Here is a 72,089-nt window from a genome sequence, read left to right as displayed (position 1 = left end):
CGTAATATTAATTTTAAAATTATAAAAATACATAAATTATTAAAAAGTAATATAATGATACATTACTAATAATTAAATATTATATATATTGTTGATAAATAAATTTTATAAATATTACTAAGAAAATTGATATTTTCTTATTTCATGTCCTATATGTCATTTTAATTATTATTTATTTAAAGATAATAGTTTAGAAGTTAATATTAACTTTAAGTCATGAGAGTATTTATGATATTTTAAGTCTCAAATGAGTTGAAAAGAATATTATCCTGAAATTATTATATTATTTTAATTTCGTTATGAATTTTCATTAAAAATTCATTTAAAATCGTATTAAATTGAAATTGAATTTAGTAATTGTGATATAATTAAATATATTTATGTTAATTAAAATTATAATACATGTATTATACTTGTAATTATATACCATATAATATAATATTTCATTCCTTTAATTTTATTTTAAAATTAATTTTGATTATTAAATCACTTATTATTATTTAAGTTAAATATATTTTATATTATACAATATATTAACTGGTTAACTATATGATTAATTTATAATGAAAAATAATTAAAAATTTATCTAATTAAGAAATAATTTAAAAGTATATTACATAATATATTAAGTATGGAAAGTCGATTTTAAAACTTAAATGAAGAGTTAAGTATTTATTAAATATAACTTTTCATTATAATAATTACATATAAATTTTGCCAAATAAAATAATAATTATGAATAATTATTTAATAATCAAAGAGTAAAACTAAATCAAACTAAAATTAAAATTAAATGAACTAAAATAAAACATCGAAAAATAGGGTCTTTGTGTGCGCTTTAAAAGGCTGAATTGAAGAAATTTATATATGTTTATAATTATAATTTTATTTATTTTATTTTTATTTAAGGGTTTTAATTTGACTGGTTAATTATATTAGTAATTCATTTAAATTTAAATTGATTAAAAATTTATGTTAATATTTAAATTCTATATATGTGTGTGTCAAAAATTTAAAGAGGCTGAATGGTCTCTTTTTCATGCATTGTTTTGCTAATGGCATATAACCATAAAGTAGTATCTTATTACAAGTTTAACCTGAAGCTCTAATTTAAAAATATACACAATCATATGAGAGATTTTTGTAATTTTTCAAAAAACAATTGCATACGATATTAAAATGAATATAATATTAGTGATAAAAATGAGCAATATTCGATTCAAATCGAAAAAATTAATCGAATCGAATTAATTTAAAATTTTAATTCAATTTTTTATTCATTTCAGTTCAGTTCAATTTAATTTTTAATTTTAAAAATTTCAATTATTTCAATTCGGTTCGGTTTTGATCATAAAAAAATCAAAAAAATTGAACCGAACCTATTAGTGATAATAATATATTATTTTAAATAATATATGGATTAAATCATATTAAGATTAAAATATTTCAATTAAATTTTAAAATACTTTATTATTAAAAATTCAAACCGATCAAATCGAATTGAATCGAATTGAATCAGACTAATTCGATTCGATTTAGTTTCTGATCAAAATCGATTTGATTTTGATAAATACTAAAATTTTAATTTTTTATTTATTCAGTTCGGTTCGATTTTAAAAATGAAACGACCAAATACTCATCTCTAATTGGTGAATCAATAGATTAAAAGGCTTTTTATTTTCTGCAACTAGAGAGTTACGTGGCTAAAATGTCAATCATTAAATCTATTTTTTTATCAAATAAAATAAAATATTATTTTTTTAAAGTTTCTTTTTTTTATAAAATGCAAAGGAATTACATTTCAAGACTGCAAAATCAAGAAAACAGCTATAGAAGTTTACACTAATGTGAAAGTTGAACACCCTAATGGAAGAGAGCCCTTAAAATAAAACTTTGCTATCACATTAGCGAAACAATTGGCTTGGCATGGGACTCAAAAGACGATGATATACCAAAAACACGAACAAAATTGACGAATAACTATGGCTATTGAGTTGATATCTAAAAGAAAAGATGTGACACTCCGCATAAAGCATCATATAAGACCAAGGAATATGTTTCACTCTCTACAGTCAATAGAGCAATAAAAGATGCCCATTTAACTACCTTCAGTACAGTGCAAGCCCCTCTAGCAGTAGTAGAAAAACACCAAATCTTCTTAGTTATCTCATGAACTATTAAACCTGCTCTATTCACAACAATCACAATAATAGCATTCTGGAAAAACTTATCCTTCTATGCAACATAGCAACTTAGTTTAATCATGCTAAATGAAGAAGGGCACTTAACAACATTAGTAAAAATATTAGAATATGTAAACTTAAGAATGTTTAACATAAACACTACTCTTCTGAAAGTGTCAAATGTTCGTGGAAATTTTTTGTGAAATAATAAGAGGATCAGGCTATAGTTTATCAAATATGTAGCTTGGTTGAAAACCCAAAGCATATTCAAAACCCTTCTCTCTTCTTCCTCTCTTTCTCTCTCTCTTTTCTATTCCTTTCTCAATCCCTTTTTTTCTTTAAATTGAAGAGATTGCACTAATTATTTTATTTACTGTAGCTCAATTTTATATCCTTTAATTATTTAATTACTTATTTGTATTCTTGTCAAATACTCTAAATAATAACAAAGTTAAATTTAAATGGAATGCATTATTATTTTAAAATATAACTATATTGACAAGATATTCATTAGTCTTATTGTAATTTTTTTTAATAAAGAGAAAAATATCATTAATTAACTCAAATTAGTAATAATAAATGGTAAAAATTCACTAGGAAAATCCTTAACCCACACATGAATCTCATTGTAAAATGCAATATGATAAGTAAGAAAATCAGCTACTTCATTTCATGTTCAATGAACATAGGACTATCGGCAAGCTTTAAAAGTATGAGCTATCACATGACAATCCTGAACAAAAGACCCTATGGAAAAAGGATGGAAAATCTAACTTTTTAGAATTTGTTTAGATGTTGGCATTCAAAGTTCCATATAATGAAGAATCCTGCTTTGAAGTTAGCTGCTGCAATTTCTCAGGTATGAAAAATCAACAGAAAACTCATGAAATAAGTTATCATTAGCTATTACTTTTATTTTACTATTTTCAATTATAATAACTCTGTTTTTATATAAATATCTCAGTTTCAATGATATAAATGGATCAACCTATTAACACCCAAAAGACTTTTTTTCCTCTTCATTTGCTTTTGCAAATTTATTTATTGCAACAACTTCATTAACTTTGTTCCAACAAGTGGTATTAGAACCCCAGTTGGTCTTAGAGGATCTGTAAAAAAAATAATCCCCAAAAAACACCTTTTAACCTAAAATGTCAGCCAATAATGGGCTTTCTTCAATAGTGAAAACTACCAAATCTAGTCAGTAAAAATGAAAACCTACTTAAAAGCCTTTGATCTTTAGGAGGTTGTAGTTGAAGATAAATCTATCTCTCCTCTCTTAAGAGACCCTACCTTAGCACACATCAAAGCCCACTCTAAAGAAAAAAAAAAAAAAAGGTCTAAAGCTAGGACTATTATTCAATAATCTGTAGGAGATTCAATCTTCCCCTCAAATCATAGTGTGCAAGACTGCTAAAGAAGCTTAAAATAGACTTAAAATGAAACATAGGGAAGTGATAAGAGTATAAAAATGCAGGTTTTGAATCTAGAAAGGGTTTTTAAAGCTTTATGCATGAAAGAAGATGAATTTATAGACAAATACTCTAACAAAATTTCCTTAATCGTCAACTAAATTTGATTGCTTGGTGAGGATTTTCCAGACAACGGAACTATGGAAAAGGTTCTAATGACACTTTCAGAGAGGTTTGAATATAAGATTTCCTCTATAGAAAAGTCCAAGGATCTTAGCAATATTTCAATGGCTAAATTGATGGGCTCTTTAAGCTCAAGACCAAAGGAAGGCCATAAGACAAGAAAAAATCATTGAATTTGCCTGTCATATGCAAAACTGGGAACCTGGTAAAGGGGAAAAATAACTCAGCAAAAAAAAAAAAGCATAATTATAAGAGTTTTATCGAAGAAGGATCTAAGCAAAAGAAATATATATATACAAAAAAATTAACAACAACAACAACTCATTTGAAGAAGTATTACTGGAAAAGACCAAATGAAATATGTGGCAACTGTAAACAACTAGGGTATGTTGCTAAAGTTTGTAAACAAAAGAACAAAGGCAGTCAATCTCAACAAGCACATGTGGCAAATGTAGACCCATAGAGGGAGCATTTTATATTGCATCCCATGTCTGGAGTCATGATTCTTATAACAATTGGCTTATTGATAGTGGATGTACATACCACACGTGCCATGATGCTACTATGTTCAAAAATCTTAATAAATCCTACAACTCTAAGGTGAATTTGGCAATAGATAATATATAAAACTTGAAGGAAGAGAGACAATAGTTGTAAAAACAAATTCAAGTATCAAACTTATTTCAGATGTGCTATCTGTACCTGCTATAAACCAAAACCTATTGAATGTAGACCAAATACTTGAGAAAAAATAAGCTTGGCAATTCAAAGGCAACCAACGGATCATTATTGATCCCTTAGGAGTAGAACTGATTTCTGTAAAGATGAAAAGCAAAAGTTTTATTATCAATTGAGAGTAGATTGCTAAACATGCCTCTATTGGAATACTCAAAGTACTTCAAACCTATGGCATAAAAGGTTGGGACACTTCGATCAAAGGAGTTTGGTATATTTAAATAAGCAAGAGCTGGTTGAAAACATGCCTAATATCTTTGAAAAAAACTGAAAATATGTGAGACTTGCTAATAAGGCAAATAAGCAAGGTTATCATTCTTAAAAAATAAATCTTAGAGAGCCATTGAGAAGCTTCAGCTTATGCACACTGATAGCTATGGTCCCATGAAGGCTAAACCACTAAATGATAAGAAATACTTCACTCTCTTCATTAATGACTATACGAGATTATGTTAGGTATATTTTATTGTATAAAAAAGTAAAGTATTTTCTATTTTTTAGCAATTCAAAGCCATTATGGAGAATCAAAGTGGCATGAAAATTAAAATTATGCGATCTGAGAACAACACCAAATATAACTATAATCAATTTGCTCAGTTTTGTAGCAATTTAGATATAGAAAATCAGCTTATGACACCATATAAGTCACAATAAAAAGGTGTTAATGAAAGGAAAGATAGGACAATAATAGAGATGATCCCTTTACTCTTCCTTAATAAGAAGATGTTAAGCAAATTTTAAGGAGAGGTTATTAACACTTCAGTGTACTTGCTGAATAGGTTTCCCACTAAAGCATTAAGGAATATAACACCATATGGAGCATGGTACAATGTTAGACCATTGGTGAATCTTCTTAATGTGTTTGGAAGCTTATGCTATTATCAGGGCATTCTTATTGGTTATGGATCATTAACCAATTGTCAAATTTCTTGTCTTCAAAATAACAATTTTATTTTAAGTAGAGATTTGAAGGTTGAGGAAGCAACAACTTAGGATTGGACAAAAAAAATGATTATGCAACCAGATGTTACCATTAGACATCAAATTTATGAAGAGAATTTCGATGATATACTAGTAAGAGGCACAAGATCTCTGCAAGACATCTATCAAAGTTGCAATTTGGTAAATTTTGAACCTACAAGCTACCATAACGCAAAAGATTCTCAGAGGCGAGTAATGAAAGAGGAGTTGGAAAATGATAAATATCTACAAAACCTAGCAGTTAGTGAAAAGACCCAAGAATCAGAATATTATCAGAGTTAAATAGTTTTTGAAAACAAAACTTAATTCTGATGGTGCAATTTGTAAACACAAAGCTAATTGGTGGTGAAGGGCTATACTCAATAATATAGTATCGATTACTAAGAAACCTTTGCTCCTATGAAAATATCTACCACTGTTAAGCTCCTTATTTTTAATGTTGCTCAAAATTTTTAGAATATTCAACATTTGGATGTTAAATTAGCCTTCTTGAATGGCTTCCTTAATGAAGAAATATATGCGAAGCAATCTAATGGGGATTCAACTATAAGAAAGGAAGATCATGTATATCTATTAAAGAAGCCATTATATGGGCTTAAAAAAGCTCTTAGAGCTTGGGATGAGCGAATTGATAAGCACATAAATCAACTTGGGTTTAGTAGAAGTAAAAACAAAGCAACTTTATATGTTAAGACAAAAGGAGCTTAGTTGTTAATTCTCTACTTATGTAGATGATGTGCTTGCAACTGAAAAATTAAATTGAAATAATTCAAAGGTTCAAGGAGTAGAAGAAGAAAGTCTTTGAAATGACTGATTTTGAAATTATAAATTATTTTTTAGGCATGAAAGTCATACAGTCACATTTAGACTTCTTTATATGTCAAAAGAAGTATGCCATGGATATGCTTAAAAAAGTCAAAATGCAGGATCGTATGCTCGTGTCCACTCCGATGAAAACAAGTGATAAGCTAAGCAGGGATGATAGATTGAAAAAAGGAGCTTTTTGCAAAATTAGGGGTGGGAGAAAATTTATTTGTGGATTTAGGATTGGATATAAATTATTTGCGGATTTGGGGTTGGACTGTCGGATGACACCCGAAAAGAAAACCTGCCGCCTGTTTAACAGGCGCCAGGGCCTGGCGCCATTTAAAATGGCGCCAGGCATTATTTTTTTTTTTTTAAGAATGGCCTGGCGCCATTTAGAGTGGCGCCAGGCCATTCTTTTCTTTTTTTTATTTTTTTTATATTTTTTATAAAATTATAAAATAATATTATTATATAATTAAAAATTACTCATATTATTTAACAATAATATTATATATTATTTAAAATATTATAATTATATTAATTAATTAATATATGAGTGTATAACTATTTAAAATTATAAAAATTAAATTTATTTTTATTAGACTGTTATTATGCAGTCATACAGAATAATATTAATATCTTAATATTTTAGAGAGTTATGAAATATACCATTCTAAGTGGCGACAGGCCATTATTTATTTTATTTATTAAAATATTATAATTATATTAATTAATTAATATATGAGTGTATAAATATTTAAAATTATAAAAATTAAATTTATTTTTATTGAATTGCTATTATCCAGTCATAAAGAATAATATTAATATCCTAATATTTTAGAGAGTTATGAAATATATTATTATATAATTTGATAATTGCCGGACTTTTCTCACTATAGGGGAAACTAAATCCGAAAAAGTGAAATTAGTCTAAGGTCTCAGAAACCCACTTTATTTAGCTGGTCCAGCATATTCGGTCCTGATCCAGACACGGGACAGATCGGGTTGCCTGCGAGTCTGGATCCAGCACGAGGAGTCCAGCCTTGTGATGTGACTTGAAGAAGGACAACAAACCTAGTCAATTCGCAACTCTGCTCGCATGCGCGCTGAAGGAATTAAATAACCGTCTGACGTGAAAAGGGTCCTGACATTTCCGTACTAACGATATAAGCAGTTTCGGTTGTAATTAAATAATATTAGATATTTTTATAATAATAATTTTTTTTATAATTTTAATATATTAATATTGAATAAATTTTATTATTAATTTTTAAATAAAAAATTATTGTAATTTATAATTTCATAATTATAAAATTAATATTATACTGCGATTAGATATATAAAAACAATTCGATTATAATTAGATATATAAAAATAATTTAATAATATTATATATATTTATTTAATGATAAAATTTTTTATTATTTTAATAAATTAATACAGTAATATTATTATTAAATAATATCAATAATTTTTTAATTATATAATAATATTATTTTATAATTTTATAAAAAATTAAAAAAAATAAAAAAAGAAAACAGTGGCCTGGCGCCGCTCTAAGTGGTGCCAGGCCATTCTTAAAAAGAAAAATAATGCCTGAAAATGGCGCCAGGCCCTGGCGCCTGTTAAACAGGCGGCAGGTTTTCTTTTCGGGTGTCACCTGGCAGTCCAACCCCAAATCCGTAAATAATTTATCTCCAACCCTAAATCCACAAATAAGTTTTCTCCCGCCCCTAATTTTACAAAAAGCCCAAAAAGCATATGAAAGCTTGTATACAAGTTTAGTTAGTAGCCTTTCGTATATAACTACTAGGCCTGACATATTGTTTACTGTAAATATATTTTTCAGGTTTATGCATTCACAAGTGAAAAGTATTTTTCTGTTCCTAAGAGAATATTGTGGTAAATCAAAGGAACTATTTCCTTTAGAATACAATTTTCTGCAAATGCAAACTGAAAGTTGATGGACTATTCTAACAGTGATTGGAGAGGTTGTGTCGATGGTTTAAAATGCAAATCAAGATATTTATTTGCTCTAGGCTCTAGTTTTGTACTTAGACTCAAAGAAACAAGAAATCATGGTAAAACAGAATATATTGTTACTGCTGCTACTACAAACTATAAAATTTAGTTATGAAAATTATTGAAATATTTAGATCATGAACAAGTTGAGGCAACCAAGATTATGTGTGATAACAATTCTGCAATTTCAATTTCTAAAAGTATAATATTTCATGGTCGAACAAAGCATATCCAAATTAAATTTCACTTCATTAGAGAATTCAACAATATAATGAATTGTTACTTATTCATTGTTCATCAAAAGACCAACTAAATGATATCTTTACTAAGCCACTACCAGAAGAAGGGTTTGAAGTTCTTAAGCAAAAATTAGGTATTTGTCACTAGATGCCAAGAAGGACTACTTAAATGTTGGCATTCCAGATTCCAAGTAATCAAGAATTAGTTCTTGAAATTAGTTGTTGCGATCTCTCAAGCATAAAAAATAGAAAAAATCATGAAATAAGTTAGTATTAGAAGTTACTTTTATTTTATTATTTTCAATTGTAACAACCTTGATTTTAGCAAAAAAATTAGCTTAAGTTGTTACTAATTTGTGTATAAATATCTAAATTTCAATGAAATAAATGAATCAACTTTTTAATACCAAAATACTTTTTTTTTTCTCTTCATTAATCGTTACAAATTTATGTATTGTAAGAACTTTATTAACTATATTCCAATAATGTTTATAACCTAAATATTATTAAATTTAACTACAAGTCAGCGAAAATCCAAGTTTATTGCCACATGCAAACTTTCAACATCCCATAGCTTTAAAGATTGTTGGAGTTCAAGCACCATATACCCATTTTGTCGCTACAGAAAGAACCACACCGTCATAGGCTGAAACATGATGCCTATACTAATAAAATCAATATCTAACAAACCCACATCTATATTCATTTTCACAAAATCAAAAGTAATGTGAGATTAATCACATTGTAGCACAAGTCTAAATATCGATAATGATGGAGAGATAGAGCAACACAACTAGGAGTATTTAGCTAAAAGATAAAAGAATTAGTAACTAATCTCATGTGCATCTACCTACTTCCATTCAAAAAGCAACTTGTTTCTTCCTAGCCAAATAAGAGAGCAAACACAAGTAGTTTTAACCAATTCATCAAGAGACAACATAAAGATACGATCCATCCACCATTGCTTAAAAGATATGATATCTGAAGCTCTCAACCTATTGATACGCAACAAATTATACACATCACATAATGGACTACATACACAAAATAAGTGCATTAAAGTTTCCAAAGAACTACTAACCATACACTCCAAGGCAACTTGTGATAAATGAGCATGAAATAATACTCTCATTGGCACAATGTTAAAAGGCAACCCTCTAGATAAAATTGAAAATTTTAGGAGGCAAATGCATTTTCAAATAGAGTTCTAAAAGCATGAATCATCCCTAGACGAAGAGGCCTAAGTAATATGAGATCTCCCTGCTAAAATTAACATAATTTTATAGCCACTTTTTATAGAATAATAGCCTCTAAAATCAAAATGTCATGCCTATAAATATAACCTACTCAAGGGGTTAAGATTTTTCATTGCAATTGGGTCCATATGCATTCGATGAAAAATGCAAGATTTCAAAGTCCAATTTCATTCCCTGGTACTAAGAAAAAATAACTCTGAAATAGTTACATCCTCATGAAGCTTAGTATGTGGAGAATAACTTAAAAGTATGTGGTTGAGTTACTTAGGTATCTTTTCAAATACGCATAATAGACCTATCTCTCACCGTTCAACTTAAACCCCATTAAGCATATCCTTTCTAAAAAGAATACTTCGCCATATAAAGCTTGGAGTAGCACCCATTAAAGCTTCTAGAAAATTCAAATGAAAGAAATACCTAGCTTGAAACAACCAGCCAACCAATGAATGAGACAATTTGAGAAGTCATTGGCCCTCCTTAGCTAATAACAGTTTGTTAAAGCACTCAAAATTGTGAAAACTCAAACCTCCCTCATCCTTAGGTTTGTATAATTTGGACTGAGAATGTACATAAAGTTACCTCTCATCATGCTACTAACCCTACCAAAATTTAGATTTCATCATCCATGGCTTATTACATAATAAAATTGAAAACTGAAAGTATTGTATAAGATAAGTGGGAATGGCCTAAGCGATAATCTTAATAAGCAAATCCTTAGCAACCTTTGTTAAGAACATTTCCTTCTAACCTTGAAGCTTGTTTCATACTTTCTCCTTTAGCTTGTGAAACCCTAATCGTTTATATCCACCCACAAAGGTAGGTAAGCTCAAATATAGTTGATGATTGGTTAGCATCGCAAACACCCAGTGTAGAAACTAAACTTTATTTAAGCTCATTCGACACTTTATCACCAAATAAAAGCTCAAATTTCTATCAGTTCACCTTTTACTCAAATAGACATAGATACATCTTTAGTACTTTAGTAATAATAGACACTTTATGATTAGAAACACATTAAAAAAATTAAATTGTCATCCATGAACGAAGATCAAAGACCAATGTAGCTCTCCTATAAATTCAGACACCATGTAAATTACTCTTCCTAATTTTATGATTTAGTAACCCTATTAGCTTTTTAGTGCATAATAAAAAAGATAAGGAGAAAGCGAGTCCCTTTATATAATTCCATGAGATGGTAACTCCAGGACCACTTGCTTCCTATTAACCAATATTAAATAGCTTATTGATGTGACATACTGCATAACAAGAAACTCAAACTTGAGAAAATCCTAACCGCAACAATTTTTTTTGCAAAAAAAAATCACTTCGCTCCATTTTAAGCTTTGGTCATGTCCAACTTTAGAGACATAGGAGGTCGAGCCAAGCGTCCCCTTATCTTCATATGATATAAAATCCCAAATGCCACTAAGACATTATTTATAATCAAATGCCCATAAACTCATCTACAGCATGACCCAAATTTTTTTTAGCCGATTAGCACTCATCTTGTTATAATTTTAAAAAAAAATCTCATTGAAAAGGCTAATAGGGTAGATTTCACTAATATGCTAAGGCCTCTTCACCTTTAGGATGAGACAAATATGCATTTGATTAAGCTCAATAAGGATAGCACCACTATGCAATACATGTGAAGCCAACCAAAAAACATCAACCCATGTATCACTAAAAACAATGGAGGAAGGCCATTCCATCTAAGGACTTTATTTAGATGCACATATTTAACTAAGAAATGAATCTCCTTAGAAGTGTATGTCTATAACAACATTGCATTCATGTACTTAGATACTTTATCAACATATCAATCATCTATAGGGATGTAAACGGGTAGGGTACCCGCAAAAATTAAACTATCCCAACCCAAACTTGATTTATATTAGTAATATCCGAACCTGTTCCGAACCTGATTAAAAATTAATTTAAACCATATGAATCCGTCCCAAACCCGATTATTATTATCCGAATAAAACCCGAACCCGTTTAATATTATATATTTTGATTAATAATTTATATAAAAAATATTTTTCATTAATAATTTTTATTTAAAAAATCTAATACTTCTAAAGAATATTTAAATTTAAATTTTTAAATAAAAATATATAAAAAAATTTATAAATATTATTGTAAAATATATTTTTTATATTAAATTAATTATTTATATAAATGGGTTCGGGTAGTGGGTACCATGTACATAAAACCCGAATCCGATCCGAACCTGCAACGGGTATTATTTTTAAAACCCGAACCCATCCCAAACCCGGCAATAACTACCCAAATCCGTTCTATTAGGGTTCGGTCGGATCGAGTACCCGAAAATACTCGATCGGTTGCCATCCCTAATCATCTATTCCTCCACATTAATTTGGATTAGTACTCAGCCAATACCTACATGTAGTAAGAGTATGGATAGAGCAAATACTATTCAACTTGACAACCTTATTTTTAAAATTTTGAAATTCTTAAAAAATAATTGACAATAAAATAAATTTATTGCACTTACAGTTTAACCTAATGATAAATAAATCTAAATAAATTTAGAGATTTCAGATTCTACTATCCTAATTTTCGGTTTCTATTTGAAAAAACAAATAAAATAAATTTACTGAATTTTATAGTAAAATAAATAAAGGCACATAACTGGATTTATATAGAGTTGTATTATACTAAGGTTGATAAGTATTTATAAGATTTAAAATCCCAATGAGATAATAATTTTACAACTTTATTGTTAAAATTTATCACAAAATTATAAAAATATCTAATAGAAATCGTATGAAAATTTATTATTAATTTAATTTTTTATTAATTGAATTGATATTTTGACACTATATATTAATAAATTATATAAATATATACAATATATTAAGAAACAGCATACCATGTAAAATAACTTATTTTCTTATTTTCTTTATTAATTAAATTTATTATTTTTATTTACCATTATATTGATAATTGTCATATATTGTATGATCTTTATAATAATAATAATAATAATAATAATAATAATAATAATGTAAAATAAGAGAGAATCATTATTTAACATGTTTTATTATGATAATTATCTATTGGTTTTAGCATTATTTCAATTTTTATTAGTAAATTTATTAATGTTATTGAAATACAGGTTCATTAATTTATTATTCTATAATTTTTTAGAAAAACAAATTTAATATTAAGGAGATAAAGACATTTTCGTTAGCCATCCAACAAAATGCTCTATAAATGAGTTTAAAATATATAATTATTTTGGATAATTTTAACAAATTATATAATTAATTTATTGTATAAAAATATTTTCATAAGATAATATATTAGAATTTTTTAAAATTTTTTAAGTATTGAGATAATCTTAAAATTATGATAATCATTTTACTATTAGATTTAAAATTATTAATATGTTGATAATTATTTTGTATATCTTATAATTTTTACCAATTAAATTTGAACTTATTATATAATAGTTTAATAGTGTGATAACTATTTTAATATATTTAATTAATATTTAAATTTATTATTTTAATAATCATATCTCAAAAAATTATTTTTTATTTTATTAAAATTAAAATATTATCAAAATTATTAATTTTTCATAATTATCATTCTCTATATGATAACCTTGTTGGAAAGAATCATCTGGCATGATTGTAAATCAATCAGTATTGGAAAGAATTCTCTGACATGATTGTAAATCAATCAGTGATCTTCTGTCATGATTGTAAATCAATCATGATCAAATCTTACTATGTTTAGCATAGCACGATTCTAGGACATAATTGAGGGCACAATCAAAGATCTAATTGTTCATATTATGTACTTATATAAACTCTGTAACTTACTACACAAGAGATAAGAAAATAAAAACGGTTTTCTTCCTATAATCTCAAAAAACCTATATATAATAATGGATAATGATTTTATTATTTAATTTATTTTTAGATTTATTAAAAATATCAAAGTTTTCAATGCTCAAAAATATATAAAGGTTAAAATTTTAAGACAATAATTATTAAAATATATTTAAATATTAATACTAAATAAAATTAATTTAACTAAAAAATAAAAAAATTTAAATGTACGTATCTAAAATAATTTGTAGCCCGTAATATTCCATCCGTTTTACAATTTATATACACTTTACTTTTTAACACATTAAAAGTAATAATTTTTGCCCACGATCAACTAAATGCTATTTGACTAAGTAAAAGAAACAACTAAAAGATAATTGCAGTAAATAACAATTAATAAAAATAGCAGCAAGACTAAAAATAGAAAAGCAATAAGGCCTCCTTAGTCCAAATACTTCTTGTTTGGAATAATAGCTCTAGATGACATTCTCAGGGGTTTATCAGTACCCCTTGAAGTGGAACCTTGTCCTCAAGGTTCAAATGTGGAAATCGAGCAGACAAGTCCGAAGAAATTTCCCAAGTGGCATCTTCAGGTGGCAAATGCTTCCAACGAACAAGGCTTTCTTCGGTACAACGTTTGCCAAGATGAACCCACCTTGTATCTAAAATCTCAGCAGGCTCAAAAACAAGATGGCCATCATCAGTGAGATGTGGAATTTCAGAAGAAACAGGAACAGTTTCACCCACATGTTTCTTAAGTAAGGAAACATAAAAGACCGGATGAACTTTTGAACCAGGCGGAAGCTGCAAGCGGTATGCCAAGGAACCAATCTTCTCTTCAACCATGAAAGGCCCATAAAAACGACTAGCCAATTTCTAGAATGCACGCTTGTACACTGAGTGCTGTCGATATGGTTGTAACTTAAGATAGACCAAGTCACCAGGATAGAACTCCACATCCCTACGTTTTTTGTCCGCCACCTGTTTCATGCGCTCTATGGAACGTGATAAGTGAATCTTAAGGTCCTTCAGAATCTCATCTTGGGTCTTCAAAATTTGATCAACTTCATGAATTAGAGAAGAACCCAATTTATACCGCGAAATCATTGGAGGATTCCTGCCATACAATGCCAGAAATGGTGTCATACCAATAGAAATGTGAAAGGAGGTGTTATACCAGTATTCCGCCCAAGGTAAGAATGAACACCACTTTCGAGGTTGTTGATTGGCGAAACAACGAAGGTACTGCTCCAAGCATCTATTAGTGACTTCTGATTGACCATCCGTTTGTGGATGGTAGGAAGAGCTCATATTCAATTGGGTTCCTGAGAGCTTGAAGAACTCACGCCAAAAGTGACTTATGAAAATTGGGTCACGGTCACTAACGATAGACCAAGGCATGCCATGATACTTGACAACTCCATTGACAAATAATTCAGCTATGACCTTAGCAGAGTAAGGATGCGATAATGGCAAAAAATGAGCATATTTACTCAATCTATCAATGACTACCAGAATAGAAGATTTACCACAGGATGGGGGCAACCCATCAATAAAATCCATTGCGATGTCGTCCCAGACCTGGTGAGGAATCGGTAATGGCTGAAGTAAGCCTGCTGGTAAAGTTGTGGCCGACTTATTTTTCTGACACACTGAGCACGCTGCAATATATTTCTGAATCTGCAATCGCATTTGAGGCTAATAGAATTGTTGTGCCATGCGTCTAAATGTGCGGAGGACTTCAGAGTGGCCAGCACAAGGAGAATCATGAAACTCCTGCAAAAGTTGAGTAGGCAGATCAGACTTAGGAGGAATTACCACCCGATTCTTAAAAAAAATCAACCCATTCTTCCAAATGTAAGGTTGCCCAGGGCGATTGGATGCCAATTGACCAATATGAAGCATATAGGGGTCAGTAGTGAGGGTAGCTTTAATACGATCCCAAAGAGAAGAGTGCGACAAAAACAGGAAATTGAGACTTGGACTTCCAGTGACGCGAGATAAAGTGTCTGCGACTCGATTCTCTTTGCCTGGTTTATAAAGGATCTCATAATCATAACCCAATAGCTTTGAAACCCAATTTTGTTGCTCTGGAGTAACAATCTTCTGTTCCACCAAGTACTTTAGACTATGCTGGTCTGTTTGAATAAAAAATTTACGACCCAAAATGTAAGGTCGCCATGTTTTGATAGCCTGCAAGATGACAAGCATTTCTTTAGCATATGTAGACCAAGCTTGCTTCGAAGAACCCAAAGCTCGACTCATAAACGCGATGGGACGATCCTGTTGCGACAGTACTGCACCAATTCCTGTATTAGAAGCATCAGTAGTGATAAAAAAAGGTTCATTAAAATTGGGTACTGCCAATGTAGGCGTGGCTGTCAAAGCAGTTTTCAAAGCCAGAAAGGAAGCTTCAGCATCTGCCGACCAAAAAAATTTGCCTTTTTTTAATAGATTCGTCAATGGTTGTGCAAGAATCCCATAAGACTGAACAAATTTTTTGTAGTAACCAGTGAGTCCCAAAAACCCACGCAATTCAGTGACTGTTGTTGGAGTAGGCCAGTCTAGAATTGCACTGATTTTTTATTTATCCACCTGTACTCCATCGCCGGAAACCACATGACCCAAGTACTCGATCTGTTTCAGCCCAAAAACACATTTGCTTAGCTTTATAAAGAATCGATGTTGCCGAAGCAGCTGGAATGCCAACTGCACATGCTCCAGATGAGCCTCCCATGATGGACTGTATATAAGAACATCGTCAAAAAAAACCAAGACGAATTTTCTTAAGTAGGGGCGGAAAACAGAATTCATTAGTGCCTGAAATGTGGAGGGCGCGTTGCACAGCCCAAAGGGCATCACCAGATACTCATAATGGCTATTATGAGTGCGGAAGGCCGTTTTATGAATATCAGGAGGATGCATTCTGACTTGATGAAATCCTGCAACGAAGTCCAGTTTAGTAAAATAAGAGGCACCATGGAGCTCATCTAACATATCATCCACTGTGGGTATTGGAAAACGATCTCTGATAGTGACTTGATTAAGGGCTCGATAGTCCGTACATGTAACGACCCGAAAATCCGGACCGCTACCGGCGCTAGGATCCAGGTCGGCATAAGGCCGCCGGGACCCGTAGCAAGCCAAACATTCATCCTGTAAACCTGTTTAATCCTATACATGATCAACACATACCTAATAATTTGAACTTTTCCTTACATTCAGTCATTCTTTCATTCATTCACCAAACTCAACCTGTGCATGCACTATACATAACATGGTCATAGCCATAAACATTAACTCCTCTTTGGAGCCTCATCATTGCCCCAATGGGGTGACATCACATATATTGAGTTTGGTACATAAACATCAGTAAAATCATGTACTCAGAGGGATTAACAACATTACACTATAGTCAAGCACAACTCTAAACTTCCATAAGCATCATTACATTACATTTCTATATCATACTTTTACATAACTGTACTCAACATAACATATCATCATTTATCATGTCCACACTAGCTATTACAAGACCATGACTTCATTACTCTTGCTGACCTCCTGGTCTACCCTGTACCTGCATACCTGGGGGTTAAGGGAGAGGGGTGAGCTACTAGAGCCCAGTGAGCAGAATAATAAAACATAGCATTTAAGACATATGATATCATGGAATACATCACAGCATAAACATTTCACATCAAGGATGAACTTGTCACCACTTAGCCCTCCATACAGTCTAATCATGCCAGGGGCGTAGAGCAGGCACACCTGAACTTCCATAGCATAACATACATATTCAGTCATGCCGGGGGCGTAGTGCAGGCTCACCCGGACTTCCATAGTCTGTCATACCATAAAAGGGCTAATGGATCATTCAACATTCATCCACATCAACAACATAAAGTGCAATGCGACATATTCGTGAATTCTAATGCAAGCACCCTAATATATTTCATGGCATTCATGATGTGTGAATCATGCTAAAACATTCATTATTTATTTTGAAATCATAGAGAGTTATTCCACTCACCTCTGGCTAGCTCTGACAATACTCGAAAGCAGCTATCTCACTGCTGGGGTCCTCGGTTCCTCAAGTCCGAACCTACACAGGTGGACTCAAATGAGGGACCTAACAAACATAAACATGACTCTAAAATACTCCTCAAAAACCCCCCTAAAACATCATGAAACAATCATAGAAAACATGCAAAGGAGGGCTACACAGGGCACTTTTGGCGGCAGGTTCGGCGGCCGAAAGTCCCTCCAGAGCCGAAAGTCAGGCAGGTTCGGCGGCACCTTCGGCGGCCGAACTTCCAGACAGAGATGAAACTCATGCATGTTCGGGGGCACCATCGGCGGCCGAAACTGTCCTCCAGAGACGAAAGTCCTCTTTCGGGGGCAGGCTTCAGCAGCCGAAAGCTGCCTCCACAAGCGGATTCGACGGCCGAAAGTCCCTTCGGCGGCCGAACCTGAGTTTCTCCAAAGTGGCAGAAACTCAGCTCCAACATGCACAAACGCCTCCCAAACCTTTCAAACATGCATAAACCTATTCTACAACACTCCCAATCATGCAGACAAGCTCTTAGGGCTCCAAACTATCCTAAGCCCCATCTACAACACATCAAACAAGCATATACAAGCCACATTGTCCATGAACACATCAAAAACCCATAAACTTTACATAAGCCTACACATGCATTTCTACCCCATGAATCAACTTAAAACTTGCTTAAAATATGAAAGGAACTATGGATCTACTCTTATCTCTTGTAGAACGAGAGGAGAGACGATCCGACTCGGAGATGAGAGAGATTCGCTCTTTGGTCTCCAAGTTTCCAAAACTTGCTCTTTTTGCTCAAATCTCTTCAAATCAACATAAAGCTTGTTAAAACATGAAAGATCGGAGGAAAAACAACAAAAACGAACCAAAGGAGAGCATGAACTCACCGTGGCCAAAAATGGGGAGAAAACTCGCCCGTTTCGGCCATGGAGCTCTTATATAGGGTTGATAGACCACCTTTCGGCAGCCAAACGTGCCCCCACATCTCATGCATGTTCGGCGGCCGAACATGAGGTTCGGCGGCCGAACTTGGAAATGTCTCCTTGGTCTTTTTCATTCAAAACTCAATTTACTTTTTGCTTAAAACCATAAAATACATTAAAACATTTTATGAAAACATGGTTTTGCCCTTCTAGAGGTTTCCAACATCCGAGATTCCACCGGACGGTAGGAATCCCGATATCGGAGTCTAGCCGGGTATTACAGTACAGAATCTCCAAGAGCCATCCTTCTTCTTGACTAGCAAAACAGGGGATGAGAAGGGGCTAGTGCTTGGCCGAATCAAGCCTTTTATCAACATCTCCTATACTTGTTTCTCAATCTCATCTTTCTGGGAGTGAGCATACCTGTAAAGGCGAACATTCACCGGATCAACACCCTCTTTGAGAATTATGTGATGATTAATTTCTCGTTGAGGAGGTAGCTGACTCGGCTTTTGGTATATATCTGAAAATTGAGTTAACAGATGCATCATATCTGGATGGAGTTGCTCAGGAAGTGTGACTGTAGAGTTTTCGAGACAAATTGCAAAAGCTGTACTGTTGTGCCTCAGTTCCTTGGATATTGATTTCAAGGATAGAGATTCAATTGGTTGACTACAAATACCCTGCAAATATCTCGGTTGGCCTCCCCATGTGAAGTCCATAGTCAAGTTCTTCCAATTACATGACACCGTCCCTAACTGTTATAGACACTGTATACCCAACACAACGTCCAAACCCATTATAGGAAGAGAAAAGAACGTAGCAGTAAATGGTATACCTTGGAGAGAGAAAGAAACATCTTTGAATTTTCCGGTGCATCGTAATGGATTTCCATTTGCTACCTTGACATTGAAAGGTGCTGTTGGTCTGGCCGGTAACTTGAGCATTCCGGCGATCTTCTCATTGATGAAGTTATGAGTCGAACCGCTGTCAATGAGAACAATCAATTGACAAGAATTAAATTGAATTTCCACCCTCATAGTTCCTGTTGAAGTCCAACCAGTCAAGGCATGCAAGGAAATTTTAGCTTCTGTGTCATCTTCATAGTCGTCCAGATCACACCCACCATCCAAGATGAGAAGTTGTGACTTAGTACAACAGTGACCCGGGGTAAACTTCTCGTCACAGTTGAAATAGAGCCCTTGAGCTCTTCGCTTCTGCATCTCGTCCCAGGTTAATCGTTTCACAGGGGCGGAAGGTTTGCTTTTTGATGGAGCGAAATTACCCGTTTGAAAAGAAGGGCGAATCGCTTTTTTATTACGAAGCAATTGCTCATCCTTCATTCGAGCCAAGCTTATTGCATCCTTCAAGGTCTTGGGTTTAAACATTCTGATCCCTTCTGAGATTTCAGATTTGAGTCCCCCCATGAAGGTTCCAACCAGTGCCTTCTGAGTCCAACCTTTTACCCTGTTACCCAATCGTTCAAACTCTCTCTGATAATCACATAAGTCTCTAGTTTGACAAATTTTAGAGAGCGATTTGTCAAAATCTTCACAGTCTGTGGGCCCAAAACGTGACCACAATTCTTCTGAGAATATCTCCCACGTAACCCCTTTCCCGGCCTCAGTATAAGTTTGTCGAAGCCATTGCCACCACTCGTTAGCTTCACCTCGAAGATGGTATGACGCCAAGGAGACTTTTTCTGCATCTGGAGTTCCCTGGTACTCAAAGAACTGATCGACTCTTGTGAACCATTCCGTCGGATCGTCTCCTGTATATTTGGGAAATTCCAGTTTGGCGAGCTTAGCTGAAAATAACGGCTTCCCTCCATCTCTGGAGATTTCAGGAGTAGCGCGTATCTGGCTAGCTCGATCGTTGACACCACTTGATTCCTCCCTATTGGATGAGGAGAGTTCTGATAGCTTCGTGATCGCCGCCTTAATATGTTGTAAGTCTTCGCCAATCCCTTTTTCTATACGGGACAGATTGTCTTGGAGTTGGCCAAGTCCTGTTTCAAGATTTTCGATCCTTTCCTTGTTTGTGGCCATTGAGAAGGAAAGAAAAATAAAAAAAAATGTGGCTCTGATACCAATGATAGGTCACAGTCAAAGCCAAGAAGATTAACAAAAGAAAATTAAGAAGTTACTGATATTTTTTTTTCGCTTATCATATCATTATGTGATAAAGTCAATAAATTTTAAATAAATTTTGGAGCTTAGCATAAAAAATATCTGATAATAATAAATTTAAATTATATGATTATTGATGCCACAGCTGTGATTCATCTTCCGTCATTGTTTGTAAGCAAGTAGAGTTTTTTGGTATCACATTAGCTGACAATGCAAATATCCTATTCATTGTCATAATCAAACCCCTTCTTGATCATGCTCCATGCTTTATAAGAATGGTTAATCCTCTTTCTTGAAGTTGGCCTTTACTGAGCAAATTATTTTTCAAATCCGACACATAATAAACATCCATCATCACCTGAGTTGTGCCCTTGATTTCTAGTCGTATGTTTCCTTTCCCATCACTTCCATTCTTGTATTATTACCCAGCTTCAAAATATGAGAAGTACGGCCTCTTCACATGTGTTTGGAATCTAAGTACCACTTCTCTTCCCTTTTTGTATTGTTAGTTTCCACAAAAGCCATCAGGAGCATCTCTTCATCCTCATCAACCTCAACATAGTTGGCTTTCTTGTCCCTGCTAGAACATTCGTATTGAAAATTGATGGTATTTATAACATTCCACGGTGTCCTTATTAATTTGTCTTCCTCGGCCTCTCCCTCGGCTGCTTCCTCTTTCGTCATAAGAAACCTTTAATGCTTGCTCCTCTCCACCACTCTTTCTAAACTTCTGCTCATGAACCAATAGCGAGCTTTGTAAAGCATCAATTGAGAGACTATCAATGTCCTTTGACTCCTCAATTAAACATACAATGTAATTGAATTTCTCAATGAGAGTATGTAGAATCAATTGAATTTCTCGATGAGAGTACGCAGAATCTCAACAATTTTGACATCTGGCATATCTTCACCAGAGTTTCTCATGTCATTGGACACCACCATCACTCTCCTGAAGTAATCATTGACTGTCTCTCCCGGTCTCATCTGCACCCGAGCATTCCCTTGATACTTAACCTTCATTGAGTACCACAATTGTTTGGCCGTTTGCTTTTGTGAAATTGTCTTCAGAATGGTCTCTTCAATGGAACTGAAGAGATAATTCTTGGCCTTCAAATCCTTAACCTCGTTTCTTCTAAGGTCTTCTTCTGAATTGGAGTCAGTGCTTCTTCATCAGCTGGTCTGTGTAACCTTTCTAGACGACACTCCAGTACTCCTTTGATCTAAGGAGATTTTCCATGATCAAAGTCCAATGATCATAATCCCATCAAACTTGGGAATGCATGCTTGTGTGAAGTTGTTAGTCAGTGTTTCACTTATACTCGCAGTGTTTAAGCACTACAGGCCTCTTTGTGGCTCTGATACCAAATTTGAAAAGTTCTTAATTATATACACAGAGATCTGAAAGAAAATCTTTTATTTATTAGGCAACATCAGACTTTTATAGCCTTTACATGATAAGATTACCAGTAATAACCACTTACAATTCGTGGTGTTTGTTATAGACTAATCCAAAACTAACTCTATCTACTTGACTTTTAATTACTAGGAGTTTATTAGCAAAACACTAACAATTTTGAAATAGTCACACACAATATAGTGAACATAATTAGAAAATGTATGATAAAAAAAATTATTTATATATATTAATATGAAAACCTGAAACAATAGATGAAAAAAAAAGTAAAAATGAAAGTTTGAGTAATTTTAATAAAGACATTAGAGTTAAATAACATAACTGAAAAAGTATAAAATTTAAGTAATTTGGAGTGAAAATTAAAATGATACGTCAAAGTGATAGGAATGGACAGCTTTGATATAGGGTTTATATATACTTCTTTCTAACCGACAATTATTTTTATTAAAAATTACCAGTATTATTTGGATTAATCCGCCAGTTCACATGATTCATGTAGATAAACCGAACCTGACCTTGATTTGGAAAAAGGTTTATCAAGCAACCACAATGATTTCATAATATTATTATATTTTATATAAAATTTAATAATAAACATATAAAAAATAATAATTAGCATGTACAATAATTACAAATGACGTGGAATGCACATTACATAAAAGCTAATGCTATATGGAGAGCATATAAAAGTTTTGATATTTCTATCAAATAAAAGAGTTAAGTTTTATATTTTTTTTAAAAAAAATAAAAGTTAAAAGTAATTCTAACTTAATATATAATATTAATTAGCTTTTATTTTTGAACACCTAAAAAGACATGGTTAGTGAATTATTGATGTTCCCTTCCCTTCCCTTGCTTTTATATTCTCTGACATGCATCGATCTTCTAAGCTAATAGCTATTTTTTATCATTGGATACCTGCCTGTGGTTGAACTTTCTGCACTGGCTGATCCTTTTGCCGTTGCCGTTGCCGTTGCCGTTGCCGTTGCTGTGTGTAAAGAGATGGAAGAGTTCCTGCTTGCTAGCTAGCTACTCATCCCATGCCTGCTGATCATTCTCATCAAAATCACCACTCCAAAGGACTCTACATGTTGCAGATCTTGGTTTATTCTTCAGATCTAGGTTCATTATTATTATTATTTTTAATTTTATTAGTTATAAAAGTTAATTTTTAATTATTTTTTATTTACTTGCCCTCCTTTTATTTCTTTTTTTTTTTTTTTAATTTTAACTCGTTTTTTTATGTTTTTTGGCTTAATTATTTGTGTTCCAGCTCTTGGTTATTCCAGTAGCAAAGTGAGAAAATTGAGATTCTCATCATTTCAGTACATTTTCTGGTAAAATTACTTTCTCGCTCCAAATAATTTCTCATTTTTGTTTACTTCCATTGATATAGAGTCTCACTCAATTGATATTTTTGTCTTTATTGTATTATAGGATGAATTTGGATGTCTTTGCATGATTTTTTTTTTTTTAGGTAATTCATGCAGATATATATTTGCTTTCCTTTTTTTTTTTTTTTTTTGCAAATTTTTCGTTTGATAATTTAAATTTTAATTAACAATTCTTAATTAAAATTTTTATTTTATATAAATAATACACCATAACAAAGATGAGATAATATATTTTAATGTGCAATTAATAATACTTTATCATATTTATTATAATACTTATAAAATTTAGAATTTACTAAAAATCTTATTTGAAAAATATATATAATCAAATTAAATTAAAATAATCCCCTTATCATAAAAGAAATAACCAAAATATTTTATAGTTTTTTATTGATTCTTGTCTTGCATTACTTGTTTTTAGAGGTATTGAAAAAATTATTTAAATAAAAAATAATTATCCATCTATAATTTATATCATGTAGGAAACAGAGACACTCACAAAATTAATTTGGTAAATCTCAATTTTTCTCTCTAATTTTCAATTCTCGTTTAAAAAAAAAATTAAGAAAGAAAGAAATATTACGTTTATAAAAAATATCCCTATCTTTATATTATGATTATAAATGTATTTTTTAAAAAAAAAATTAATTTAATTAAAAATTATATTAATATTTTATTCAAATTAAAATTGTTGATATATATATATATGTAATCGAAGGGAACTTTCAAAATTTATATAAATAATTTTTTTATTTTTTTAATAGATAGATATATAGATGAGTGACCTCACAGTATCATTATTTCAAATATATATATATATATCTTTTACAAAAGCAGTTAATAATACTTCAGAAATTATGAATTTAAAAGATTATTACAAAAATTTAAAAAAATAATTTTCAACAAAAAAAAATAGAAAAGTAATTCTCGAATAAGGAAAAAAAAAAAAAACACTTATCTATCCCTCCAAGGTCTAAATGAAATTAGATATAAATTTTCATAATTTCATATTGATTAATTATCATCTTATAAATTTATTTTCCTTATTAATTAAATTTATTATTTTTATTTACCATTATATTGATAATTGTCATATGTTGTATGATCTTTATAATAATAATAATAATGTAAAATAAGAGAGAATAATTATTTAACATGTTTTATTATGATAATTATCGATTGGTTTTAGCATTATTTCAATTTTTATTAGTAAATTTATTAATGCTATTGAAATAGAGGTTAATTATTTTATTATTCTATAATTTTTTAGAAAAAAAAAATTAATATTAAGGAGATAAAGACATTTTCGTTAGCCATCCAACAAAATGCTATATAAATGAGTTTAAAATATATAATTATTTTGGATAATTTTAACAAATTATATAATTAATTTATTATTTTATAATTAATTTATTGGATAAAAATATTTTCATAAGATAATATATTAGAAGTTTTTAAAATTTTTTTAAGTATTTAGATAATCTTAAAATTATTATATTTCTTTCTTTTCACTTTTATATATATTGTAGATATAGATAATTAAAATTAGTAGTAACACAAAGTATTAATAATAAATGTATAAATTAATTAAATAACCATTATACAATGTGTAATACACAGTAAAAAAACTAGTTTTAACTAAAATTGTTGGTAGTTTATATTAATATTTAATCCTGTTAAATTATTTTTATTATAATATAAAATAAAATTAAAAAAGTTAACTAAAAGAATAAAAGAAAATTTATATTTAAAAAATTATAAAAAATAGTATTTTTAGTGATTCATATTTGAAATCATCACTAATAATAAATTTAGTGACGGTGCTGCTGTTACAAAACAAAATTTCTTCATTGCTATTATTTATGGCTAACATTTTTAGGGTGAGTTATAATTTTTTTAATTATAAAAATTAGTTTACAATATATTATATACATTTATCTATTATATGTATTTACAATTAAGTTAGAACATATTATTATATAATAAAGTCAATAAATTTTAAATAAATTTTGGAGCTTAACATAAAAAATATGTGGGTAATAAATTTAAATTATATGATCATTGATTATGTATGACAATTGATAAAGTATTTTTAGATATTTGATTCAATATAAACTTATTAGAATAGGTTTACATAGCATATAATTAAGTTAATAATATAAATTAATTAAGAGTTTAAAATTTGAGGCTTAATTAGATCTGAAATCGTAAAAAAATCATAATTATATCTTCTTTAAAACTAGATAAAATCATTTTTAAAATATTAAACTTCAAGGTGATTTTGGTTTTATCCACAAATTAGAGTCGAATAACCAGTTCTGAATTAAAACTGACCTTTGCCCAAGCCTACCATACATATTAGAGCAATTACAATTTTTTTTTTTTTTTTTTTTTTGATGATGAGAGGAAAGGAACAAAGGAAGTTATCCTAGTTCTATGCTGGTGATGCCAGTAGCTTCCGAAGAGACTATATCCATAAGTCTGGCTAAAGACTGATCGATGATATGTAACCACTTTAATACTCGTAGCCAATTCGCCATATAATCTACATGCCTGTTAGTCTCTCATAGAGCATGAGTGAACTGAGCCTTAAGTTCGCTGAGAACAGAGCACGAATGGTTCTGAGTATTGAAGCATTGGCATCGTTCACCTGGATTTTACCATTCAACATATCAATAGCATTTAGACTATTGCTTTCCACAACGAGATTGTTGTAACCCAGAGCCTTTGCGACCTTTAGGCCATGAAAGATTGTTTCTAGCTCAACATTGAGAATCGATCTCCTGTCCAGAGAAGCAATAAAACCTTTGACCCAACCACTTGTTGAGTCTCTGAAAATCCCTCCCCTAAAAGCAAGGTGCTCGTTTCTAGTAAACGTTGCATCCGTGTTCAACTTGACTATGTTCACCAATAATTTCTGCCAATTGACCCTTTGTGCAGTTTTATATGGAGAAAGGTCATGGCTAGAGATCTTACTTAGAGCTAAGCACGTCCCTTTGGCTTCAATGAGAGCACAATATATAAGATTATCCAAATTCATGACCTCCCTCATAAAGATGGAGTTGCGATATGTTTCCACAATCTCAGGCGACCAAGCCGAAGAGTAAAGACAAGAAGATGTTATCTCGTGTATTGAAAGTGAGCAGTAAGTTCCATCTCATCCGGCTCTTGATCGAACCCTGACTGAAGAAGTCTCTCACCCTGCACTTTGGCAGAATCCTTCTCCAAACCTAGGCAGCCGATAGATAGTCCCTTAGAGCATGCAGGGACGTCTCATTGTCTAGACTACACATCTCACAAAGCATTGAGGAGTATAGATGTCTCCTCCTTCACTCGACATTCATCAAAACTCTATCATGGTTGGCTAGTGACAAGAATGTTTTCACTTGTTACGGCCCGCTCCATCGCCAGATGAGATTCCAATTTTCATCCTTGTCATGATCATTAAGGTTAGAAAGCAAAAAGTGAGTAGAAGCAAGGGTTGCCTTTCTTGTACTATCAAACCTCCAATAAAGACAGTCTTGAGAGTCATTATCAATCAGTGATGGAAGGTCAGTAAGCATAAGCAGAGAGGATGTTGGCAAGAAATCTCCTAAAGCCTTCCAATCCACTATCTATTCTTTAGTTAGAAACTGATCTCTTGAGCATTCTAATCTATAGAGGCTATAAGGTTTGCTTTGCTAGAGTTTTTCCATCTTGGAGCTAAGAGCCCAACCAAAAATTGATAGACTTGCTATTGTCCAGCATCCACACAATACCTTCTTTGAATTCATCCTATACCGAGCATATGCCTCTATAAAGGTTGGAGCAATTGTATTTGTGAAGCATAGATGTTGGGTATTCACATTTGAACTTGTTTTTAGAGTGAAGGATCCTAACCCATATGGCGCTTTTATTTATGAGTACAGCTCAAGCAAGTTTCATCATGTATGCTTGATTAGTCACTTTTTCACATCTAAGACCAAGGCCACCACAATCTTTGGGCTCAATGACTTGCTTCCAAGGAACCAAGGAGACTTTCTTGGAACCATCCGAGCTCCCTCATATGAATTATCTACATAACTTATCCACTTCGTCACAAATAAGGCTTGGCATAATTGAAGTTTGCATGGCATAAGATGGAATAGCTGAGATAATCGATTAAGTAAGAATAATACAACTCACAAGCGAGAGCTTTCTATTATCCCATTGGCAAATTTGTTCTTGATATTATTAATGACGTCCTGGTAAGTCTATCTAGAGACACGAGAATGCAGTAGGGGAACCCCAAGGTACTTCCCCAGATTCTCAGTCTTGGAGACACCCGATTTGTTGCTAAAGACTCTCTTGTCCTGTAGGGAAATATTTTGATTTTTGTCCAAATTCACCCTCTGGGTAGAACTAGTGCAGAAATCCTTTAAAACATTAAGTTTCTACTTGTGCGCTTGAGGCCTCTGCAAAAAGAATAAGGTCATCAGCAAAAAGTAAGTGGGAAATGGAAGGACTACCTTTACCAAGAATGATGGGTCTCTAGTCTCCCTTATTTACCACATCAGAAATGTCATGGGCCAGTCTTTCTATATAATTGATGAATAAGTAAAGGGATAGAAGGTCTCTGTAACGCCCCGGAAATCCGGACCGCTACCGGCGCTAGGATCCGGGTCGACTTAAGGCCGCCGGGACCCGTAGCAAGCCTGACATAAAACCTGTAAACCTGTATAATCCCATACATGATCAACAACATGCATAAAAATTAAAACTTTTCTTCATACATACTGTCATCAACTAACTCAACCGGTGCATACTCTGATCATATACATAACATAGTCCCTCTGTGGGATCTCATCAAGCCTTAAAGGCAAAACAACCTGTGTTGAGTTAGTTTACATAAACATCATAACATAAGATCATGTATATACAAAAGGGATTAACAATATATTATGGTCAAGCACAACTCTATCCTCAATGACCTCATTATATAACATCCTGAATATTTTTACATTTCATCATAATACAATTGTCATGTCCACAATCTAACTATTACATACATATGACTTTTTCTTCTTGCCTTCTCTATCTATCCCGTACCTGCAAACCTGGGGGTTAGGGGAGAGGGGTGAGCTAGATGCCCAGTGAGTAGAACTGTGAAAAGAATATTTAAAACATGCTATCATGAAATGCGTCACTGCACAAACAAATCACACCACGGATGGACTGATTCAAAAATCCCTCAACTCCATGCCCGACCCTATTATGGGCACCACAGGACTTCGTATTGCCCGGCCCTATTATGGGCACCACAGGACTTCGTACTCGGAGTTATTGCCCGGCCCTATTATGGGCACCACAGGTCTTCGTATTGCCCGGCCCTATTATGGGCACCACAGGACTTCGTATATAGAAGGCTAATGAATCATCCTAATGTCCATCCACTATCATCTATCACAACAATACAATGCGGCATAGTCGTGAAATTCTAATGCAAACAACCTATAATATGATCATGATGCATGAAGCATGATAAAAGCATTTCATTTCTTAATTTAAAAGGGTTAAGCTTAGTTCCACTCACCTCTGGCTGACTCTGACAAACTCTGTAGCAGCTGGCTCACTGCTGGGGTCCTTGGTTCCTCGGGTCCGAACCTACACAGGCGGACTCCAATGAGGGACCAAACATACATAAACATAACTCTAATATATACCCCAAAAACCCTCCTAAAACATGCTGAAAATATCACATAGAGATATGCATGAAGTGGCTGAACAGGGCACTTTCGGCGGCACCTTCGGCGGCCGAAAGTCCTGGACAGAGACGAAACTCAGGTAGGTTCGGCGGCCGAAAGTCCCAGACAGAGACGAAAGTCTCTTTTCGGGGGCAACTTCGGCAGCCGAATGCTGCCTCCACAAAGGGGGGTTCGGCGGCCGAAACTCCCTTCGGCGGCCGAACCTGGTTTCTGCCAGAAGGGCAGAAACTTGGTTCAACCGAACCTCTTGCCTCCCAAAACCTCCAATCATGCATACCACTCAACCAAAACATGCATACAAGCTCCTAGGGGCCTCAAACAAGCATATACCCCAACTACAACACTTCAAACATACTCAAACATGCCACATTGCTCAAAAATCACATAAAACCTAACATTTACTTAAAAACTCATACAACCCTATACATGCCATTCTACCCCATAAAATCACTTAAAACTTACTTAAAACACATGAGGAGCTTAAGATCGGCTCTTACCTCTTGAAGATCGAGAGGAAGACGACCCAAACTCGGAGATCCAAGCAAATGAGCTCCTGAGTTCCCAAAGCTCCAAAACTTGGTTTAAATGCTCAAAACCTTCAATGCAAGCTTGAAACTCAAGAAAAATGGTAGAGATTTGGAGGAAGAACACAAGATTTGCAAAAGGGAAGGTCGGAAGCTTGCTGTGGCCGAAAATGGGAGAAAGCTCGCCCATTTCGGCTAAGTGCCCCATTTATAGGTGGCTGGCCAGGCCACGTTCGGGGGCCGAATGTGCCTCCGCATCCATGCAATGTTCGGCGGCCGAACATGACTTTCGGCGGCCGAACCTGGACTGCCCTCACTCATGCTTTCGGGGGCCTAACGTGCCTCCAAAACGCATGCATGTTCGGCGGCCGAACTTGACTTTCGGCGGCCGAACCTGGGTTTTCCTCCAATGCTATTTTCATGCAAAAACTCATTTAGTTTCATACTTTAAAACATTAAAATTCATGAAAACATTTTGTAAAACATGTCTTTACCCTTCTAGAAGTTCCCGACATCCGAAATTCCACCGGACGGTAGGAATTCCGATACCGGAGTCTAGCCGGGTATTACATTCTCCCCCCTTAAGAACATTCGTCCCCGAATGTTCCTCACTAGCACACATAGCATGGCAAAGAACATAACACACATGTAAAACACATGAACACATAGGGATCTAACCTTAAAAGAGATGAGGGTACTGCTGGAGCATAGACTCCCGTGTCTCCCAAGTGCATTCTTCCAAGTTGTGGTGGTTCCACAGGACTTTCACCATCGGGATTTCCTTGTTTCTTAACTTTCTGATCTGGGTGTCTATGATCCGCACTGGCTGTTCAACATAGGTGAGATCCTCTTGGACCTCCACATCAGGCTCACTAAGAACCTTGCTCGGATCTGACACAAACTTCCTCAACATTGAAACATGGAAAACCGGATGGATTCTTTCCATCGAAGCAGGTAAATCCAGCTTGTACGACACATTCCCAATCTTTTGCAAGATTTCAAAGGGTCCGATGTATCGTGGGGCTAGTTTACCTTTCTTCCCGAAGCGAACCACTCCCTTCATTGGAGACACCTTGAGCAATACCAGATCCCCCTCCTGAAACTCTAACTGTCTTCTGCGGACGTCTGCATAACTCTTCTGTCTGCTTGCAGCAGTCTTGATTCTTTCTCTGATTATGGGTACCACCCTGCTGGTGATCTCTACTAACTCAGGCCCTGCCAAGGCCTTTTCTCCAACTTCCTCCCAGCAAACAGGTGATCTGCACTTCCTTCCATACAAAGCTTCATATGGAGCCATCCCGATGCTAGCATGATGGCTGTTGTTGTAGGCAAACTCCACCAAAGGTAGATGCTGCCTCCAAGAACCGCCAAAGTCCAGCACACACATTCTGAGCATATCCTCGATAGTCTGGATGGTCCTTTCTGACTGTCCGTCAGTCTGGGGGTGGAAGGCAGTACTGAAATCCAACCTAGTACCCATGGCATTCTGCAGACTCCGCCAAAACCTGGAGGTGAACTGGGGCCCTCTATCTGACACTATCGAAACAGGAACCCCATGCAGCCTGACAATCTCATCCACATACACCTGCGCCAACTTGTCTACAGAGTAGCCACTCCTGACAGGAATGAAGTGAGAAGATTTGGTGAGTCTGTCCACAATCACCCATATGGAGTCCACTCGGTTGGACGCCGCCGGTAACCCCACTACGAAATCCATAGCTATATTTTCCCATTTCCATTCTGGAATAGGTAGCGGGTTAAGCATTCCAGCCGGCTTCTGATGTTCCAGCTTCACCCTCTGACACACTTCGCAGGCTGACACGAACTGTGCCACTTCTTTCTTCATCGCTGGCCACCAATAAACTTTCTTCAAATCTTGATACATCTTGGTGGCTCCGGGGTGAATGCTGTATCTTGCATTATGAGCTTCCCTCATAATATCTCCTTTTAGCCCAATGTCATCTGGTACGCATAGTCTGCTCCCATAGCGGAGGATCCCCTTACTGTCGAATCTGTACTCGCTATCATTGCCTGACTGAACAGTCCTGGCAATCTTCACTAACTCCGGGTCCTCATGTTGTTTCTGAGCCACCTGCTCCAGAAACACGGGTGCCACTCTCATCTGGGCCACCAAGGCACCTGTACCAGACAACTCCAACTGTAGACCTTCCTCAATGAGCTTGTAAAACTCCTTTATCACTGGTCTCCTTTCTGCCGATATGTGGGATAAACTACCGAGTGATTTCCGGCTTAAGGCGTCTGCCACGACATTCGCCTTACCCGGATGATACTGAATCTTGCAATCATAGTCACTCAGCAGCTCCACCCACCTCCTCTGCCTCAAATTCAAATCCCTCTGATTCAAGATGTACTGCAGGCTCTTATGATCTGTGAAGATCTCACATTTTACCCCATAGAGGTAGTGCCTCCACATCTTGAGTGCAAAGATTACTGCTGCCATCTCAAGGTCATGTGTGGGGTAATTCAACTCATGCTTCTTCAGCTGCCTAGAAGCATAAGCGATCACCCTCTCATTCTGCATCAGTACACAACCCAGTCCCACACGGGACGCATCACAAAAGACTGTAAAGTCCTCATCACTAGATGGCAGAGCTAACACTGGTGCTGAAGTCAACCTCTTCTTAAGCTCTTCGAAACTCTCCTCGCACTGGTCGGTCCACAGAAACTTCTGATTCTTCCTGGTTAACCTGGTCAGAGGAGCTGCTATCTTTGAGAAGTCCTGAACGAACCTTCTGTAGTAACCTGCCAAACCCAAGATACTCCTGATCTCCGTCACTGAAGTGGGTCTAGGCCAGTTAGCCACAGTTTCTGTCTTCTTGGGATCTACCTCAATACCATTCTCTGACACTACATGCCCCAAGAACGAAATGCTCCTCAGCCAGAACTCACATTTAGAGAACTTGGCATACAAGCCATGTTCCCTCAAAGTCTGCAAGACCAACCGCAGATGATGGGCATGCTCCTCTGCATCCCTGGAATACACTAAGATATCATCTATGAAGACAATAACAAAGTGATCCAGGTACTGGCTAAACACTCTGTTCATGAGATCCATGAATGCTGCAGGGGCGTTAGTTAACCCGAACGGCATCACAAGGAACTCAAAATGCCCATATCTGGTCCTGAAAGCCGTCTTTGGCACATCCTCATCCCTTATCCTTAGCTGATGGTACCCCGATCTTAGATCTATTTTGGAGAAACAACCCGCTCCGGCTAGCTGGTCGAATAGATCATCGATCCTAGGCAATGGGTACCTATTCTTGGTAGTGACTTTGTTCAACTGCCTGTAGTCGATACAAAGTCTAAGGGATCCATCCTTCTTTCTCACAAACAAAACTGGAGCACCCCAGGGTGAGGTACTCTGTCGGATGAAACCCTTTTCTACCAGCTCTTGCAATTGCTCTTTCAACTCCTTCAACTCGGCTGGAGCCATCCTGTAGGGAGGGATAGAGATCGGTCTAGTTCCAGGCACCAACTCTATCTCAAACTCTATCTCCCTAGCAGGTGGTAAACCTGGAAGCTCATCAGGAAAGACATCCTGAAACTCTCTGACAACTGGCACCGAGGCCGGCTCCCTGACCTGACTGTCTAGCTCTCTCACATGAGCTAAGTACCCCTGACATCCCTTCCTAAGCAACCTACGAGCCTGAAGAGCTTATATCAGACCTCTAGGTGTGTCCCTCTTGTCTCCTCTGAAGACGACCTCTGACCCGTCCTGATCTCTGAACCTGACTACCTTGTCCTTGCAGTCCAAGGTAGCACCATGGGTAGATAGCCAATCCATCCCTAGAATGACGTCAAAGTTTATCAAATCTAGAACCACAAGGTCGGCGGAGAGGCATCTTCCCTCAATAAAAACTGGACTGTACTGGCAGACTGACACTGCCACTGACGGGTCACACTTGGGTCCACTGACCCATAGGGGACACTCTAACCCAGAGACTATCAGACCTAACCTCTCAACGGCTCTCGGAGCAATAAATGAATGAGATGCACCTGGGTCCATTAATGCATACACATCAGAACACCCAATGACGAGATTACCTGACACCACGGTGTTGGATGTGTTAGCCTCCTGCTGAGTCATGGTGAAGATCCTGGCTGGAGCTGATGGACCTTCACCTCGGGAACCAGAAGAAGAGGCTGCCCCTCTCCCTCTACCTCTGCCACTGCCCTGAGTTGTGGCTGGAACTGCTGGCTGTGCCACACTACCAGAAGCTGTCTGCTGGGGCTGGCCCATAAAAGGCGCTCTAGGACAATCCCGAGCTATGTGTCCCTCCTGTCCACATCTGAAACATGCATTAGTCCCAGCTCGACACACTCCCCTGTGCGGTCTTCCACATCTCTGGCATTCTGTACCATCTGAGCCTGAGCTCGAGCCACCGCCGAATCCCAGACCGGATTTCAACTTGTTCCAAAACTTATTCTTCTTCGGCTTCTTGGTGGTGCTATCCCACCTCTTCTTACCTGAGCTCTGAGAAAAGAAACCTGGTCCTCCTCTGCTTGGGGTCTTAACCCCTGAAGACTGGGTCACTGACTGCCCCTCAACTATAGCACTTGCCTCCATTCTTCGAGCCATATCTACCACAGTGTGGAAACTTTCTCTCTCAGCTGACTGAACCAACGAGGAGTACCTGGAATGCAGCTTCATAACATATTTCTTGGCTTTCTTCGTATCTGAATCTAGAGCTTGCCCTGAAAAAGGCAATAGCTCCAAGAATTTATCCGTGAACTCCTCTACACTCATGTGCTCTGACTGCCTCAGTTGCTCAAACTCAATCATTTTCAGTTCTCTAGAACTGTCTGGAAAAGCCCATCCAGCGAACTCATTCGCAAATTCCTCCCATGTCATACCGTCTAGTCTCGGGTCCACATAACACTTGAACCATTCCCGTGCCTTCTTGCACTTTAAAGTGAACCCTGCCATCTGAATGGCCCTGCTGTCACTTGCCCCTAGCTCATCAGTTATTGTCTTCACTACTCTCAGATACTCAAAGGGGTCATCCCCTGACTTGTATTTGGGAGCATCTAGCTTGAGGTAATCTGTCATCTTTACCTTGCTCCCATCGACTGAGCTAGGTCTAGGAGGTTGAGTAACTGGGGCTGCTGGTTCTGTAAGTGGTGGAGGTGGAGGTGCAACATTCCCCGAGGCGGGGTTTGCCGGGTTTGGATAGAAGGGTGAGGGTGGATAAGCTGGGTACTGTGTATAGGGTGGATAGAAAGGTGGATAAGGCATGTAGGTAGGGTAGGGGTTAAAGCTGGAGTAATCCGATGTGCCTCCCATCGGATACCCTGAACCCTGTGGGAAGGGTGGATAATGGGGTGGAAAACCATACCCCGAGGCCTGAACGCCTCCCTGAGACTCCCCTGTCCCTTCTTCCTGCATGCTCACATCCAGGTTCCCATCCCTCCTCTGATCCTCTTCCAAAACCTCCCTCACATCTGAAGAACTTCCTCCTCTATCCGTTCCCCTCCTGCTAACATCAAAAGACCTTCTAGGGTCCCTTGACACTCTTTCTCTGTTGGCTCTACAAGACATTGCCCTAGGCAATGTAGGAGGACGGGCGCTCGTGCCCTCATCCTCAGGTGGCACTCCAGTCAATCGCGCAGATCGACGAGTTCCTCTCATCCTATTCTCTGAAAAACAGCTCATAACAAGCCAACATTAGCATCATATGGTTCATGTGGGCACACATGAACCCTCATCGCATACATCACATAGCATATCATATCATTAATGCACATGCATAAAGTCATGGCATTTCACATCATCATGCAAGACAGGACTCAACATCCTATCCTAGTGGACATGACCTTCCTATTGTGCTTGACCTTCTATAACATCTATGAGCCCGACACTCTAGGTCCGATCCTTATGAACCTAGGGATCTGATACCATTCTGTAACGCCCCGGAAATCCGGACCGCTACCGGCGCTAGGATCCGGGTCGACTTAAGGCCGCCGGGACCCGTAGCAAGCCTGACATAAAACCTGTAAACCTGTATAATCCCATACATGATCAACAACATGCATAAAAATTAAAACTTTTCTTCATACATACTGTCATCAACTAACTCAACCTGTGCATACTCTGATCATATACATAACATAGTCCCTCTGTGGGATCTCATCAAGCCTTAAAGGCAAAACAACCTGTGTTGAGTTAGTTTACATAAACATCATAACATAAGATCATGTATATACAAAAGGGATTAACAATATATTATGGTCAAGCACAACTCTATCCTCAATGACCTCATTACATAACATCCTGAATATTTTTACATTTCATCATAATACAATTGTCATGTCCACAATCTAACTATTACATACATATGACTTTTTCTTCTTGCCTTCTCTATCTATCCCGTACCTGCAAACCTGGGGGTTAGGGGAGAGGGGTGAGCTAGATGCCCAGTGAGTAGAACTGTGAAAAGAATATTTAAAACATGCTATCATGAAATGCGTCACTGCACAAACAAATCACACCACGGATGGACTGATTCAAAAATCCTCAACTCCATGCCCGGCCCTATTATGGGCACCACAGGACTTCGTATTGCCCGGCCCTATTATGGGCACCACAGGACTTCGTACTCGGAGTTATTGCCCGGCCCTATTATGGGCACCACAGGTCTTCGTATTGCCCGGCCCTATTATGGGCACCACAGGACTTCGTATATAGAAGGCTAATGAATCATCCTAATGTCCATCCACTATCATCTATCACAACAATACAATGTGGCATAGTCGTGAAATTCTAATGCAAACAACCTATAATATGATCATGATGCATGAAGCATGATAAAAGCATTTCATTTCTTAATTTAAAAGGGTTAAGCTTAGTTCCACTCACCTCTGGCTGACTCTGACAAACTCTGTAGCAGCTGGCTCACTGCTGGGGTCCTTGGTTCCTCGGGTCCGAACCTACACAGGCGGACTCCAATGAGGGACCAAACATACATAAACTAACTCTAATATATACCCCAAAAACCCCCTAAAACATGCTGAAAATATCACATAGAGATATGCATGAAGTGGCTGAACAGGGCACTTTCGGCGGCACCTTCGGCGGCCGAAAGTCCTGGACAGAGACGAAACTCAGGTAGGTTCGGCGGCACCTTCGGCGGCCGAAAGTCCCAGACAGAGACGAAAGTCTCTTTTCGGGGGCAACTTCGGCAGCCGAATGCTGCCTCCACAAAGGGGGGTTCGGCGGCCGAAACTCCCTTCGGCGGCCGAACTTGGTTTCTGCCAGAAGGGCAGAAACTTGGTTCAACCGAACCTCTTGCCTCCCAAAACCTTCAATCATGCATACCACTCAACCAAAACATGCATACAAGCTCCTAGGGGCCTCAAACAAGCATATACCCCAACTACAACACTTCAAACATACTCAAACATGCCACATTGCTCAAAAATCACATAAAACCTAACATTTACTTAAAAACTCATACAACCCTATACATGCCATTCTACCCCATAAAATCACTTAAAACTTACTTAAAACACATGAGGAGCTTAAGATCGGCTCTTACCTCTTGAAGATCGAGAGGAAGACGACCCAAACTCGGAGATCCAAGCAAATGAGCTCCTGAGTTCCCAAAGCTCCAAAACTTGGTTTAAATGCTCAAAACCTTCAATGCAAGCTTGAAACTCAAGAAAAATGGTAGAGATTTGGAGGAAGAACACAAGATTTGCAAAAGGGAAGGTCGGAAGCTTGCTGTGGCCGAAAATGGGAGAAAGCTCGCCCATTTCGGCTAAGTGCCCCATTTATAGGTGGCTGGCCAGGCCACGTTCGGGGGCCGAATGTGCCTCCGCATCCATGCAATGTTCGGCGGCCGAACATGACTTTCGGCGGCCGAACCTGGACTGCCCTCAATCATGCTTTCGGGGGCCTAACGTGCCTCCAAAACGCATGCATGTTCGGCGGCCGAACTTGACTTTCGGCGGCCGAACCTGGGTTTTCCTCCAATGCTATTTTCATGCAAAAACTCATTTAGTTTCATACTTTAAAACATTAAAATTCATGAAAACATTTTGTAAAACATGTCTTTACCCTTCTAGAAGTTCCCGACATCCGAAATTCCACCGGACGGTAGGAATTCCGATACCGGAGTCTAGCCGGGTATTACAGTCTCCTTATCTTAAACATATGGTTGGATAAAATTCTTTGGTCAAAGCTCCATTCCATATAACCTACATAGAAATTGAAATAACATAGTTTATGATTGTACATATGAAATTTGAAGGGAGACCTGCTTCAGAAAGCGTCTCCTAGAAGAAGGCCCAACTAATTGTATCATAGCTTTTTCAAAATCTACTTTCATAGCAAGAAACCCTTTATCTCCTGTTTTTTGGGACATAGAGTGAATGACCTCAACAAAACTGGTCTGGTTAGGGCCAGTCATAGAAAGGAGCAGAGGCTTGAGATGATTGACAATAACCTTAGTAATAATTTGATAGAAATAGGAATCGGGACTTTAGGAATATGGAAGATAAGAGTATTATTTATATTATCATTAAGGGCACCCCTTATAGAACTTTGTTTACCTCGGCAAAAATGTCCTCACCAGTGAGAGACCAATGGTTCTGGAAGAATCTTGGATGAAAGTCATTAAGGCCAAGAGCTTTCTAGGGAATCATTTCAAAGAGGCATTTCTTGACCTCATCAGTGGCTGCCAAAGAGATAAGATCTATCACAGAAATTTGAGAGAGAGTAGAAAACTTATATGTGATTCCATAAAGGGGGGCTTAGAATCTCCAGTCTAGAAAAGCAAATGAAAAAGTTACAAGCATGGCTGCTAAAGTCATTTTGATCATCAATCCAGTTGCCTTGGTCATTTTATAATAACTCAATGCGATTCCTTTTTCTTCTCAACAAAGTTTTGGTGTGAAAGAACGTCTTATTTTTATCCCTTCATTGAATCCAATTATGTAACAGCCCGGCCCTTTCACCGGCACTGTTACCATTCACGACCCAGGGCTATCCCTCGCCTGGCCTCATGCCACCTCGGGCTTTCCACTGGCGTCGTGAACAGCTTTTAACATCCATTCACCCTCACGGGTTCCTGGCAGGATAACAATTGGTACTCACTCTCACCAGACTATTCCCTTAAAGTGGGAGGTCAAGGGTTCGAGTAGTGGGGGAGGCGACCTAATTTCCAAAGGGAAATTTGGGCCAAATCCACTTGGGGAAGGATACGATGCGAGAACCCAAGGGGACAAATCCTGCCAGGAACCCGTGAGGGTGAATGGATGTTAAAAGCTGTTCACGACGCCAGTGGATAGCCCGAGGTGGCACGAGGCCAGGCGAGGGATAGCCCTAGGCCGTGAATGGTAACAATGCCGGTGAAAGGGCCGGGCTATTACAAATTCGCTCTAGATTTTTTATACCAGATGATCTCCTCTCGAAGCATGATGATATCTAACTCTCGCCAAAGATCAAGCTCAATTTTTTAAAGGGCACTAGAGAATCTCACTTCTTGTGTATGTTGGATTCCATCAATGCTGGCCAAGAGCAGATATTTTTGTCGAAACACATTCCTAAACGTACTCATATTCTAAGATTTCACTTTGTCATGAGATTGCTGAGATTATTCATAATTAACTCATTAGGGATCCAATTATTTTCCAATAGGGAGTGAAAATCATTATGAGTCATCCAGATAACCTGAAATCCAAATGGTAGTTTAGTACCTAAAGTATGAAAAAAAAACTTTGAAACTTGATGAGAAGAGGTCTACAATCACTTTAAGTGCAGGGGAGATAAAAAACATAGGCTTCTAGGTACCTTAACTGGCATTGCTCATTACAAATAGCTATGTCCAGCCATTGCAGCAGAGTACCTCTTTGCCAAGTAAATGTGGGAACCCTATAACCCAAATCAATAAGATGAGAGCTATAAACCAATAAGCAAAATCACAAGAAATCTTTATCCTGTGGGATGAGCCACCCCTTCTTTCTTCAGGCTTTAGAAGAGAGTTGAAATAACAAGCTAAAAGTCAAGGCCTATTCATAAGCAAAAGAAGTGACTGTATATTTTTCCAAAGAAGCTTCCTTGAATAAGCCACTAGGTTCCCATACAAATTCGTTAGATACATAAGAAAGGTATTGTTATCAGAAATAGCCATATGCATAAATTTCCCATTATTGAGAATAATCTGAATATCCCAATTTCCTATCCACAAGAGCCATATACCCCCAGAGAAACCCTGAGCTTTAAATCTGTGAGTATAAGGGAAACTCATTTTTCCTATAAATGTATTTGTTTTGTCGCCACTGATTCGTGGTTCCAACAACACGACTAGATCCGACCGATGTCTCTCCACAAATAACCTAAAAGCATTAAAGAAAGGGGAGCTTCATGCTCCTTGACAGTTCCATATAAACATAGACATATTAAAAATGTAAGTGAAGAGAGAACGGGAAACAACGAAACCAAATCGGAATCTACTAGCGTGTTGATGTGAAGGAGCATACCTTTTCCTAGGATCGGAGGAGCATACCTTTTCCTAGGATAAACATAGATATCTTCATGCATGAGATATCTGCATGATAACTCTACATGGGATTTGACATATGTGGGGAATCTACTAGCGTGTTGATGTGAAGGAGCATACCTTTTCCTAGGATCTCCATCCTGTCCTTTTTGCTTCAATTGTGCCCCTACTTGATGTATATGCCTTTTTAGCATATTTGACCTTCCCTTTTTCATGGGTATCCATTATAGGGACAGGCCTAATACTAGCCACAAATAGGGCATCAACTGATTGATTCTCATAAGCTAGAGTTTCCATTTCTGCATCTTTTGTTAAGGAATCAAATCGAGATCCATTACCAGCCTGATTGATGCTCTCCGAAACTTTCTTAGTATGCACTTTCCTTCCTCTACGAGTCATAACCATCCATTCCTCACAAGCAATTTCCAGCATCGGAGGAGTCTACTAGTTTGCATTTAAGCTTCTAAATATCTTAGAGCAACCCTTTCTGAAAATGTAAGTAGGTATAGAGTGTCTTACCCGTCAACATTGAAAACAAATCTGAGGTAGGTTTTCATACTCAATCAACTGAACTCTACCCCTAATATCCACTTTAGAGAAAAGCGGCTTGGTGAGATTCACTGACATAACCATTCTCCCATACTTCCCTTTTAAAGCCACAGAGGTGGTTTCAATGATTTTAACGAGCTTACCAACTGACAAGCCAACTCTGTGGAGCATTTTCTTGTTGTAAAGATGCAGGGGTAGGCCAAGTAATCTGATCCAAACTGCTACTGATTCCACAACATTGGATGAAACATCAAAGGAGGGATGCCATGATTGAATCTATAAGTAGCTTCCTAGCACCACCTAAGGCCCCTTTACAAGGGCTCTACAATACCCTTCATCATAAAAAAAGTTGGCTAGAAAGGAGTCGTTGCCGAGATTAAGGAGATTGAACCTCATCATCTTCAAAAGCTCCTTAAGGCATGTCTCAAATGCTTTGCAGCCCATCTTTCTTCCTAAAAGGCAATGATAAGAGCTTTGTTCTACTTTCTTACTATGTTATTCTCTAACTCATCCTAGAAAGAAATGACCAGATAAGGGCTTGTGAAATCAATAGTAACCTTCGATTTATTAAAATCAAAATCAGTAAACTGACCTATCAATGATTCATGATCCATATATGCAATTCCTATAACTTTATCCTTGAAAGGCACATCAAAGTGCACAAATAAGGGGATGTGATCCCTATGCTTCACCTTTTTTATGGTGCGATTAGAGTTAGTATTGGAATCATCTAATCCTTTTCGTCAGGAGAGTGAGGAGAGCCATACTCATTTTTTTTTATCTAATTTTAATTTTAATGAACTATTAATTTTGCTAAACTACAATTTTTCATAAAATTTAAAGTAAAAATTAAGAAATTGACCTTATATCTATTTGTCCTTTCTTGGACACCTTTTTTGAGACAACAACTCATCTTCCCTCTTTTATATATACTAATTTTATTTTACGTGCAATACACATTTTTTTACTCGTTTTAATTTTTTATATATTTTTATTATTTTTTATTTTTTATTCTTAAAATATTTTTGTTTTTTAAAATTATATTACTTTTTAATAGTTATTAATTTTAGTCTTTAATTGTTATAATTAAAATTTTTAATTAATGACTAAATTTTATATTAGTTAAAAATTAAAAAGTTTAATTTTATAAGATATATAAATGTTTAAATCGAGTGATTTATAAGTAAGAACTATATAGTTACTTTTAACAAAATAAGAAGTTATTAATAATTTATCCTAAATAAAAATTACAAATATATGAAAATAGGGAAAAAAAACTTTGTTATAAAAATTGAATTTATAACTCTTACATTTTCTATGAATATATAAATTTAATTATATCAATAATTAATAAATTTTCTATATAATTTTATTATTAGTTTAATATTTATAAGATAAATAAATATTACTCAAAGCAATTTTTTAAATAATTTAATATTTTTATAACCATGTACTTTTAACTTATAATCGAAATTAAAAGTAGAGATACCAACAGGTAGATTACTTATAAATATTATTATATTTGAAGCCAAACTCAATTAATATTTTCAATATTTGAATTTATTTTATTTTATATATTTTAATTAATAATTTATATTAAAAAATATTTTTAATTAATAATTTTCTTCTAAAAAAATTTATATTTCAAAATAAAAAAAATGAAAATATATGTAGTAAGATAAGAAATAATTGGGTAATTTCAGTGTATATTCTCTATTGAGATAAGTGTGTATATATACAAATTACAAGGTATTGTTAAGGTAACTCTTAAGAATCCTCTATCAATTAATTAATCTAAGAGTACGTAATCTCCTAAGATTACGTAATCTCCTATAATTATATACAGATTATGTTCACACTCTAATAATCCCCTCAAATTAGAGTATAGATGTTTATCATGGCCAACTTGTTAGAAAGATATTCTATTCGAAACCCATTTACAGTTTTGGTGAGTAGATCACCCAGTTGCTCTCCTGTCTTTACATAACTGATGGAGATTAAATTTTCTTGAATCTTCTCATGGATGAAATGACAATCAACTTCAATATGCTTAGTTCGTTCATGGTATACTAGGTTGGAAGCAATGTGAAGAGCATCCTGATTATCACACTAAATTTTCGCGGGTGACGCAACATCCATACTAACTTCCTTCAGCAGATGATTTATCCATAGAATCTCATAAGTGGATTGTGTCATGACCCTGTATTCTGACTCAGCACTGGATCTGGATACCATATTTTGTTTCTTACTTGTAACGACCCGAAATCAGACCACTACCGGCGCTAGGATCCAGATCGACTTAAGGTCGCCGGGACCCATAGCAAGCCCAACATACAATCTGTCATACCTGATAAATCTCATACATGATCATACATTTACATAAAAAAATTTTAAACTTTCCACCTACCAAGCTTGACCTATGCATGCACCATAACTATAAACATAAAACCTGACACTAGAGCCCTCATCAAATGCTCTAGTGGGACATCATATCATACATCAAGCTTGATTTAACATTTATTAACATTAACACATTTCATAATGGTCATGTACAAAAGGGATTAACATTACATTAGGGCCAAGCACAATACTAAACCTCATAATATTATTACACGATGCATAACATTACATTATCTTTCATGTCTATAACTAACTATTACATACATAATACTTTTACTCTTGCAGACTTCCTGGTCTATTCCAAACCTGCAAACCTGGGGGTTAAGGGAAAGGGGTGAGCTACTAGAGCCCAGTGAGCAGAATAGCAAAAATAATATATTAAAATCCATGCTTTCATGAAATGCATCACATCACAGAAAAATCACATCAAGGATGGACTTGTCACCAATAGCCTTCTACATATCCAAACATGCCAGGGGCATAGAATGGGCCTCACTGGTCTTTCTCTTAACATAACATAACATAACATTCCAATGTGCCAGGGGCGTAGAATGGGCCTCGCTGGTCTTTCTCTTACTCTGTGCCAGGGGCGTAGAATGGGCCTCACTGGACTTCCGTACCGTATCATCGTCATCATATTGTATCGAGGGTTAATGGATCATCCAACATCCATCCACAATAACATCATAGTATGCAATGCAACATATTCGTGAATTCTAATGCAAACAACCTAGCATATATCATGGTATTCGTGATGCATGAACATTCTCAAAAATTTATTTACTTTGAAACATAAAGATCCATTCTACTCACCTCAGGCTGACTCTGAACAGACTCTGAAGCAGCTATCTTACTGCTGGGGTCCTCGGTTCCTCGGGTCCGAACCTACACAGGTGGACTCAAATGAGGGACCAAACATACACTAACATGACTCTAAACATCTCCCCAAAAACCCCCTAAAACACCATAAAACATTCATAGAAAACATGCAAAGGAAGGCTGGACAGGGCACTTTCGGCGGCAGGTTCGGCGGCCGAAAGTCCTTTTAGAGCCGAAACTCAGCCACTTTCGGCGGCAGGTTTGGCGGCCGAAAGTGCTTCCAGAGCCGAAACTCACCAACCTTTGGGGGTAGGTTCGGCAGCCGAAACTCCCCTCCAGAGCCAAAAATCCAAACTTTCGAGGGCAGGGTTCGGCAGCCAAAAATGCCTCCCTAGGCAGGTTCGGCGGCTGAACATGGCTTCGGCTGCCGAACCTGGGTCCTCCAAAATGGCAGAACCCAAGCTACAAACACTCATCCAGCCACCCAAAATCTTTAAACTCAAATCATGCATAAACATATCCTCAAGCATTTAGGGGCTTAAAACTAACTTATACCCCAACAAAATCAACATATAACATACATTAAACATACATTTCATCATTAACTACCATAAACCCTATCATCATGGATCTACTCTATACATGCATTAAATACCCTCTACCCCTCTTAAAACTTACTTAAAACATAAAAGAAGGGTAGAATCTATGCTTACCTCTTGAAGATCGAGAGAAGGCGTGACCCAACTTGGAGATTTGGGGAAAATGAGTTTCGGAGGTCTCCAAGCTTCACAACTTCGATTTTGAGCTTAAAAATCTTCAAAACAAGATGAAAGCTTGTCAAAAGCTTGAAAGATTTGAAGGAAAACATCAAAACTAACCATGGAAGGGCATGGACTCACCTTTGCCCGAAAATGGAGAAGAAAACTCGCCCATTTTTGGATATGGGGCCTTTTATAGGTGGTTGGCCAGACCACCTTCGGGGGCCAAAGGTGCTCCCTAAACTGCACCATGTTCGGCGGCCGAACCTGGCTTTCCTTCCTTGGTGCTTTTCTTCCAAAAACTCAATTTCTTTCTTACTTAAAATCTTAAAACACATGAAAACATTTTAGAAAAATATAATTTTAGCCTTCTAGAATGTTTCGACGTCCGAGATTCCGCCAGAAAATAGAAATTCCGATGCCGGGATCTAGCCAGGTATTTCATTACTTTTTCAAGACACTAGGTTTCTTCCAATAAATACACAATAGCCTGTAGTCGACCTTCTATCACTTTTGGGTCTCGCCCAGTCAGCATCAGAAAAATACTCAAGTGCAGTATGCCCATAATCACTATAGAGTATACCGAGTCCATGAGTCCCTTTTAGATAACATAGAATTTGTTCTAGAGCGGTCCAATGTTTCACAGGTGCAGACATGAAATTCTAGATCCAATGTTTCACAGGTGCAGACATGAACTGACTTACAACGTTTACTGCAAATGTAATATTTGACCGGATCATCACCATAAGGTAGTTCAACTTTCCAACCAACCTCCTATACCTCTCTGGATCATCATAAGGGTCTCTGTCATCCTTTGTAAGACATATATTATATTAGAAATCATTGGTGTGCTACATGGTTTAGCTCCCATCTTTCCAGTTTCTGCAAGTAAGTCAAGGATATACTTCCTTTGAGACAGGAAAATTTCTCTTTTACTCCTCAAGACTTCGACTCCTCAAGATTTTGACTCCTAAGAAATACTTAAGCTGGCCCAAGTCTTTGGTATGAAAACTCTCATGCAAGTAATTTTTGAGAGAAGAGATCCTTGTACTATCATTCTCTGTAATGAAATATCATCAACATACACAACAAGGAGAATAATACTAGTATCTGAATTTCTATAGAAGACTGAATGGTCACACTTTTTTTTTTCAATCCAAATTTTGAACAACTTCACTGAACTTGCCAACCATACACAGGGAACTCTGCTTCAAACCATACAAAGATTTATTCAAACAGCAGACTTTCCCATACTTCCTTTGAGCAACAAACTCTGGTGGTTGCTCCATATACACCTCCTCTTGGAGGTCACCATATAAAAATGCATCCTTGATATCTCACTGGTGTAAAGGCTAATGCTGAGAAGCAGCAAGGGAGATGAACAAGCGAACTAATGTCATTTTTGCCACAGGAGAAAAAGTGTTAGAATAGTCAACGCCATAGGTTTGGACATAATCTTTGGCGACAAGACGGGCCTTAAGCCTTGCTATGAAACTATCTAGATTGACTTTGATGGCAAAAACCCATTTACAGGTCACAACCTTCTTGCCAGAGGGTAAATAAACTGGTTTCCAAGTATGATTTTCATATAGAGCCTTGATCTCCTCAAACATTGCATCACACCATCTAGAATGGGCTAGAGCATCTTTAACTGTCTTAGGCAAAGAAATAGAAACTAGAGAGATAATTAATGAGGTAGAAGAAGGATACAGATGATCATAAGACAGAAAGTTAGTAACATATTAGATAGATTTACATTGTCGTTTACCTTTATGAAGACTAATGGGGAGGTCAAGGTCACTCAGTAGTGGATCCGATGGCGAAGAAGATTCTGGTGCAGGACATGTATCATCAGGTATTGGTCTCCGAGAGTAAACTTGAACAATTGACGGTTTAACAGGAGGCTGAGTACTAGGAGTAATGTTACCATCAGATTGTACAATAGAAGGCATACTCGAAGAGATCCCACTATCAGATATGATTCTATAGATGAGCCATTCATCGTCCTCCTTTTGATTAGGAGAGATTTGTGTAACATGATAAAAAAGGAATTTGTTTGGAAAAGGCTACATCTGTTGAGACTAGATATTTGTTGAGGTTTGGAGAGTAATACCAATATCCCTTTTAAAGACGAGAATATCCCAAAAAAATAAACTTTAAAGCTTTAGTATCAAGTTTAGTCACATAAGGTCTAGCATCCCAAACATAGCAAGTGCTACCAAAATGTCATGGTACTAGAGGAAATAATAGCTTATTAGAAAAGATGACATTATAAGGAGTATTACCATTTAGTACTGTGAAGGGCATGCGATTAATGAGAAAGCATGCAGTAGAGATAGCATCAGCCCAAAATTGCTTAGGAACTTCCATTTGAAACAACAGAGCTCGAGCAGTCTCAAGGAGATGTCTATTCTTCCTTTCAACTATCCCATTTTGAGCGATTGTATCAATATATGACGATTAGTGAAGAATACCATGTTGAGTCATATAAGCCTGAAATGATTCTGACATATATTCTTTAGCATTGTCACTCCGCAAAATTTGCATAAAAACATTAAATTAAGTCTTGATTTCAGCACAAAAGGCAAAAAAATGAGAAAACACTTCCGAACGATGTTTCATAAAATAAATCCAAGTCATTCTAGAATAATCATCCACAATAGTAATAAAATATCTGAATCTAGTCTTAGATCCAATCGGACATGGGCCCTAAACATCTGAATGAACTAATTCAAAAGCAGACTCTGCTTGTTTATTGACTCTAGGACTTAAAGAGCTTCGATGATGTTTTGCAAAATGACATGATTCACATTCCAATGAAGATACATCATGAAATTGAGGGCATAGCTTCTTCAAAACCAGTAAAGAAGGATGTCTCAATGGACAATGTGCTTCAAATGGAGACACGACACTAGAGCAGGCAACAGACCGAGGCACCCATGCATCCAAAATGTAGAGACCCCCAGATACATGTCCTTTGCTAATAATCTGCTTCGTCATAAGATCCTGAATGAGACAATTATCATGAAAAAGGGAAACACAATAATTTAGGTCTTTGGTAAGTTTACTCACAAAAATTAAATTAAAGGCAATACTAGGAACTTAGCACAGATGATAGGGTAATAGAAGGAGTATGTTTAACAGTCCCAAAACCCTCAACATTATAGGTTGATTCATCAGCTATAATAACAAGAGAAGGTGCTTTATGAGATCGAAAGCTAGTAAAAATATGAGGATTACCTGTCATGTGATCCATGGCATTAGAATCAATGACCCATTTATATGAAGAGAAAATAAGATAAATTATACCTGTCTCAGCCACTACTGAAGGCATAGGGATAATTTTAACAATATGGGCTTTACTGTCAGAAACCATTTCAACCAAAATCTTATACTCCTATACCTTCAAATGAGTTAAAGAAATGAACAGTACCAGAATAGACGTGAACAGTACCAGAATGCGATCCAAACCAAAAACACCTCCACCCAACACCCAAACGGCAAACGGATCACAGATATGACGTGAGGACTTTGAGGTGAGTGAGAAACAAATATTACCCTATACGGGTAACCTAAAAGAACAAGAGCCCTAAGTTTCCAAACAAAACAGAAAAAGAAAAAAAATCAAATCTCTATGAGAGAGACTCTGATACCATGTAATAAGATAAGAAATAATTGGGCAATTTCAATGTATATTCTCTATTGAAGTAAGTGTATATATATACAGATTACAACGTCTTGTTAAGGCAACTCCTAAGAATCCTCAATTTATTAATTAGCCTATGATTATGTAATCTCCTAAAATTATGTAATCTCTTATGATTATATACATATTATGTTCACACTCTAATAATATATAAAAGAAAATTTTTAAATTATATTATAAAATATATATTTTATATTAAATTAATTATTTATATAAATAGATTTGGATGATAGATACTCAAAAAATAAAATTAAGAAAATAATATTCTTCACAAATAAAAAAAGTATGAACATAAATTAATTAACATTACACCGAACAGAATTTAAAAAATTAAAAAATTAAAAAATTTATAAATTATTTAACCAATATTATGAAATAATCATATTAAATGGAAGTAATAAATATCGGTTGGATTGAGTTTAATAAAAATTGAAATCTCCAATCATATGCAATCAAGATTCTCAACAGTAAAATTATTGTAAGAAAATATCATAGTTTTAAATAAAAATCAAATTACGATGACATATTGTATTTCAATATTTGAGCTTATTAAAGAAACAATAATACAAGTAAATAATCTCTTTAAATTCTCGATAAATTTTCAATTTTTTACTTAAAATTTTAATAAATTTTTTTATTTATCGAAACCCGTAACTTATCAATAATGAACAATTAACAATTAATTATAATTAAAAAAATCAAATTAAACAGAAAGAAAATATGTGATCTTCACATTGCTAACAGACGTTAAAAGAGGCTTCACTTTCTCCCTCTTTCTTCTAGCTTAAACTCTTTTATGAATTTCTATAGGTTAGTTGTTATGTTTTTGTTGTTATACTTTTTGGAAAATTATGTGTTTTTCTTTAATAAAGAAGTTGTTTTTCAATTTTTATGAAGGAAAGAAGAGAAACTGCTGAGAAAGAAATAGAGAAGAAGAAAACATATTATGATCGAAAAGGTGAAAGAAATAAAGCATCACTAATAGGACGAAATCATCAACCAACTACTGAAAATCATCAATCGAATTAGGTAAAATAAAAATTCATTCTTCAAGATATGATAATTATAAGCCTCCAAATTATGATAATGTTAAAGACACTAGCAAAGGCAATACACTCACTATTAGGGGAGCAACGAGCAATGATGGCTTGATAATCATGATCGCCACAAATGGAAATATCGATGGTTATTGAGGTTAAGGATGAGAACTGATTGGTTGTTGGTGAAGATGATGTGTGAAAACGGAGACTCGCACAATTTGGGAATGAAAGTTCTTGCCTCCTTTCATTGATAGGAATGTGACAATATATACATTAGGTTTACGCCTGTTTAGGAAAACTCAATAATGTAAACTTCTCATACAGTAAAAGCCAAACTTTCTATGTTGTACAAACTAAGCTTTCTATACTACACAAGACAAAGAAGGAAAGAAAATATATTTATACATAAATCAAGCCTGAAATCGTAAAGGGTCGACAAGTCGTCAAGACATCAAACAGGTCAATATAGGTCGATAGGTCATCAAGATATTGGACAGGTCGGTATAGGTCGACAGGTCATCAAGACTGGTATAGGTCGATAGATCGTCAAGACTTCAGACAGGTCGATACAGGTCATTAAGAGGTTGGACTCTCAGGATGTCTAGTAAACATTGGTTGGCAGGTCACTTATAATACCCCTCAAGATGGAGCATGAAGGTTCCGAATGCCCAACTTGCCAAGGAGAAAATGAAATTGATCATTGCCCAAGACCTTGGTGAAGATATCAGCCGACTAGATGGAACTACGAACATCGGCCATACGAATGTTGCCACTGAGTATTTCATTGCGAATAAAGTGGCAGTCTACTTCGATATGTTTAGTGCGTTCATGATAGACAAGATTGGCTGTAATGTGCAGAGCAGCTTGACTATCACAATATAATTGCATAAGCATAGTATGAGACACTCCAAGAGAGATTAGGAGGCCTTTAAACCATTTAAGTTTATAGGCGCAGTGATCATAGACTTGTATTCAGCCTCACAGAGGAGTGGGACACAGTCAGCTACTTCTTAGTCTTCCGAGAAATGGTAGAGTCACCCAAAAGAACAAGATAGCCAATAAGAGACCTGCGGGTCAAAGAGTAACTAGCCCAGTCAGAGTCACAGTAAGCGGTCAAGGCAAGGTTAAAATTAGCAAGCATCAAGATGCCCTGGCTAGGCTGGCCTTTGAGATAACGGACTACTCGGAGAGCAGCCTCCCAATGAATCTGCAGTGGTCATTGCATGAATTGTGCAAGAATATGCACATAGTAGGACAATTTGGGCTGAGTAATAGTGAGATAAATAAGATGACTCATCAAGCGCAGATAGGAAGTAGGAGTAGCAAAGGCAGCATCCTTCGCAAAAGCCAGCTTATGACTTTGTTCTAGAGGAGTGGCAGTTGGTTTGAACCTAACAAACCCACATAAAAAATTACATATAAGGCATACTTATGTTGACACAGAAAAAGGCCTTTAGCGGTGCGGGTTAACTCGAGTCCTAAGAAGAATTTCAGGGTTTTCAAGACTTTCATGTGGAAACAGCGGCTCAAGTACTCCTTGAATTTTTGAACAGCAAAAAGATCATTGCCTGCGATAATGAGATTATCAACATTAATAAAGACAAACAAAGGAAGCGATCCAACGTGAAGAATGAACAAGGAGTAATCTGTATAGAATTGTTGAAATCCATAGACTCGTAAAAAACAGCCAGCTTGACAAACCAACAACGAGGAACTTGGAGCAAATCGTAGAGAGACTTGCAGAGGTGACAGACTTTGCTAGAGGAAGAGCAAAGTCGGGTGGCATTTTCATGTAGACTTCTTCTTGCAAGTCACCGTGTAAAAAATCATTATAGACGTCCATTTGATGTAATTCCCAATTCTTGGTAGCTACGACTACAAGAAAAGCATGGACCCTACCCATTTTCATTGTGGGTGCAAAGGTGTCCTGATAATCAAGCCCTTTAACTTATTTATTGTCCAAGATAACCAGTCGTGCCTTGTATCGTTCAATACTCCCATCAGAATTATACTTGATTTTGTATACACATTTGCTAGCAATTGTGCGCTTCCCAGAAGGTAAAGCTTGATTGTCCATGTACCATTGTCCTCCAAAGCTTGAATTTTTGTGTGCATGGCCTCTCTCCATCGAGCATCTTGAAAAGCTTCAATATAAGAGATGGGTTCATGTCCTGCAGTAATCACTCTCAAGAAACACCTATGTTGTGTAGTGAATTTATCATTACTCACATAATATGCTATAGGGTAAGGAGTATCTGAAGAAGAAGCTAATGGAGAGGATGAGTACGACAAAGGGCTTACATTGATCGCGTGAGTCACATAGTCTTTTAAATAAATCGAAACCTGCTTAGTTCATTGTCCCCTTCCTAACAGGTCAGAAGCTATATCACTCCTTTCGGCCTCTTTATTGCATCCCCTTCCTGACTGCTCGAGAGCTACATCACTCCTTCTGACTTTCACACTTTTGTCAAATTGACATTTGATCATGGCTATAAATTTCTTAAGAACACATGTCTCGTCACTTTTGTGATTGAACAAATAAATCTATATAGCACGCGAATAATCATCAACTATAGTCAAGAAATAATGAGCTCCACAAGAAGCGATAATTGTATAGGATCCTCACAAGTCACAGTGTATCAAATCAAAACACTCTGTTGCTTTATTATTACTAGAAAAGAAAGCCTTTCTCGTTTGTTTTGCTCGAAAATAAACTTCACAAGTTTTATTAGTTTGTCTATACAATCTATCAGTTTCTGAAATCAAGTCTGTCACCTAAAATGATGGATGTCCCATTCTATTATGCCAAAGCTCAAAGGTTCCTCCACTACTCAGCTTGCAAGCATGAACTGAAGCGACTCCTTTGAGAAAGTAAAGCCCCTTTCGTTGCTCACCCACTCCAATCAAAATCCTCGAATTTGGGTCCTATATAGCACATATTTTGTTAGTGAGTTGCATAACCAAATTTGAATCATTAAAAAGCTGGGAGACAGAAATTAGATTGCATTTCAGATTGAGAACAAAAAGAACTCATCATAATTTTAAATTCCCGCCAAGCAACATGGTTCCTTCTTTGACTGCCATTGTTTTCTCCCCATTAGGCAATCCAACCGAGCATGGTGCAATGTCATGTAAGTCGGTTAGAAAAGCCTTAGTTCCTGTCATATGATGGGAGGCTCCTATGTCAATAATCCAAGGAAAATTTCTTTAGTTACCTGTTAACCTCTCATTAGTATTCTGATGAGAGTTTTAACGTATCTAGCAGAGCAGCCCATTGCTCATCATTTAGTCCATTCAACCCTTTTCAATCTGCATTTGTCATTGCTTTTTGTCCAATATCAAATGCAGCTACTTGCACTGCGTGTGCACGCACAACACCTCCTTTGTTACGTCCTCCTCCAGTCCCACACTTTTGAGTACTACCAGGCACACCTAAGTTGCCACGAGACCAAGCATCCCACCATTCTGGATGGCCTATTAATTGAAAATAACTTTCAGTGTCATAACCCTTTCAATTGAAATGAGAGCAAATAGAAGTTTTATCTTTATCCCCTTCTGGATTCCGAACACTGGCCTGAATTACAAAACTCATGGGGTTGTCTCGTTCAACTTTGCTTCTCATCACGGTTCTCACTCGCTCTTGCTGAACCACCATAGCATAAGTATGATTCAAATTAGGAAAATGGTCATTGCTCAAGACATAGGACTGTATAGTACCATAACCTTTTTCTTCCAAGTCCATTAGAAACTGATGAACTCTTTCTTCTTTACACTTTCATTCCATTTCAATGGTAAGATTGCATTTGAAGCCTACACATGCACACTTCAGTATCTGATCATAGTTATTAATCTCATCCCATAAGGTTTTGAGTTTACCAAAATAGAAAACAATGGATTGACCATCCTGCCTACAGTTTGCTAGGTCAGATCTCAACTGCTGCATTCGTGGTCCATTTCTAATTGGGAACCTCTACTTAATATCTTCCCACAGATTCTTCACCTTTTCGGTAGGAGAAATAGTCGATGGAAGTGTTGGTTCAATAGTATTGAATACCCAAGGAACCAACATAGAGTTAACTATCCAACAATCTTCGAGTTCCGGTGCATTGTCCTCTGGTTGTTTGATGGATCCATTGATAAAGTCGTATTTCTTTTTGGCTCTCAGCGCAGTCCACATGGTCCTTGCCCATTCTTTGTAATTTTCTCCTTTTAACTTCACTTGAGTAATCAAATTGCCTGGGTTGTCATTGAAATTTAGTGTATAAGGATTGAAAGAGTTTTTCATTGTTCCTGAATTCTCCCCATATTCCTTTTCAACCTTCATGGGTCTGATACCATGTGAAAATGGAGACTCGCACAATTTGGGAATGAAAGTTCTTGCCCCCTTTTATTGACCATAATGTGACAATATATACACTAGGTTTATCCCTGTTTAGGAAAATCCAAGAATGTAAAATTTCATATACAATACAAGCCAAACTTTCTATGCTGTACAAACTAAGCTTCCTATACTGCACAAGACAATAAAGAAAAGAAAAGATATTTACATACAAATCAAGCCTGAAACCGAGATGGATCGATAGGTCGTCAAGACATCGGACAAGTCGATACAGGTCAACAGGTCATCAAGACTTCGGACAGGTCAGTGCAGGTCATTAAGAGGTCGGATCCTCGGGACGTCTGGTCGACATTGGTCGACAGGTTGCTTCCAATATGATAAAATTAAATTTGGGATTACAGGAGAGGATTGTCATTTATAAAGGAAATTAAGATTTTTGAAGGAAACAAAGATTTAATTGAGAATGAAAATGACGTTTAGAGAGGAATCGATTGCTTGATAATCATGGTTTCAAAGAGAAAGAGGATTGCCATGGGAAGTGGAAATGGAGATTGATTAAGAATTGAGTTATGTTGTACATGAGGAGAAATGTGAATAGGTGATTAGTAAAAACGACTAATAGTAGGGTATAACAAAAATAGATATTTTGAGTCAATTTTTCATTATCGATAAGTTCGGCACTTCGATAGACAAAAAAAATTTATTAGAGGTTTAAGTGAACAAATAAAAATTTGTCAGCAATTTAAAGAGGCTTTTACCAATTCTATATATATAGTCTGTGTTCAATTCTTAACAAACTGAGATGCAAATATACAACCTCAATATCATTTTCAATATCATTTGAATTTATCAAAGGAACAATAAAAATCAAACAATCCAATTCCAAGTAATAATTAAAAATGCAAAATAGTGCATATCACATGCTTTAGAATCATAGATTTTGAATCTGTCGTCATGGAATTTTTCAACAAAATAAAATGCAGATTTTAAAGAAATACAAGAAGGAAATAATTAAAAACGAAACCCATTATAGCATCTCATTGCATTTCAGATGAGCTCTCGTCATTTGTAAATCCACAAAATAAAAGAACTAGTTCTAAATCAGGTCATGAGTCCTATCTACTTCTAGTCGACTGCTCTATGATGGACCTCCATTAGGTTAGGGGACTTGAAAAAATATTACATATATATACTATGACATAACAATGTATTTTACTAATTTCAGTTCCGTTCTATTTTTTAATTTTTGACTAAAAAAATTAAACTGAAAATTAAAAATTCTATAAAATACTAATTGAACCACACAAATATAATTATAAAATCAAATATAACTGATTTAGTTCAATTTATTTTTTTAGTTAGCACGGAAAAGTGCTCAGTCCTAAACCAAATCAAACTATGATTAGGGCATATTTGTGGTGTATGCTCAGATAAATATGAAATATGTAAGCAACCAACCTAACAAATACGCAATTAATCTTCAACTCAAGTACCAGTAAGTAAGATATCACAATTTAAATCAGAAAAATTGAGGAGATGATTCTTCAATTCAATTCAAAAATATCTCAATTAATAAATTTCAACACAAAATACATTAAACTACAGAAGTGCTGAAATTTAAAGGGAATAGGGATAAGAAAATAAAAAGTAAATGATTTATGATTGGCCTCATTAGTCTAAAATTAAATCTATATTAAAATAACAATAATTAAAGTCATTCTAATTTTTTAATAATAGCATCAATATCAATTTATAAGTTTTTTTTTTAAATGAGAATTGGAGATTGGAGGAGTAGAATTTGAGATCTCTCAGATTTACTCAGATATACTTAACACTAGATTAAATATGTGAGTGCAATTTAAAAGTTCCCAAACTTGGAGTTGTAATAGTAAAATATCTCATATTGTAACATAAAAACCCATTTACTTTCTATTCTTTTTTTAACAACATTTACTTTCTATTCAAGTAATATAAAACTTATTTTATTTATAATAGCTGATTTTTAGATTATTTTGTTGATGTGGCACGTATTAAATTAAATATATATATATTCTCTTATTTTTAATATATAATTAATTTTTAAATATTTTAAACAATAAATAAATTAAAATTTTGATTTATTTTAAAATAATTAAAAATTAATTAAATATTATAGATTAGAGAATATATGTGTTTTAAATAAAAATTGGGAGCATTTTATATTATAAAATAAAGTTTATGCAACTTACTGTTATGTATTTCAAATTAGTGTATTGTACGTGTAAAATATTCTTAGTGAACATATAAAATTATAGAGTTTAATTAGTAAAAATAAAAGGATAGAGTTGTAAAAATATAAAAAGAATTGGCTTTCTTCTCCTTAACTCCTTTTTAAAAATTAATTTTAGTCTCTGGTTAAAGAACTAAGGATTAGGTGAGTAAAACTGAAATCTCTCAGATTTATTCAAATGTATTTACTATTAGGTTGAATTTGCTAATACAGTGTTTTACTTTTCTTTGTTGCAATTATATTAATTCTAGGACTTGGTTACTGTAGAAACATAACAAGAGAAATGGAGGTTCTCCTTGCCATTGGAGGTACAATTGCTGGTGAAATTGCTAAGCACTTGGTGGCTCCTATTTGGCGACCGATTTATTATCTGATTTATTACAAACATAACATCGAGAATTTGAAAGAGGAGCTTCAGAAACTGGATGACAAGAGAACTGAGGTGGGGCTACGTGTGAATAACGCCAAAAGCAACTTGCAGGTGGTTGTTGATTCTGTAATTCGTTGGCAAGAGAAAGCAGATGGCATTGATAGGAGGAGTAAAGAATTTATTCAAAATGAAATGAACGTGAACAAGTGTTTGAACCGTTATTCCTTGAGTAGAAAAGCTAAGAAGATGACAGAAAATATGCTTGCTTTGCTCGAAGAAGCTAGGAATTTTGGTGAAATAGCCTATCCTGATCCTTGTCAAAAGATAGAATTATGGTTCAGTGATGAACGCATCAAGAATTTTAAATCAAGGGAATCAATTCTAGATGACATCTTGATGGCCTTAAAGAATGACGATCTTCGTGTGATTGGGATTTGCGGAATGAGTGGTATCGGTAAAACCACTATGGTAAAGCAGCTTATGAAAAACATGGAAACAAAAAAATTATTTGACGAGTTTGCTATGGTAGCCGTGTCTGATACTCCTGACTTCAGAAAGATCCAAGATGAAATTGCATCTTGCTTGCGATTGGAACTCAAGAATGATGAAAGTGAGGTGGTAAGAGCAAGCAAACTGCATCAGAGGCTTACCAACTGTGATAAGAGGATCCTTCTAATATTGGATGATGTTTGGAAGGAGGATGGTTTAGGAGAAATTGGAGTTCCTTTAGGTTGCAGGAGCAATGGATGCAAAATCGTGTTGACTTCACGAAATGAATTCGTGTGCTCTAGTTTGGGAACTCAAAGAAATTTCCTAATGAAAGTTCTGAATAATGAAGAAGCTCTCGTTCTTTTCAAAGAGACAGCAGGCAACTCAATTGGCCATGATTTACTCGACACGGTGAAGGAGATTGTAAATGAATGTGAAGGCTTACCAATTGCCATTGTAACTCTTTCCAAGGCATTAAAAAACAAAAACAAACACATTTGGAATGATGTGCTTCGACATCTAAAGAATTCTAAGCTGGAAGATATCTCAGGAATGAAGACAAAGGTGTTTTCTGCAATTGAATTAAGTTACAATTTTTTGGAAGATGAAGAGGCCAAGTCATGCTTTTTGCTTTGTAGCTTGTTCCCTGAAGATTTCAATATTCTGGTTGAAGATTTGCTTGAATTTGGAATGGGCCTAAGGCTGTTTAAAGGTGTTGAATATGTGCATGAAGGAAGAGATAGGATCTATAAGCTTATTGATATGCTCAAAGGGTCAAATTTGTTGCTTGAAGGTGATGACAAATGGAACGAGTCTGTCAAAATGCATGACCTTGTCCGTGATGTAGCCATATCACTTGCCTCCACAAATAAGCAGTGGCACACATTACAAAGTCAAGCTAGAATAAATGAGTGGCAATATGATGATAGGTACAAAAATTGCACTGCAATTTCACTTCTGTGTGAAGACATCAAAAAACTTAAAGATCATTTAAAGTGTCCGAACCTTGAACTCTTACAGCTTTGGCATGATTGTCAGAATGATTGTCAGTTACAAAGCCTTCCAATCAACGTGTTAGAAGGGATGAAAGAACTCAAAGTTCTATCTATAGCCTCCCGTATCCCATCACTGCCACAATCAATTGATGTCTTGAAGAATCTTCAAACCTTATGTCTTTGGAATGATTGGCTAAACGAGATGCATACAATTGGAGATCTCGTGAAACTGGAAATACTTGAAATTCGTAGTTATCGTTTAGAAGAGCTGCCAGCAGAAATAGGAAATCTGAAAAATCTAAGGTTGCTAAACCTGCGCAGGGTCAGGATCCTTAGATACATTCCACCAGGTGTATTATTAAGGTTGTCCAAACTAGAAGAGTTGTATCTTCCACTTAGATATATGATGAAATGGGAATGGAAGGAAGACGAAGAGAAAACCAATGCAAGCCTCAGCGAGCTAGAGACTCATCATATAACTGCATTGCATATTGCTGTAGTAAATGCCTACATTTCACCTAAAGATTCAGTCTTTCGAAACTTAATAAGATTCCACATTTTTGTAGGCACATCAAAGTTTCATATTGTTCACAAAGATTCAGAGAATGTGTTGCATCTTAAAGGAGATGCAAGTGATATTAAAGGGAGTGGGATATGTGTTTTGTTGAGGGAAGTTGAAGTCTTGTATCTGCAAGAAGTGAAAAATTTGAAGAAAATTGTAAATGAGATAGAAGATAATAGTTTTGCGGATTTGAAGCGAGATGAATGTGTTGATGCACTAGTGAGAATTCTAGAGTCTCCAAAAAGTCCCCTCCCATTCTTGAGCAATTTAAGAAAAATAGAAATAGATGGATGTGATGAGTTGAAGTACTTTATTCCACTATCCATGGCTAGAGAGTTGAGGCAACTTCACAGCATGATTGTTAGTTTGTGCAAAAAGATGGAGGGAATTTTCTACAGAAACAAAGTGAATGATGAGATTGAGGGAATTTTCTACAGAAACAAAGTGAATGATGAAATTGAGTCGCCACTTACAATTCTCTGTTTGGATGACCTTCCAAACTTCATTGGATTTATCTACAAGGTAAGCTTTTATATTTTTTATAATTAAAGAAAATTTTAGTTTAAATATGAAGACCATTTTATAATTTTACTTGTTTTTAAATTTTTAGTAATTATTTTTATTACTTAAAAAATATTTCATTATTTTAAATATGTATAAGTAATCCCTCGAAGAAAACATAGTATATTTATCCCTTGCTTCATAGCGTGACTGAAAAAAAATTTTTAAAATGTTTTAATAAGCTCTATTTATTTAAAAAAATAATTTTTAAAACAATATTTTTCATTTTATTTAAAAATTTAGTTAAAAAAATATTTTTACTTTTAAAAAAATAAAATTATTTTTCACATCTTAAAATATTTACCAAGACTTTTATATATAAATTTATTAATAAATTTTATTTTTTAAATTAAAATTAAATAATAAAAAATAAGTATTTCATTAAAAAAAATTTTAAAAAATATTTTTTATAAAAAATATTTTTTAAATACAAATTATTTTTTACATATAAATAAAACCTTAATTTTAAATTTAAATCCAATCAGTATATATGTCTCAATCTGCATAGAAAATACATAATTTACTTTATTATTATTTTATAAAACTCACTTGACACATTATAAATTTATTCAAAATTGGACTCATAAACTTAATTTGATGGTAAATGTATTTGAGTAAATCTCAGATATTTGTTCTACTTCTCCGATTTCTAAATTTCCATTTAAAAAAGAAAAACAAAATTTACCCAAAATTATCTGCCCGCTGATATATATTATTTTTCTATAATTATTTTCATTCATATCTTCTACATTTGCTAATTGTTTTCATTTTATATAGAAGAAATTGAGTTTTAATTTTTGTTCCAATGACTAATATATATATATATATATTCGTGTTTGACAGGATATAAAAGAGTCGAGTGCATCTGAAATGAACAATAGGATGGAAATTGTTCAATCTAAGACTGAACCAGTGAAAAAGATTTCTATATTATTTTCTTCTCTTTGGCTACGACTATCAAACTTGCAAAAGCTTTCCTTAGATAATTGTGGTTTGGAAAAAGCACTGTTTTCTCCTTCTGTTGCCCAGCAATTTGTGCAGCTTAAAAAATTAAATATCTCAGCATGTTGTAAGATGGAATATATAGTTGCAGAAGCAAAAGAAGAAGAAAAAAACAAGGGCATAAGAAAAATAGCATTTCCTAATCTAACTAATCTTGTTCTTCTTGATCTACCAGAGCTGGTGGCTTTCTTTGCAGACAATGATATTTCTTTTGAGTTGTACTCATTAGTATATTTGCAGATATTCTCTTGTCCTAAACTGAAGACACATTATTGTGAAACTCCAGACTCATCAACTTTGAACAAAAGTTACAATCAAAGTGAGCTCAAAGTCATGTTCCCAACAAGCTCAATTGCTCAACGCTTACTAAGAAGAGGAAAGCCAAAAGATGTTTCCAAGAAAAAGGTATGTACTCATTGAATTTCATAACGTAATGCCATTGAAATTGTTGAAATTTACTTTGGGGTTTGGGAGTTAGAAGCATTACACCTACAATAGCAATGAATGAATTAGATGATCTCCCTGATAAATTTGGCAGGATATGGAGATGGGGCAGCCAAGCACATCTCAAATGAAAAGTGGACCAATGGAAATGATTTCTACATTATTTTTTCCACCAAGTTCACCATTATTAAATTTGCGAGCGCTTTATATCGGTCACTGTGATTTTCAAGAAGCAGCCTTTCCTCTTTCTGTAGCTCAACAATTGGTGCAGCTTAAAGACTTACACATTTGGTCATGTGAGAAGATGGAATACATTGTTGCAAAAGATAAGGGAAGAAGCAATATAGTATTGTTTCCTAGCCTAACTTATCTTAAACTTTTATATCTGCCAAATTTGATGGGTTTTTGCGAAGACAATACTGTTTCTCTTGAGTGGTCTTTGTTAGAACGATTGAGGTTTGTTGAATGTCAGAAAATGAAGACATTTTGCGTTTCAATTCCAAAATCGTCAACATTGAATACAAGTGCTGAGATTGATCACCTTGATACTACCTTTTGTGCCACATTGATACCACGAAGAAGGAAAAAGCAAGATAATAATTTCAACAAAGAGGTATGCCTTTCAAAATAAATTATAATTATTTGAAATGAATAAATGTCAATTTTTGAATTTAGTATTTATTTAATTTCTCAATTTTTATTTATTAAAATTTTCAAATCAGTTATATATTTTATTTTTATTTAAAAATTTTATACTTTTATAGTTAAATAAAAAAAATTCACATTTTCTAAATAATATATTATAACTATTTTATGCGACACACATGATATATTTTCAAAATTTATATTTTATAAAAATTTATTCAATAACTATCAGTATGATTGTTTTTCTGTTAGGATATAAAAAAATAGATAAATATTTTATTAATAAAATAGTCCTTTGAACTAAATATTTTTATTTAATCATGTCTATTAAATTTATTCATATTTTTTTATTAGTGTATTATTTTTCTTTTTTAATAATTAAAAATTTGTGAAAAATAATTTCAAATCAAATTAATGTATTTCAATTTTTATTAACATATATTAAAATAACAAAATGATGTTTTTAAATTAATTTTAACAGTATTTTATTTTTAATTTTTAAAACTTATGTACATAATTTTTAATACTATCGAGCATGGAATATGAACATAAATATTGAATACAACTTTTGATAGATTAACTTATTATTAAAAAAAAATTATCTGTTTTTGTTGTTTTATAAGGAAAATTTATCAATCTAATTACTGATTTATGAAAATTTAAAAATTTAAAATGTGTGAAATTCAATTTAAAACTTATTTTCTATAATGTTTTAATTATTGAAGAGAAAAATATTATAATTGATGAAAAAGTACACAATTGACTTTAATAATGACAAAAAATGATATTATCAAAATAAAAATATTTATTTCAAATGTCCATATTTTAATTTTATAATATAAGTTATCGTTAATTTTTTTAAATTCAATTTAGTTTATTAGCTAATTAATATTAAAATTTTAGTTTTATTATTAAAAAAAATTTATCTGTTTATGTTGTTTTATAAGGAAAATTTAACAATCTAATTACTGATTTATGAAGTGAATCATATTATTAAATGATGTTTTGTATTTTTATAAAATATATATGTTGGTTTGGCAGGTTTCATTAATAAAGAATCAGAGGGATCCATCTGTTAGCAATATTGATGAAAGTTGTGCATTTCCATCCAAATTGATTCAACAGTTGCAAAATCTGAAAGACCTTGAGATTGAGGGTAGCGATTCAGTGGAAGTAATATTTTCATTTGAAGGGCTGATTAATGGAGTGCTCAATTCAGTGGAAGTGATAAGTTTAGTTAGTTTACCAAATTTGAAGCACGTTTGGTTCAAGATTCCACCAGAAATCACAGCCTTCCAAAACCTGCGAAATTTGATTGTACAAGATTGTGATAATTTAATAAACCTTTTCTCAATTTGCTCGGCCAAACTTGTAGGAAAGCTACAATTAATAGAGATTAGAAGGTGCAAGAGGATGGAGGAAATTATTGGAAAAGAGGATGAAGAAATTAACATGCAAAAAATTGTGTTCCCTCAACTAAGGTCTCTGACACTTAAGGATTTACCCAACCTCATCAGTTTCTGCAATACGACTTATGCTCTTGAATTTCCATTTCTAGAAACATTGGAGTTTTCGAACTGGAAAAGGATGGAGACATTCTCCTATGGATCATTAAGCATGCCAAAGCTACAGGTGGTTATGATAAATGGAAGGTGGCATCAATTAATGAGATCTGATCTAAACCTTAATGCAAAAATGAGTGAGTTGTTGAAGATGAATCAATATGAGGTATGATTCATTTCCTAATGCCTTTATTTAGAATGGTAAATTTTTAGAGAATTCAAGTGAATTAATTTTTTTTAGAGAATTGATTTTGAATTAAAAAGTAAATCTTGTAAGAATTTTATAATAAATGATTTTATTTAAATTTATTTGCATTAAAATTACTTAATTAGCTTTTGAGAACTCCATTTTTCTCATCTTTTATTCATTATTTTTTTTTAATTAGTAACTATTTTTTTAATTTAATTTAATATTTAATATATTTATAATTGATATGGACAATTTTATTATATTTTTTTTCTTAAATTATCCATCTTAATGTAATTTTTTAGTAGTAAAAAAGTTATGTAAAGATCATATTTTAAATATTGCAAAATATTAATAATGGTTTTCAAAATTATTTTCAATATGATAAAATGATTGTTATTTATGAAATAAATATTTATATTTTAGTTTAAAAATAATAAGGATAATAAAAAAATAAATTAATTTAAATTTATTATTAATTTATTCAAAATCAAATAAATTCAATTGAATTCTATTATTTTAAAATTTATTTCAAACAAAAAAAATTTTCTATAAATAAAAAAAAATTGCATTCCAAACAAGGGGAATAGATTTGACTCTTCCTCTATCTAAGCATTGCTTTCTTTAGTTATCATGTCTTTTGAAATTGTGAATTTAGTTTTGATTGGTAAATAACCCACACTTGCATAATCTCAGGAATATCTTATAAATAATTAAATATGATAAATAATTTATTTGTTACACAAGAATTTGATGCCACTGACAATGGTGATTTTGATTATTCCAAATTTCAGGAAAGTGATGAAGAGGAAAGTGATGAAACTGCTTTTAATGGAGAATAGCATTGGGATCAACGTGTTCAATGAAGATTGAAGATTTAGGATTTTTTTTTTTTCGAGTCTTGAAGTTGAAAAAATAAACAATTTCCTTCTCTCGTGATTTCCCATCAACAAAATTTCATGTCGCTTATAAATTCTGGAGCTGTTATATATTTTTTGAGTCTTGAAATTCTAAGGCAGGTGTGAAATAGTTTTGCTGCTATTAAAGACTTATGGAAGATTTGTTCACGTTATTGTCATGCTATCTTTAGTTCTTTTCCTTAGTTTTTCAATGGGACGATAGACAACTATGTCCATAGTTCATATGGATTCTCTATCATCAGTTAGGTGACTTCTTTGTCTTATTTTATTATTTTGTGGTTGCTAGTTGTATACGTGTGAAATTGTTTGGTTCAGTTTTTTTTTATTTTTTTAAATTTCTATTCTGATAATATTTTTACTATTTATGAATAAAAAAAATAAATTATATTTTAATTTTTAAATTTTAAGATAATTAATAAATCGGTTTCTATATTTTTAAAATTGAACACTTAAATTTCTATATAATTATTCCATTTAAATTGAAGGTCTTTCTCTCCATAATTCCATTAGTCAACTGGTCAAAAGAGAATAAACATTTCAAATACCTAAAATATCATCATAAACACTTAAATTCTTTTTAATATAAGTGAGAATTTTATGTTATATAAATTATAATTTGGTCCTTAAATTTTAGCATAATTGATATATTAGTCTTTATATTTTTAAAACTAAATATTTAAATCCCTATATATTTAATTCATCTAAAATTAAAGTTATTTCATCCATTATAGACATTAGTTCAAAGCTAGTGTATGGTTAAATTTTTTCTGAAAGTACAATTTTTTTCTAAAATACTCTTTATAAAAATTTACAATTTACTTAAAAGTTATTTGGTAGCACTTAAAAATAACTTAAATTATAAGTATTTTATAAAAGTTTTAAAATTGTAAGTGTTAGAAGTATTTTAATGAATGGAAATTGAAGATAAAAAAGTGTTAAAAATTAATTAAATGAGATATTATAGATAAAATTTAATGAAAACTTAAGTATTCTTTCAAATAAAAAATGAAGGATTAAAATGTTTAAATTATAATAAATGAGGATGGACTGACCATAAAGAGATTTAAGAGTACGATTTTAAAAATATAGGGACCGATTCATTAATGTTAGAGTGTGAACATAATCTATATATAATCATAAGAGATTATATAATCATAGGTTAATTAATTGATAGGGGATTCTTAGGAGTTGCCTTAATAAAGTCTTGTAATCTATATATATACACACTTACTTCAATATAGAATATACATGGTATCAGAGTCTCTCCCATAGATATTTGAATTTTTCCTTTTTTATTCTGTTTGGAGACTTAGGCCTCCTGTTCTTTTAGGTTACCAATATAGGGTTATTTGTTTTTCACTCACCTCGAAGTCCCCTCGTCAGGTCTATGGTCCGTTTGCTATTTGGGTATTGGGTGGAGGTTGGTTTGGATCGCATTCTAGTATAGGAGTATAGGGTTTTGGTTGAAATGGTTTCTGATAGTAAGACCCATATTGTTAAAATTATCCCAATGTCTTCAGTAGCGGCTGAAACAGGTAAAACTTGTCTTATTTTCTCTTCGTATAAATGGGTCATTGATTCTGGTGCCACGGATCACATGACAAGTAATCCTCATATTTTTACTAGTTTTCAATTTCATAAAGTACCTTCTCCTATTATTATAGCTGATGGGTCAACCTATAATGTTGAGGGTTCTGGAACTGTTAAACTCACTCCTTCTATTACCCTATCATCTGTGCTAAGTTTACCTAATCTTGCCTTTAATTTAATTTCTATGAGTAAACTTATCAAAGACCTAAATTGTTGTGTTTCCTTTTTCCCTGATCATTGTCTCATTCAAAATCTTGTGACGAAGTAGATTATTGGCAAAGAACATGTATCTAGGGGTCTCTACATTTTGGATGCATGGGTGCCTCGGTCTATTGCCTACTCCATTGTCGTGTCTCCATTTGAAGCATATTGTTGGTTGGGACATCCTTCTTTACCGGTTTTGAAGAAGCTATGCCCTTAATTTCATGAGGTATCTTCATTAGAATGTGAATCATGTCATTTTGCAAAACATCATCGAAGCTCTTTAAGTCCTAAAGTTAATAAACGAGCTGAGTCTGCATTTGAATTAGTTCATTCAGATGTTTGGGGTCCATGTCTGGTTGGATCTAAGACTGGATTCAGATATTTTATCATTTTTGTGGATGATAACTCTAGAATGACTTGGATTTATTCTATGAAACATCGTTCGGAAGTGTTTTCTCATTTTTCTGCCTTTTATGCTGAAATTAAGACTCAATTTAATGTTTCTATGCAAATTTTATGAAGCGACAATGCTAAAGAATATATATCAGAATCAGTCTAAGCTTATATGACTCAATATGGTATTCTTCATCAATCATCATGTATTGATACACCCGCTCAAAATGGGATAGTTGAAAGGAGGAATCAACATCTCCTTGAGACTACTCGAGCTCTGTTGTTTCAAATGCAAGTTCCTAAGCAATTTTGGGCCGATGCTGTCTCTATTGCATGCTTTCTCATTAATCACATGCCCTTCACAGTACTAAATGGCAATACTCCTTATAATGTCATCTTTCCTAAGAAATTATTATTTCCTCTAGAACCACGACTTTTTGGCAGCACTTGCTATGTTCGAAATGTCAGACCTCATGTGATTAAACTTGATCCTAAAATTTTGAAGTGTGTTTTCTTGGAATATTTTCGCCTTCAGAAGGGGTATCGATGTTACTCTCCAGACCTCAACAAATATCTGGTCTCAAGAGATGTAGCCTTTTTCGAACAAATTCCTTTTCCAAACAAATTCCTTTTTATCCTGTTATACAAATCTCTCCTAATCAAGAGGAGGACAATGAGTGGCTCATCTATAGAATCATATCTGATGGTGGGACCTCTTTGAGTATGCCTTCTGCTGTACAATCTGATGGTAACATCCCTCCTAGTACTCAGCCTCCTGTTAAACCGTCAGTTGTTCAAGTTTACTCTCGGAGACTAGTATCTGATGATATATGTCCTGCACCAGAATCTTTTTCGCCATCGGATCCACTACCGAGTGACCTTGACCTCCCCATTAGTCTTCGTAAAGGTAAACGACAGTGTAAATCTGTTTATTTTGTTGCTAACTTTCTGTCCTATGATCACATGTCTCCTTCTGCTACCTCCTTAATTGTCTATCTAGATTCCATTTCTTTGCCTTAGATAGTTAAAGAGGCACTGGCCCATTATAGATAGCATGATGCAATATTTGAGGAGATTAAAGCTCTAGATGAAAATCATACTTGAGAACTAGTTGATTTACCCTCTGGCAAAAAGGCTATCGGCTGTAAATAGAATTTTACTATCAAAGTCAATCCAGATGGTTCCGTCGCAAGGCTTAAGGCCCGTCTTGTCACCAAAGGTTATGCCCAAACCTATGGCGTTGACTATTCTGACACTTTTTCTCCTGTGAAAAAAATGACCTCAGTTCGCTTGTTCATCTCCCTAAATACTTCTCAGCATTGGCCTTTACACTAGTTAGATATCAAGAATGCATTTTTACATGGTGACCTCCAGGAGGAGGTGCATATGGAGCAACCATCAGGGTTTATTGTTCAGGAGGAGTATGGGAAAGTCTAATGTTTGAAGAAATCTTTGTATGGTTTGAAGCAGAGTCCCCATGCATGGTTTGGCAAGTTCAGTGAAGTTGTTCAAAAATTTGGGTTGAAAAAAAGCAAGTGTGACCATTCAGTCTTCTATAGAAATTTAGATACTGGTATTATTCTCCTTGTTGTGTATGTTGATGATATTGTCATTATAGAAAATGATAGTACAGGGATCTCTTCTCTCAAAAATTACTTGCATGAGAGTTTTCATACCAAAGACTTAGGTCAGCTTAAGTATTTCTTAAGAGTCGAAGTCTTGAGGATTAAAAGGGAAATTTTACTATCTCAAAGGAAGTATATCCTTGACTTACTTGCAGAAACTGGAAAGATGGGAGCTAAAACATGTAGCACACCAATGATTCCTAATATATGTCACGTAGGATGACAGAGACCCTTGTGATGATCTAGAGAGATATAGAAGGTTGGTTAGAAAGTTGAACTACCTTATAGTGATGACTCAGCCAAATATTGCTTTTGCAGTAAGCGTTGTAAGTCAGTTCATGTCTGCACCTATGACAAAACATTGGACTACTCTAGAACAAATTCTATGTTATCTAAAAGGGACTCATAGACTCGATATACTCTATAGTGATCATGGGCATACTGCACTTGAGTTTTTTTCTGATTCTGACTGGGCGGGATCTAAAAGTGATAGAAGGTGGACTATAGGTTACTGTATATTTGTTAGAGGAAACCTAGTCCTTGGAAAAGTAAAAAGTAAAATGTGGTATCCAGATCCAGTGCCAAGTCAGAATATAAGGCCATGGCTCAATTCACTTGTGAGATTCTATGGATAAATCATATGCTGAAGGAAGTTGATATGGATGTTGCGTCACCCGCGAAACTTTGGTGTGATAATCAGGCTGCTCTTCACATTACTTCCAACCCAGTATACTATGAACGAACTAAGCATATTGAAGTTGATTGTCATTTCATCCGTGAGAAGATTCAAGAAAATTTAATCTCTACTAGTTATGTAAAGACAAGAGAGTAACTGGGTGATCTAACTCACCAAATCTTTAAATGGGTCTTGAATAGAATTTCTTTCTAATAAGTTGGACATGATAAACATTTATATTCCAACTTGAGGGGAGTATTAGAGTGTGAACATAATCTGTATATAATCATAGGAGATTACATAATCATAGGTTAATTAATTGCTAGATGATTATTAGGAGTTGGCTTAACAAGTACTTATAATCTGTATATATATACACACTTACTTTAATAGAGAATATACATTGAAATTGCCCAATTATTTTTTATTTTATTAGAATTCAAGTGTAATTTATCTATTTAAAAAAGGGTAATAAAAATATTTCTACATTTTTAATGGAAAAAATGGATGGAGGAACCTTTAATTTGGATGAATTGATTATAGATAGATTTAAGTGTTTAGTTCTAAAAATATAAGTATCGATCTATTAATTATACTAAAATTTAAAAATCAAAATATCATTTACCACAAAAAAAAAAAAAAGCATCCATTGACTTTTGCTTTTTATATATGTTTCATATGTCAAGGCATAATCCAAGCAATAAGTTCCCAAACCTGTACGGTTAACTAATATTTTATAAGCCATGATTTTAGGATTTCTTTTTTCTTCCCCTTTATTCTAAACCATGGCAAATTTGAACTCGCTCCTCATTGGTTATAATTTGCTAGGGTATGTCAATTGCGTCCTCAATGTCCACTCCATCTCTTCTACCCAAAGCCCTTGTTTCCACCTCAACTCATCCACGTCAGGGGTGGAAATAGAAATTTTTTAATAAAAAAAAATTATTAATCGAATTTTTAACCAATTTTAAAATATTTCATGAATTAAACTAAAATTATACGAAAATAATAAAATTAAGATATATGTTTTATTAATTAAGTACTATATATATATATATAATAAAATATTATCAATAAATTTATAGTTATTTGTCAACTGGAAATTAATCAAATCGATAAAGAAAATTAAAAAAATTGAAACATTATAAAATTATTTAAAAAATCAGCACTAAAAGAAGTCCTATCCAAATAACCGAATTTCATGTATTCGGTAATTACATATAATAATATAAAAAAATCAAATTATAATATTTTTATTGAATTATATTCTTGTAAAAAAATTCATAGAGTTAAAAATTAAAAATAATATAAATCTTAAGTATAATATAAAAATTAAAAAATTAATAAGAAGTAAAAAGAGACATAAAAAATTAAAAATTAGGAAAAAGTAAAGAACTTATTAAACAAAAATAAATATACATCTAAGTTAATAAATAAACACATCAAACAAAAATAAATATAAATCTAGGTTAATAAATCTAAGAGAAATAAAATCACTTATTTTTTGTAATTATATATATATAATTTGAATAGGAAAAATTGATATAAGATTGCATGATATGTAGTTAATACAATGAGTTTCATTTAATTTTAAAAATAAATTACTAATTAAATTTTAATTTGTAAATATAAAAATTTCAAAATAATATTTAAGTAAACTTTTGTTTTTTTTTTCTTTTATAATAACCAATTAACTTTGATTGCTTCAGTTTTAAGTATAATATATATTAGAAATTATTTAGGAAGTAATTAAAAACTTGAGTCAATTAATCAAAATTTAAAATTTATTATGCTACCTCTGTTTTATATCTTTTTATATTTTATTTTTCATATAAAATTAAGAAACAATAATCATTTTAGTTGATGTGTAAAATTTCTTTTATTGATTTTCTAATTATACTCATTTTAAAAATAAAATAAAAATATTAAATTTTATTAAAATAATGAAATTATTATTAATAACATATGATTTAAATTAAATACTAAGAGATGATTTGGATTGTTATTTAAAAACAAACAAATAATTAAGGAGAATTTATGCTAAAAATGAGATAAACAAAATATTCTTATAATAATTAATTTATATGTTAAATATAATTTAAAAAAAAGAAAGTATACAATATTTTAGAATAATATAAATGGAAAAGTGGTTAATAGGACATACTGTTCCTAGAAATTTTTCTAAATTTTTTGGAGGGCCAATAGAAAATTTTTAAAAATTAATTAATAAAAAATAAAATTTACTATAAATAATTAAAAAATTTAAGAAATCTTGAGGGGGCTAAGACCTCTGGCCCCTTGATTCTATCTCTGATGTAGGACTATTTAGACTCCGTTAGGAGTTTTAACCGATATCGTTTAGCTAAGACGAAATAAGAGAAAAGATAGGCTAAAAGACGAAAAGTCTTATTGAAATTTCTTAAAAATTGAAAAGTGAGTTTCTAATAGCCAAGGGAGGCTATTTATAATAGAAATAAAATCCTAATATGCAAAAATAATCTTAATCCTAATAGGAGTCTAAAATCCTAATAGCCAAAATCCTAATATGCAAAAATAATCATAATCCTAATAGGAGTCTAAAATCCTAATAGCCAAGGGAGGCTATTTACAATAGAAATAAAATCTTAATATACAAAAATAATCCTAATCCTAATAGGAGTCTAACTGTTCCATATCATTCCCTTCCACTTGTAAAGAACTCGTTCTCGAGTCGTCATCAGCAGGATAGTACTGAAATAGATCTGCCACATTAACATCTTGGAAATTTTCATCTCATGTGGGAGATCAAGAATATAGGCATTGTCATTGATCTTCTGAATGATCCGAAATGGACCAATCTTCTTGGCGTCAAGCTTTTTCTGTCCTCCACCACGTTCCTTGCGTAAATACACCATAACTTGGTTACCGACATTGAAGGACTTGAAACGCCTATGTTTATCAGCTGTAACTTTATATTTATCATTGGTTTCTGTAAGGCGTTGTTGTACCTGTTTGAAAACATCCACTTGCTGCTTTGCCAAGTTGCTTGTGGCAATACTGTTGTAAGCAAATTTCCCCTGGTTTTGGAGGATTTCACTCTCCTTTGGACTTATTTCGTAATGAGGCAGATTCGATAACTTTGATCCAGGACTGAGATCAATCTGATGTTGGATATCCCGCGGAGGTTGAAGCTTGGGTGATTCCTCCACTATCTTAGGAAACTTCTTCAACAGCTCTTTGACGGGTGGTGATAAAGGTGGTGCATCCTCCATTGTACTTTTTTCTCTCACCAATAAAGCCAGTGTGCCTCCAGATTTCTCAACTGCGTCTGATAGCTTCTACACTCCCGTAGAAATAGCAACATCATTCTTCTCTTCCACTTTAGAATGTTTCGCAAAACCGGAAGGCAAGATAGTAATCTTCTTTTGATTCCACATGAACATGTATGAATTTTCCTTCCCGTTATGCAAAGTATCAACATCGAACTGCCAAGGGCGACCTAGCAAAATTCCACAGCAATCCATATCCACAACATCACAATTAACAGGTTCAGTATAAGATTTACCGATCAAGATAAGCACGCTGCAGATTCTATTGACCTCAATTGTCGATCCTTCCTTAATCCATCCGACTT

The 72,089-nt window shown here is 34.3% G+C and overlaps 1 protein-coding gene across 2 annotated transcripts; it reads left to right on the top strand.

The window, feature by feature from the left end:
- The first annotated feature begins 23,017 nt into the window (after positions 1-23,017).
- LOC110607484 (disease resistance protein RPS2) lies at positions 23,018-64,189 on the top strand. 2 transcript variants are annotated; one of them, XM_043951502.1, is made up of 7 exons: positions 23,018-23,332; positions 23,484-23,547; positions 56,519-59,189; positions 60,072-60,635; positions 60,769-61,287; positions 62,361-63,047; positions 63,863-64,189. In XM_043951502.1, the coding sequence occupies exons 3-7, from the start codon at positions 56,535-56,537 to the stop codon at positions 63,908-63,910; spliced, it is 4,473 nt and encodes a 1,490-aa protein (XP_043807437.1). In that variant the 5' UTR covers positions 23,018-23,332; positions 23,484-23,547; positions 56,519-56,534; the 3' UTR covers positions 63,911-64,189. The 2 variants fall into 2 exon arrangements, with proteins under 2 accessions (XP_043807437.1, XP_043807440.1); XM_043951505.1 differs by lacking the exon at positions 60,769-61,287 and having other exon boundaries at positions 63,863-64,185.
- The last annotated feature ends 7,900 nt before the right edge of the window (positions 64,190-72,089 follow it).

This window comes from Manihot esculenta, chromosome 2 (genome assembly GCF_001659605.2).
Source record: "Manihot esculenta cultivar AM560-2 chromosome 2, M.esculenta_v8, whole genome shotgun sequence".
Lineage (NCBI taxonomy): Eukaryota > Viridiplantae > Streptophyta > Magnoliopsida > Malpighiales > Euphorbiaceae > Manihot > Manihot esculenta.
This window is presented reverse-complemented; position numbering and strand designations above follow the sequence as displayed.

Coding starts and splice junctions, on each gene's coding strand:
- LOC110607484 (XM_043951502.1), top strand. CDS start 56,535: ATGGAGGTTCTCCTTGCCATTGGAGGTACAATTGCTGGTGAAATTGCT. Junction 59,190..60,071: donor TCATTGGATTTATCTACAAG/GTAAGCTTTTAT, acceptor CGTGTTTGACAG/GATATAAAAGAGTCGAGTGC. Junction 61,288..62,360: donor ATAATAATTTCAACAAAGAG/GTATGCCTTTCA, acceptor TTGGTTTGGCAG/GTTTCATTAATAAAGAATCA.